This window comes from Vulpes vulpes, chromosome 10 (genome assembly GCF_048418805.1).
Source record: "Vulpes vulpes isolate BD-2025 chromosome 10, VulVul3, whole genome shotgun sequence".
NCBI classification, from domain to species: Eukaryota; Metazoa; Chordata; class Mammalia; order Carnivora; family Canidae; genus Vulpes; species Vulpes vulpes.
In genome coordinates this window covers 50893384-50964949 of record NC_132789.1, presented here as the reverse complement: position 1 = coordinate 50964949, position 71566 = coordinate 50893384, and positions in this window count along the sequence as shown.

Below are 71566 nucleotides of genomic sequence, written 5' to 3'. Positions count from 1 at the left end.
ACACACACACACACAAACACACACAGAGAGCAAAGAGATCACATGGTAAAGAACTTGAGAATAACTTCAATATTGAAAAATGTGCATAAACCAAGACCAAACATATTAGTCCTATCAATAAAGGCGAATAGGCTAAAGTCACCTGTTGGAAGAAAAAGATTTTCAGACTGGATCACAAAGAAAAGACATTCCATGCCACCTAAAAGAAATACATAAAACAAAGCCATTGAGATAGGCTAAAAATAAAAGTTTTGGCAAAGATAGATCAGCCAAATGTAGACACAGACAAGGTACACATAATCAGACAAGAAGGCTCATTTGGCTTCAGACTCCAAAAGCATTAAATGGTCGGAGACAGACACATTATCACGTGAAGATTGCAATTTACAATTAATGTTTTTATTAGTTATCTGCTGCTACATATCAAATTATGCTGATATTTAACAGTGTAAAACAATAAACATTGGTTACCACATAGTTCCTGAAGATGAGGAAATCTGGAGCGGCTTAGCGGGGTGGCTCTGGCTCAGGGTAGCTAATGAAGTTGCAGTCAAGCTGTTGGCCCAGGTGGCAGGCAGCTGAAGGCTTTGTGGGGACTGGCAGGTTCATTCACTTGGCTGCTGGGAGGAAGCTCCAGGACCTCACCTACTGGGCCTTCTCAAAATATGGCAGCTGGCTTCCCCCATAGCAAATGACAGGTCGGTGGCAGGATAGAGAGAGGGAGAAAAAGAGGGAGCCCAAGATGAAAGTGGTGGTTATCTTGTATAACCTGTTTTCAGAAGTGATAGCATCTCATCACGCTTTCCATATCCAATTGGTTGTAGACATATCCCTGACATAACATGGGAGAGGACTACAGAAGCATGTGAATACCAGGAAGCATTGTCCATATCGGTTACAAATGCTTATCCATGCACAAAATAATACAGCATCAAAATTCATAAGACTGAAACTATAGGCAATATGAGGAGAAATAAATCATAAATACACTAGTAACAGCAGACTTAATTCAGTGATCTCAGTACATGATAAAGCAAGTGGATAAGAAATAATTAAGGATTTAGAAGACCAACCATTATTTTATTTTATTTTATTATTTTATTTTATTTGAGAAAGAGATCGTGAACAGTGGGAGGGGTAGGGGAGGAGAGGGAGAAACAGACTGCTCACTGAGCAGAGAGTCCCAACTCAGGGCTTGATCCCAGGACCCTGAGATCATGAGCAGAGCTGAACGCAGGTCAGCTGAAAGCTTAACTGACTGAGCCACCCAGGCACAGGTTATGATCCTGGGGTCCTGGGACTGAGTCCCTCATGGGGCTCTCTGCTCAGCAGGGAGTCTGCTTCTCCTTTTCCCTCTGCCTGCCATTCCCCTCTTGTGCTCACTTTCTCTCTCTGTCAAATAAATAAGTAAAATCTTTAAATAAGTAAGTGAGTAAATAAATAAAATCTATATTCCAAAAACAGATAATCACCCTGTTTTATTTAATTGCCCATAAAATATTCATGGATATTAATTCAGGCTGCAAAGAAAACATTGAAAAAATACAAAAAGTAAAAATATTTTGGACAATATTCCCTGGTCTAAATTAGAAATTTGATACTAGACTCAGAAAACAGAAGGGTCCCTCTACCTCAAAATCGAATCGAACAACAATGATAACAAAAGCCTGGGGTCAAAGAGGGGATAAAAACTAAAATTGCAGGATATGTAGAATACTAATTCTGATGAAAACACTGCATATCTGAGCTCATGGTATTATAGTTAGTGGTGCTCTCAGGCCAAGTCTCCTTGTGAATGAGTGGGTCAGTACCTACCGTCAGGTAGACTGACTGACCTGTTTTCTAAGACCCAACCTTTATCAGCAACAAAGTGATATATTTTTGCCTCCGTCTGTGTTATGCTCCAACTGTGTAGAATTTGGGCAAAGAGAGATATTATTTCTTGGGATTCTTGAAGACCCCAATGCCACTAGATGATGCATTGGGGGAAAAATAATTAGAGGTATAAAAGCTGGAAAAGAGGACATAAAATTGCCACTATTTGCAGATGATCATGTTCCTGGAAAACCTAAAGAACCTACTGAAAAACCGTAAAAAGATCTGCTAAAAGGGATATATAGAGTTAATGACCAAAAATCAATTACTTTCATGCGTAAACATGATCATTTGGAAGAGATAAAGAAAGAAAAGGTCCATTCCCAAGGGTAATGACAACGACAAAATAAACTACTTTGCGGTGAAATTCACATGTGGCAGCGGGCCCTGAACAAAGACAACGTTGTGACACTTCTGAGCACACAAGGAAGACCTGAATAAATGAGAAGACCATGTTTTTGGCTCGGAAAGCTCAACATCGTAAAATGTCAATTCTCCCTAAGTTAATTTTGAAACTTAATGCCATCCCAATAAAATACCAGACGAGCTGATTCCAAAGTTCATATGAAAAAATACAGCAACAAAACATTCAGGCAAGCTCTGAAAAGAAGAGTAATACCAGGATACTAGCTCTACCAGATATTAAAACATATTAAAAGTGTTTCAATAATTCAAACAGTGAGGAACCGATGCATGAATAGCAAGACGGGCCAATCCACCATAATAGAAAGTCCAGAAATAGAAGAATACACATATGGGAGTTTAGTATGAAAAACTGGCCTCTAAAATCAATGGGAGAAATGATTAACTATTCAATAAATGTGGTTGGGCTCACTGGTTGACCATGTGGAAAAAAGATAAAGTTAGGTTCAGGCCTTGCAACATACACAAGGATAAATCCAAATGGATTAAAGATTTAAAAGGAAGAATCATGCCACAAATACGCTAGAAGAAAACATGAGAGAATCCTTTTGTAATCTTCGATTAAGGAAGATCTTCCAAATTATGACTCAAAGTAGACAAGGCATTATAGAAAACGAAATCTTTGTGTCAAAATATAAAGTCAGAAGATAACTAAATGAGAGGCACCTGGCTGGCTCAGTTGGTCGAGCAAGAGACTCTTGATCTTGAGGTTGTGAGTTCGAGCCCTGTGTTGGGTGTAGAGATTACTTAAAAAATAAAATCCTTGAAAAAAAGATAACTGCATGAGAAATAATACTTGATGCTTGTATTTCATCAAAAGGTTGGTTTCTCTAAGTTATGAAGCAGTCCTAGCAATCAGTGAAGAACCAAATGCTCAGTAGAAAAATAGGCAAAGGATGTGAACAAGTGGGTTACAAAAAAATATCCCACCTCACTTATAATAACAGAAATGCAGTTTAGAACTACACCAAGATACCTTTTTTTTTTGTCCTGTCAGAATGATGTTTGAAAACATGCTTCACTGGCAAGGCCAAGGAAACAATGCTGGTAGAGTACAAATGGGTACAGTCTCTAGAGAGGACAGTCTGGCAAAAATGTATCCAAACTACAAGTGTACATATTCTCTGTATTAGTCAGGGTTCTCCAGAGAAACAGAACCAACAGGATATAGATAGGTGGACAGAAAAATAGACACAAGAGGAGATTTATTATAGAAATTGGCTCATGTGGTTATGGAGACCAAGAGGTCCTACAATCTACCTTTTGCAGGTTGAAGAACAGGGAAAAGTGGTGGGATAATTCAGTCCAACCCTGCAGGCCCAAGAACTGATGTCTGAGGGTAGGAAAAGATGGAGGTCCCAGCTAAAGAAGAGAGAGAGAGGCCCCTGGATGGCTCAGCAGTTGAGCATCTGTCTTCCGCCCAGGGCGTGATCCTGGAGGCCCGGGATTGAGTCCCTCATCAGGCTCCCTGCACGGAGCCTGCCTCTCCCTCTGCCTGTGTCTCTGCCTCTCTCTCTGTCTCTCATGAATAAATAAAATTAAATTTATTTTAAAAACAGAAAAAGAATAAAGAGAAGAAGAAGAAGAAGAAGAAGAAGAAGAAGAAGAAGAAGAAGAAGGAAGAAGAAGAAGAAAGAAGAAGAAGAAGAAGAAGAAGAAGAAGAAGAAGAAAAAAGAAGAAGAAGAAGAAAAGAAGAAGAAGAAGAAGAAGAAGAAGAAGAAGAAGAAGAAGAAGAAGAAGAAGAAGAAGAAGGAGAAGAAGAAGAGAGAGAGAATTTGCTTTCCCTTCATCTTTTTGTTCTATTTGGGCCCTCAGTGGATTGGATATTGGCAACCTGCACATAATCACCAGAGGGCGGTTTTCCTTAGTCCACTGAGCCAAAGGCAAATCTCTTCCAGGAACACCCTCATGACACACCCAGAAATGATGTTTTAGTAGCTCCCTGGGTGTCCCTTAGTCCAGTCAAGTTGCCACATACAATTAACCATCACACTCTTTGACCTGGCAATCCCATTCTAAGAATTGACTCTAAAACCTAGTATGTACATAAAGGAAATGCCGTATCAGAGTTCTCTGTAATAGCTAAGATTAGAGGCAACCTAAGTGTCCATCAACAGAGAAATGGCTTTAAAAAAACTAGGGTATACTCATGGTTTCCATTCAAAGGAAAACCATAAAACTGTACAAAATAATAAGGAGATTCTCAGCGTACTGACTTGGAAAGATCTCCCGGACCTACGTTAGGTGAAAAATGTAGTGTATATGGTACATTATCATTTGTGTAAAAGATATAGGAAAGAATATATATCTATATTTGCTTGAGTATACAAAAAACATGCTTATCTGTTTAGAAGTGAGATGAGGACAGATGTTAGGGGGATGTTACACTTAAGAGTGTAAGAGCATTCATAGGAGATGGTGGAAAGAATATATCATATCAAAGAGGATACTTACCTCTCATGAGAGGGGAAGGAATAGGTGGGGTTGGGAGATGTGCTCAGAGGTCTTCAGCCCTATGCATGTTGTTTTATTTCCCATCTGAATGGTAGGTATGTGGGTGTTGGTTTTCTCATTATTTACCCCTTCTTGAAGTCAGACATACTTGAAGTCAGACATACTTTGTAATTGGAAAAGATTAAATGTTCCCTATATTTTATACTTTTTATTCTGTCCTGTATCAATGTGTTACCTATTCAAATAATGTAATGCAATTTATGAAAATCTCATAAGTGAAAAAATAGAATACTTGGATCAGAGCAATGGATCAGAATACAGAGACTAGGAAGCGACCCCTACGTATATGGAAACTTTTAACACCGTCGGGGCAGCATTCCAAACCAGTGGGAAAATGGACGATTCAATCAATTGGGTTAGGAAAATTGTTATCTACTTGGAAAAAGTAAATTGGACTGCTAACTCTGACTCTGCACAAAAACTAATTTAGAATAATATGGAAAAATATGGCAAACAAAAACTTAACAGTTTTGGAAGAAAACATAGAATATCTTTATGCCTTAAGGGTATGAAAGGATTTCTTAAACAATTCACCAAAAAGCAGAAACAAGACTGGAAAAAGATGGATAGATTTGATTCCATTAAAATGTAAACATTTATGTGCATCAAAAGATACTATAAACAAAGTAAAAAAGAGAAGTCACAGGCGGAGAGGGAAATTTGCAACACATATAACCAAAAAAGTGCTTTGTATTCAGAATATAAAAAGACCTACAATTCAGTTAGATAACACAAAGGACTCACAGAAAATCAAGGTATAGGAAGAAGGTATAGGAAGAAGCAGTTTGCAGAAGAGAAAAATGGAGTAGCCAGTAGATACTTGCAACAACGCTCCATATTCTGCTAGCTAGTGAAAAGCAAAGTAAATCACTGTGGTTGCATTAGGCACACATCACATTTGCAAAAATGTGAAAGCCTGACAATTTCAAGTGCTGAAGAGCTACAGGGAGCAATACGAGCTCCCGAGCCGATGAGGATTGTGTCCAAAGAACAAGTTTTGGTGATTTCCGACAGACACACACACACACGCACACACACATACCACTTTCATTTGCATATGAAATTTCCACACAAGGAGACATGCACAGGAATATTCCCTGCAAAACATTGAAAGAGTCAAAAAACACTAGATGCAACTTAAATGTTCAAGAGCAGAGCTGATGACTAACTGGTGGCCACATTGAAAGGTACTTACTATATGTAACAGTGAAAAACGAAAGAAGTGGAGTTACATAAATCTATGTGGGTAAATCTCACAAGCACGGTATTGAACAAAAACAGCAAAAACCAAACCAAAACCAAAACAAACCCCAAAAAGCAAATAAGCAAATTGCCAAAGGATATATAGTATGATAACATCTGTGTGTCATTTAGGGGCAGGCAAAATGACACTATACAGTGTTTATGTTTGTAGGAACTTGAGTAACATGTAAGGGACAGAATAAGAGTGTAAGAGCATTCATAGGAGATGGTGGAAAGAATATATTATATCAAAGAGGATACTTACCTCTCATGAGAGGGGAAGGAATAGGTGGAGTTGGGAGAGGTGCTCAGAGGTCTTCAGCCCTATGCATGTTGTTTTATTTCCCATCTGAATGGTAGGTATGTGGGTGTTGGTTTTCTCACTATTTACGCCTTCTTGAAGTCAGACATACTTTGTAATTGGAAAAGATTAAATGTTCCCTAATAACAGTAATAACTAGCTAGAAAATACAAGAGGGTGTGAGATACCTTTTTTCTTTTTTTTTTTTTACAATAGCAGCAAAAACTATTAAGTATCTAGGAATTAACCTACAAAGAATATACTGCCAAACTCAAGTGTAGTACCAACAAAATGATCTCCTCTGCGACCCTCATTGTAGTTTTTGATAAGGGTGATTGATGGTTTCTTTTTTTTTTTTTTAAGATTTTATTTATTTTTTCATGAGAGACACACACACAGAGGCAGAGGCACAGGCAGAGAGAGAAGCAGGCTCCCTGCAGGGAGCCCCATGTGGGACTCGATCCTGTGACTCCAGGACCAGGCCCTGGGCCGAAGGCAGGTGCTCAGGGGCTGGGATTGATGGTTTCTTCATTGTATGAGCTGATGCCATGAAGCACTGAGCACAGATCTCACACATAGCAAACACGAATAAAATGGGATCAATTATGATGGTTCAATAGACACCCCATGATGTGGCCTCTTGCACTTTGCCTTTGTTGGGGGCTTCTAAAAGGTTGGGGTAGTGCAAATGTTAATAGAATTAACAGTAAGCTATTTATTTACCAGGTGTGTGTATGTGTGTGTGTGTGTGTGTGTGTGTGTGTTCTATTTATAAAAGGAGAAAGCAGGACCTAGAGAGGGAAGGGTCTCCCCCACGGTGCCCAGGAAGTCAGTGGCTGAGCCAAGACTAGAAGGTGGGATGGGGCAGGGAAGGAAGAGGGAATGTGGTGAAAGGGCCTGGCAAGGAAGAGAAGAGAGGGAAGGGACATAGCGAGGTGCTGAGGAGATGGCTCCATTTGGGACTGTCTGCTGGCTCCCTTGGGACAGGGACAGAGCGGCTGTTCTCCCTAACTCAGCCAAGCGCACCTTGATGTCCTCTTCTGGAGGAACTTGCTTGTCAGCCTTCAAGGCACTGTTTCATTTTCCCAATCTAGTGGCATCTTTTGGCTTGCTGGGCACCTCCAATTCTGACTTCATTCTCTGCATTCTCATGGAAAACCATAGGTTCCTAAATAGTCCCAAGGATTGTGTCAGGCCCTGCAAGTTTCAACCAGGAGAATCCGTGGAGTTTGATGAGGTCTGAGGCTCCCCCCAGGCCAGTCCCTGCTGAGATGCTGAGCCCCAGGAGAACAGGGTCCTAGACCTGGGGACAGATGATCAAGGATCTCAAGGCCATGGGAGGGCTCCCCACCCTGCCCTTGTAGACATCCGCACCATCCGCTTCACCTGCCCCATCGGCTGCATCTCTACTCACAGGAAGTGAAGAGCAGCTTTTTAGGATGAGGTTAAAGACTTCTTAATGCAAAACACTGCATCCCTGTTGAGGGCACAGAATCATACGCGGAGAATAGATACGTCACCATCCATGATCCTGGGGATCCACTCACCAGTGAGATGGAGATAGGCCAGAAAGTAGGGAAGAGTGTGGGTTTGTCTTCAGAGTCCTGAATTCTGTGTTGTGTAATGTTCATAGTTACTCTACAGGGTGGGCGTTGCTGACTCCAGCTCACAGAACCACAGTGAGACCCTGAGAGGTAATTTGGCAAGGAAACAGAGTTGGGGCCTGGGATGATGGGGTCAAGCCTCGAATCTAGAGACATCTGATTGCAAAACTAGCTCTTCCTGCTAATATTCCCGAATGTGCCCTGCTATAATCACGTTAGAATTATTATCTGAAAGAGGGTGCAGAACCCAGGGAAAAAGGCTGCTGCCACAGACCCAGTGGTGGAATCTTGCAGCAGCAGCCCAGAGACCGCACAGAGAGGGTCCTCCAGTAGTGACCTGGCCTGCTCCCTGCTTCAGGCTCCCAACTCTCTCCGGGCAGTGGGTCATCTAGTCTTGTCTCCGGGTTCTCCTTCCAGGTTGTGAATGCTTAAGCCCAGGAGCTCCCTGGAGAATCCCTTCCTCATCTAAGGCTGTGTCCTCCACATTCCAACCATCCTTACCTTTTGGGACTTGAACCTTGGCCCGGGGCATGACTGCTGACCCTAACTAACCACAAGCTTGAACAACTGGGATCCCCACACTGAACTCTTCCTTCCAGGCTAGGGCCCACTTCCTCAGTAGGTGGGGATGGAAATATCTTAGTGTGATGGTGAATGGTGGCAAGGGAACATGTCTCTGGGCTCAGGGCACACCCCTCAGTTAGAAGGGACTGTGCTCCAGAGAGCCAAAGCGGGTTCTGTTTAAAGTCATTATCTGTAGACCACGATTTCCGCATCCTGACTTTTGTGCCAAATGAGTATGTGTGCACTCATATGTGTATGGTGGGTGTGTGTACTCATGGGGGGGGGTGTGTGTATTCATGGGGGGGTGTATTCATGTATGTGTTGCCATGTATATAGTGAAAATTTTCACTCGCCCATGCCCCTTCCCCACTGTGATTGCTCATTTTTGTGTCTGTGATTCTTACCCTAGACTGTGACCTTCTTTTGAGAAGTGAGTCCAGTCCATGAATGCATTTCTAGAGCCCCACCCAGGGCTGGGCACAGTGTAGGTGTCCAATGAATGTTTGATGAATGAACAAATGAATGAGTGACTCCACGTTCTGGTCATGAAGGCCGGTGTGGGGCCTAGGTTGGAATCCCAGTTATTCCACCTACTGATCTTCCTGCACCTTAATTTCTCATCCAGAAAGTGGAGCTGAACGGTGCCTGCCTCAAGGGATTGTTCTGGAGACTCAGTGAGTCCATATATGAAAAGCATTCAAAATGGGACGTAGCACGTGGGGAGTGGAATGGGAAATATTAGTTGTTAATCATTATTATTATTGCAACAAATCATTTGTTCTTTTATCATTTATTCAATCATTGCTTCCCCACCCCACCCCCCCCACCCCCCCCCGCTAAAAATTTCCTCTGGTGCCTTTTCTGTACCAGACCTTGGATTCGGCACTGGAGTCATGGGTATCAATCAGACAACCCTCGTCCTCACGTGAGCAGGGGTCAGGGCAGACAAACACAGATACCAGTAATTATATCCCTGGGGAGGGACACCCAGTGCTCAGCGGGACACGGCTCAGGGTCAGCAGAGAGAGGCCCCTGGCCTGGGTCAGATGAGCATCTCCTCTTGGGAACTCACCAAGGGCCACCTGTGGCAGCAGTAGGGAAAGGCACCCATGTAAATGGGAGCTGGACCTGGGAGGTCTTTGGAATCTGCCTTCATGGACAGCTGAGCCCCCAAATCTGGGGCCTTTGATTTTTCATTGACTAATGCAGCATTTCATTGAACAGAAGCTTCCTGTTAAATAAAAACAGATGAGGTTTTAAAAATAATTCTAATTGATTCCATCCCTAGAGTTCAAATCAGTAGCTCTCTGACCCAGCCAAGAGAAGAGTCTTCTGTGCGCAGGCATGTGTGAGTCCACGTGTGTGTGAGCGTGAGCGTGTGCACATGCAGGTATGTATGGACGAACAACACTTCCCAAACACCTGCCGTGTGCCTGTTGTGGTGCTAGGCAGCTTCCCGACTTGACTGCATTCGGGGGTCACACCACCCCTCAGGCCGTGAGGGCTACGGTGAGCAGCATTTCAAAGTAAAGCGGTTAGAACCCGGAGAAGTCAGGACACTTGCCCAAGATCAGGAAGCTGTAAGTGGCGGGGGCGGGGCTTGATCTGGCTTCTTTCTGACTTCAAAGCAACCCACAGTGAGGGATTCAGATAGGCCGGAGAGTCACTGGGCTCCAGGTGAGCCAAGGGACCGGAGAGGCACAGCACGTGCTGTTAATAACGGGAGACACCACCTAGGGAGCCCACCTGCCACATGCAAGTTGCTGTCACTGGGATTAACGGATGTCAAGCCCTTCCCCGATCTCAGGAAGGGAAGTAGTATAATCCCATTTTTCAGATAAGGAAATTGAGGTTTAGAAAGATTTAAAAAAATCCTCCGAAGTCACATCAATAATAAATGTTTCTGACTCCCAAGCCCTTGTTTCTTGGTGGATATTGCATATATTGTCTGCACATGTATGCGTGGCAGGGAGGGGTGGGTTGTGGCTGTTTCTTCATCATATTGCATTTAATGCCCATGCTAGGAGGTGTGAGCTGCTTCATTCACTCATCCATTCGGTCACTTAACACCTGCCCTGGCCTGGCCTGTCGGAGGTGCTCAGAACACCTGTCTGCAGGAAGTCGGAGCAGAGAGCAAGACAGGCAAGGTCTCTGCTGGCCAGGGACTGGGGACAGAGACAGACAGAAAGGGGTTCAATTAAGACACCAAGGGAGCTCCAAGCTGGTTGGGAATGGGTGCTTTGGTAGGAAGGGGAAGCATTTATAAAGGTAAAAGCCAACCACATGGTGGTATTCCTGGGAAGGAACATTCGCAACAGAGGCAGCGGCCAGGGCAGAGGTCCTGGGAGTGGAACGGTCTTGGTGCATTTAAGGACCAGAAATTGTTGGGGAGGAGGTGCAGGCGAGGACATGAGATCATGGGGCAGGTGCCTGGTTAAATATTAGGGCCTGGGGGCGCCTGTGTGGCTCAGTGGTTGAACATCTTCCTTTGGCTTGGGTAGTGATCCTGGGATCCTGGGATCGAGTCCCACATTGAACTCTCCATGGGGAGCCTGCTTCTCCCTCTGCCTGTGTCTCTGCCTCTCTCTGTGTGTCTCTCATGAATGGATAAATAAAAATCTTTTAAAAAATTAAAAATAAAAAAATATTAGGGCCTGGTAGACCAGCACAAGGAGATTGGATTGTGTTTTCGTTGCAGTGAGGGTGGGGTGGGGTGGGGTGGGGGAGGGGCACTTAAGATATAGAGCCCATGGCTGTGGGTTTAGATTTGGGTGTCATCAGCACGTGGACCACATTTGAAGCTGAGAGACCGGCTGAGATCACCTGGGAGATGAAATGAGCCCCGGGAAACCAGATGCACAGCTGTGAGTCAGGCATGGTTCTCTCTAGAACCAGCAAGTCCAAAGTGCAGCCTTATGTGGAACTTTCCGGGAAACCGTGGGGAAAACACTGGAGCCTCCAGGGAGACCAGCTCTGTTATTTCTAATTAATTCCTAACTACAGGGACCGAAGTTCCTGGAGCCTCAGTTTACTTATCTGTACATTGGAACAAGAATGTTCACTATAGAAAGGGGGGTGTTGACGATGGCGTAAACAACGTAAGCACGAGGGACCTTACTGTCGCCCTGGGTATGTGCTGAGAAGGAAGCAAGGTGATTCAGGTATTTTGATGTTCAGGTTCAAAACTGTTTTCTCTCTAGATTTCAATAGACCTTGCCAGCTGCGGATCCCAAGCAATGTCAAACCTCTCCGGAAGTGGCCTCGTTTGAGACTCTCGGGCTGCTCCCTGGGGGAGGGCGTGGGGGGGGGACGTCGTGCCAGGGTCGGGAGAAGGAGCTAGGCCTGAGCCGCTCAGTGCTCCCTGTCTCAGGGACCAGCCTGCCCACAGCGGTTGTCCGGGCAGCCCGGCCTCTTAGCCGCCACGTCTGTGCTCATTTTCACGTGGACGAGCCAACCCCACGGCCCTGGGGACCCTTACTTTCTCTCCACCCCTTTGTTGTCTTCCTTCCAGAAAATGTTGGTGAGCTGGCCAGAGAGATGTCGCTGGGGTCTCCATTCAGCCCACCTGTGAGGTGCACCTGTGCCCACTCTGCTCCCTGCAGACCCCGGGCTGGGCTCTGGGGAGGGGGACGACCCCCAGGATACAGCTGGGAACCGGTCCAAGGGCAGGTGGGCCTGGAGGGTACAACCAGGACCCGTCCTCTGGGCAGGGGCTGGTGAACAGCGGACAGAGACAGCCAGGGGCACACGAGCCCAGGCTGCCTCGGGGGGCCCAGGCCCTCCCACCCAGCTGTGGGCAGATGTCTCCGCGGAGCGTCAGAGTCCATGCGGCCCAGCTGAGCCCACCGCCTTCCCTTCACGCCTGTTGCCCCTTCTGTGTGGCAAGAGGTGCCAACCTTCTCTGTCCCCTCCTTCTAGACTGTGGGTGCCGTGAGGACAGGCAGGACGCCCAATTCACATTTGCAGCCTTAGCACGGGCAGTAAAGCTCACCTTGGAGCCGGTCCGCAGAGGAGTGGCTGGAGGAGAGCCCAAGGTCCCGGCCCCGGAGACGTGGGGGGCCGGGGGCAACCTTGGTGGGCACGGGGGGCGGGGGCAGCGCCTGTTGGGCCCAGTCCCGGTGGAAGCAGCCCTTGCAGATGGCTTTGGGGCTTTCTGAGAAGTGTGGGAGCGCTGCGTGCCTGGTTACCCCTAATTCTAGGTCTGCAGTCTGAAACACAGGGGACCGAAGGAGTTGGTTGTTTACATGGGGAAATTGTAAATGGGAAAGATAAACGTTGGAAAATTAGGCACTGACCCGTGGGCTCACCACTGGGACAGGGAAATTCAAGCCGAGTTCATGGAAAAACTATAACCAGAGCAGGCTGGGCTGCACCGTCCCAGAAAAGCAGAGGGGGGCAGCCATAAAACCTGACCCCTTCGAGTCAGCCAGGCCACGCACTATTTTTAGAGGCCTATATTATTTTAAAGCATTCCTCCTCCTTGAAACGCTGCCCTTTGCCCTAAAGTGCGGTGTGACCAGGGGCAAGTCGCCTCGCTTTCCCCGGCCTCCACCTCCCCATCTGTGTAATGGGGTTATCTCTCTGCCTCCCTGTCAACCAGTGCGGGTCTACTGGGGTTAACAGAGCATGCTCTTGGCCGGAACACCTTCGAACCCGAGGCCAGGATTCCCCCCTTGTTCTCTGTCCTGCATTGGAGTAGAAAGAGTGTGGGCCTTGAGGGGGACATCCCAGTCCCGAAAGTTCCGCAGCAGCCGGGTGATGATGTCGGGCAAGGTCACTCCCCTCAGAGGGCTGTGGGAGGAGGATGTGTACCTTTCTAGCTCCCTTGCTCACTCCCTGTCCCTGTGATGACTGGATGCCTCCTCCTCCCTCCTGGGTCCCGCGCTGGCACATAAGCGCCATCCTGTGGCCTCTGGCCTGGTGACCCTGAGTGCTTCCCACCTGGGTAGTACCTGAGCAGAGGCTGAGAAGGGAGCAAGGGTGCATCCTGGGGGGGTGGGAGGGGATATTCCAGGCCAAGGGGCCGGGCTGAGGCCGCAGAGGGGAAGTTCGTGCAAATGGATGGAGCACTTTGCTGTTTGAGGCCCACGTGGTGGGAGGCGAGGCGCAGAGCAGAGGGGCTGAGAGGTGCTGCAGGCCTCCAGGAGAGTTTGCCCTTCCCCTGCCTTGGGGCAGGGGGCAGCCGCTGAGGGTCTAAGCAGGGGAGTGGCTGGCAACGCGCCGTCTTGCAGGCCTTGGTCTGGCCAGGGGCCACTGCAATTTCTCTCTGGGTGTTTCACAGCCAGTCCAGTGCCCCCAGCATGCACTTTATTCCCATGTGGCCTCCAGGTCCTAGTCCTCCCAGACACCATGTCCCCTAGGGCAGGACAAGTCCTTAAAGGTCATCGGGTCCAAACCCCCATTTAATAGATGGAGAAACTGAGATCCAGAGAAGGGCAGATTTAGGGCTGCAGTCTGGGTCTTCTGACTTCCAGCAGGGACTCTGCCCACCCCAGGCTCTACCTGTTGGAGCCCAGAGCCACCGGTGGAGGTGGAGGTGCAGGTGGAGGTGGAAGTGCAGGTGCAGGTGGAGGTGCAGGTGCAGGTGCAGGTGGAGGTACAGGGAGAGGTTGAGGTGGAGGTGGAGGTGCAGGTACAGGTGAAGGTGCAGGTGAAGGTGGAGGTGAGGTGGAGGTGCAGGTGCAGGTGGAGGTGGTGGAGGTGGAGGTGCAGGTGGAGGTGGAGGTGCAGGTGGAGGTGAGGTGGAGGTGCAGGTGCAGGTGGAGGTGCAGGTGCACGTGGAGGTGGAGGTGGAGGTGCAGGTGGAGGTGCAGGTGGAGGTGCAGTTGCAGTTATAGGTGGAGGTGCAGGTGGAGGTGAGGTGGAGGTGAGGTGGAGGTGCAGGTGGAGGTGGAGGTGCAGGTGGAGGTGCAGGTGGAGGTGAGGTGGAGGTGGAGGTGGAGGTGCAGGTGGAGGTGCAGGTGGAGGTGCAGGTGGAGGTGGAGGTGAGGTGGAGGTGCAGGTGCAGGTGGAGGTGAGGTGGAGGTGCAGGTGCAGGTGGAGGTGAAGGTGCAGGTGCAGGTGGAGGCGGAGGCCAGAGGTGGAGGCCGGCTGGTGGAGCCTGGGGTCTGTGAGCACTGTGTTGCTTCTTGGGATTTGGTGAGTCTCCGGAGACACCCCTTCGCATCCCTTCTCCCAGCCATTTTAAGGCCAAATGGCTTGTAAAACAGTCAAAATTAAGTCGTTTATAGCAGAGGAGTTTGGAGCAGGTTATAGAGACGTGTGGCTGGGGGTAGGGAAATTGTTTTTCTTTTTCCATCTCTCTTCTGCCTTTGTCTTCCAAGAACTAAACTGGAATTGTCTAGCGCCCAGTAAACTCTTGAGACAGGAACACCAGCAAGGGCGGGAGAAGTGCAGGGAGGGAGCATCACGGGGCAGGCACTGCTGGGAAGACTGGGTCAGAGTGGGCACCTCCGGGAGGGCGAGCCGACCCTGACCCTGGGAGTCTAGATCCGCCCTCTCTGCCTCTGAGGACGTTCCTGAGAAGAAAGAGAAGTGGAGGAAGCAAGGAGACAGCCAGAGGGGGAGGGCCGCACAAAGCAGAGCTTGGGAAAGAGAGGACGGGCAGATGGTCGGGGACTGGGGCTGGGGGGGGGGGTAGTGCCTCGGGCCCGCTGCCAACTCTGCAGGGCTTTCCGGGCCTCCACCTTCAGGGTCCTCAGAAGCCCCCCCCCCCCCCCCCCCCAGTTCGGAGGCTGCTCCCTGACCTGCGCCCTGGCTGTGAGAGTCAGAGAAGATTATGGGGTGTCGCAACACCCTACGATAGCCTCAGGAAGAAAGGGAAGCGTTTGGAGTTCTTACTCTGAGGGACAGTCAAGCTGGGTCCTGGGCCCTGGGACACTCTTGGCCCAGAGTGAGCCCGGCCTGAGCCCGGCCTGGAGCTCTGAGGGGGCGCCTGTCCTGGATTCACTGTCCACGATGGTCACCGATCTACCCACATGGGAATGTGCCCAACCAATGGGCGCAGCGCTCCATGTCCTGCCTCCTGTCTGTCCACCACCTCGCGGAGTCCTTCTCCGCACAGAGGAAGCCGACGGGGCAGGATGGTTTATACCATCACGGGGCAACTTGCACAAAGCCGTGCAGCTGCCAAGTGCAGGAGGCAAACCTGGAGTCCAGACTTGCAAGGCCAGCTCTGGCCCCTAGGACCCTTGGATCCCCTAACAAATGAGGGTGGTCGTCGCCACAGAGCTGGTATGACTTCATAGCACCTGCTCACATCTCCCAACACCCACTCTGTGCCAGAGCACTTTTCTAAGCACTTTCAAGGGGAGCATTACACTCGTTTGGTCCTCATATCAATCCCATGAAGTAGGTGCTATTATTATCCCACATTTTATGGGGAAAAGAAGGTAAATAACTTACCTGGGGCGGGGGGGGGGTCACACAGCCAGGAATGGTAGAGCTTGGATTTGAACACAGGTAATCTGGCTCTGGAATCCATGTTTTTTTTTTTTTTTTTTTAAGATTTTATTTATATATTCATGAGAGGCACAGATAGAGGCAAAGACACAAGCAGAGGGAGAAGTAGTCTCCATGCAGGGAGCGCAATGTGGGATTCGGTCCCAGATTGCGATCATGACCTGAGCTGAAGGCAGATGCTCAACCACTGAGCCACACAGGCATCCCTTCTTTTTAAATTTAATTTAATTTAACTCTTTAAAAAGATTTTATTTGTTTATTCATGAGAGACACAGAGAGAGAGGCAGAGACATAGGCAGAGGGGAGCCCTGAGGAGAGCCTGATCTGGGACTTCAGGATCACACCCTGAGCTGGAGGTGGATGCTCAACTGCCAGGCATCCCTAAATTTCAATTCAATTCAATTCAATTCAATTCAATTCAATTCAATTCAATTCAATTCAATTAACATATAGTATATTATTGGTTTCAGAGGTAGAGTTCAGTAATTCATCGGTTGCATATAACACCCAGTGCTCATTATATCAAGTGCCCTCCTTCATGCCCATCACCCAGTTACCCCACGCCCCACCCACCACCCCTCCACCCCACCCTCAGTTCATTTCCTAAAGAGTCTCTTCTGGTTTGTCTCCCTCTCTGATTTCATCTTATTTTCTTTTCCCCTCCTTTCTCCTATGATCCTCCATTTTGCTTCTTAAATTCTACAAATGAGTGAAATCGTATGATATTTGTCTTTCTCTGGTTGACTTATTGTGCTTCGTATCATACCCTGTAGTTCCATCCATGTCGTTGCAATCTGGATCCCCAACTCTACGGTCAAGTAACCTCCGTCAAAGCAGGAAAGAATATCCAATGGACAAAAGAGTCTCTTCAACAAATGGTGTTGGGAAGATTGGACAGCCACATGCAGAAGAATGAAGCTGGACCATTTTCTTACACCAGACACAAAAATGAACTCAAAACGGATTAAAGAGGCAGGAATCCATCAAAATCCTAGAGGCGAACACAGGCAGTAACCCCTTTAACCTCGGTCACAGCGACTTCTTGCAAGACATGTCTCCAAAGGCAAGGGAAACAAAATTTTAAAAAATTAACTCTTGGGACCTCATCAAGGTAAAAAGCTTCTGCACAGCAAGGAAACAGTCTACAAAACCAAAAGACAATCTACAGAATGGGAGAAGATATTTGCAAATGACGTATCAGATAAAGGGCTAGTATCCAGAATCTATAAGGAACTTATCAAACTCAACACCCAAAGAACAAATAATCCAGTCAATATTTATTGGGTAAAATCCATGATCTTAAACACTGGCTGTATGTAAATTCCCTGGGGACAAGGCCTGGCCAGAGGATGACGGGGGTGGGTGGGGGGGTGGGTTGCAGAATTCCTGGAAGGAAGTGGCATGTGATGACTATCTTATTCTTTCCTGAGATCAGCTTTTGGCAGGGAGGCTGGAAGGCCCGAGGTCTGTGGTGGGAAAGGCAACAGTTCTGGGCTCCAGCATCGGGCTGGCCTGAGTCTCTTGGTCCTGGAGGATGTCCTATGTCCTGTGCAGTGGACAAGAGCACAGCACCCCCAGCCTCCCTAGGCTTCCCCAGCTCTATAAGTGGCACTGTCAACCCCAGCCTTGAAAGCCAGAAACCTGAGCTTGATCCCCGATTCCTCTGTCCCTTCACTCTCCTGTCCCCCAGCCAGTCCCCCTGCAAGTCCAGTCACTCCTGTACCAGGACGCCCTTTGCGTTTGTCCACCTCTTTGCTTCCGCTGCCTCTGTGCTGGATTAATAGCCTTCTCGTAGGTCTCCCTGCTTCCCCTCTCACCCCACCTATAATCCATTCTCTGTACAGCTGTTGGGGGGATTTTCTTAGAATATAAATCAAATCGCATCATTCTTCAGCTTAAAACTTGTCAACTGCACTTACATAAAATCCAGATTTCTGGCCATGGCCTGGAATGGCCTGCACGACCTGGCCCCTGTTAACCTCTCCAACGTCATCTGTGCTGTCTGCCCCTCACTCACCATGCGAGCCAGACTGTTCTGTTCCTGCAGTACACCAAGCAATTTTCCTCCTCAGGGCCTTTGCACATGCTCTGCCCTCTGCCTAGAACAGTTGTTTCTCATTCTTCCCCAGGGGATCCCTTCTCTCTTCTCATCAACGTCACCTCCTCAGGGAGGTCTTCTCTGGTCACCCCCTTGTTGGTTTCCTTCATGCCATTGGTTATGACTTGGAATTATTTCCATCACTTGTCCATATTTAACCTTTCTTTCTAGAATGTTAACTCTGGAAGGAGACACATAGTGTCTCTCTGCTTCCTATTTGTATTCCCAGCACCTAGCCTCGACGGGGACGTGGCAGGTATGCCATACGTGTTGTTGGATGAACAAATGAAATCCACACAGCCCAAAGGGAGTCTCTGGAAGCCAGAGGCAGATTACAGATGCTTCTACTCTCCAGTTATCTCCTTGCCAGCTGACCATGGCCCAGCCCTCTGCTCACAGATGGCTCTCTTTTGCCTTTCCTCTTTCAAGTCTCTTGGGTGGCATATTTGCATTTGTTTTCTGAAACAACCTCCTCATTCCTGACCTTGGTCAGGCTCCCATAAGCTCATCTGATGTACAATGATCAACCTGTAAGATAGATGCTGGATCATTCCCATTTTACAGGTGGGAGGAGAAGAGAGGTCAAGTCACTTGCCCAAGGCCAGTGCTAGAAACTCCAGGCAATGACTGTGGGGCCAGAGCCCAAGCCCTCCCACCTGTAGGACTGTTCAGTGAGTCAGCTTCTCATCCCATTGTATTTCCCAAACTCTCTGGATTCATAAGAATCACCCAGAGCATCTAACATAAATACTGATCCCTAAGTCCCTTGCAAATGCAGGGCTGAGGTAAGGATCCAAGAATCTCTATTTTTAACAATTGCCACATTCTGATTCTGAAGATCAGGCAAGTTTGGAATACAGTGGTCTACAAGATGAAACCACAACTACTCAGTGCAGCCTGCGGGGCCGTGGATGTAGCAGCCCCCATCTGCCCCCCGGCTTTCTCCATCCAGGACGTCCCTTGGGCCAGCCCTCCGTCCTGTCCGGTCTAGTCACCAGTGCCTGACTAGCGCATGGGAGATGCAGCCTTTATGCCCACTGCTGCCATCCCCTTCTGCCTCCCCTCCGCTGTCTCCTCCTCCTTCCGCGACGGCCCTGACCGATGCTGGCCACTTCTGAGGCTTCCCCACTTGATGACCGCCCTTGTGGCAGGGTTGTGCCCAGGGCTTGAACTCCAGAGCTTCAGAGCTGGAAGGAGTTTGGACACCTTGCCACACAAACTTTTTATTTGACAAACGAAGAAACTGAGTCGCAGCAAGAGGAATGGACCTATCTGAGGTCACAGAGTGTTGGGGGCAGAGCATGGTGGATCGGATCTTGGGACACCCGCTTAGTTCAGTGAGTTTTTCGGATTTGCCTCTCATTTGGGTATTTCTAGAAAAATCCCTGGTCCTGAACACATAGGGCAGACCGGGGGCTGCTTAGTCATTCACTCCACCGACACGGAGTTCCAGCTAAGGGTTGGAGGGTGAGGTCAGGTCTGTCTCTTGGAGCCCAGGACCAGGGCAGAGACGGGACCCAGGCGACAGGGGCCGCATCCTCCACCGTTGCAACGATCACCAGCACCGTCATCCCCTGATCACAGCGCAGCCGCAGCTTCCTTGAGTGACTACTGCGTGGCAGGCCTGAGGCAACGCTCGCTTCTCCCCCGAGGCCCAACGACCATCCTCACGGCCAGGCAGCTCCTGCTCTGAGCTGCAGTGGGTTCCCGGGGAGGGGACCCTGGACAGGAGGGGACCCTGGACGGGAGGGCTCCTCCTTCCACTGGAGCAGGGGTAATTTCCAGAAGAGGGACAGTGAGCTTGCCGTGAAGGGGGAATGGCTTGGACTGGAGGATGTAACGGGAGGGGGACGCTGCAGGTAGCGAGAAGGTTCTGCGGGAGAAGGCCAGGGGGAGGGGAGTGGAGGAGGGTCCCCCTCTGGGCAGCGCCAGCAAGGACATCTGTCCTGCTTCCCTGGCGACACCCTCAGGGGCAGCCAGTGTCTGAACTTGGAAACTGGGTCCCGGGGGCCCGGCGACGTCTGGCCCAATGAGGGACGGCATCCTGCCCGCAGCCCGCCCGGGCCCACCTGCAGGCCCCCCCGGGTGGCCGCGACACGTGCGGGAGCACTACGTGCACGCACGGGGGTGCACGTGGGCCTGTGCGCAGCCTGTGCGTCCTCCGTGAGGCGTGGGCACCTGGGTGTGCACGCACGTGTGTTTCTGAGGACCCTGCCGTCTGTCTGTCTGTCTGCGCCGGGGCGGCAGGCATGTGACTGTGTGTGGTACGCGCGAGGGCCGTGGGTGTGGGGCTGTCCCGTGCACATGTGCTCCCCTCGGCTGGTGTTAAACACTCTTTGGCCAGCTCACTAGGTAAACATTCAATAATGTAATTTGGAAAGGCCGCTCCCCAGGGCCCCGCTGTGTGGCCAGGCAGCTGGCGGGTGGTGGCCGGATTAAGATATTAGCGCATTAATGCCGTATCAAAGCCCAGCACCCTCAGCTTCGGGAGTGTCTGCTGACAGCCCCCCCAGCGCCCAGGGCTTCGGGGCCCAGCAGCCCCCGCCGCATCTCTCTCTGAATCACAAGGAGGCCTTGTGCTCCGAGGCTGCTCTGAGAGCCACGGGGCTCCGCAGACATGAGCTCATGCCTGCCAGTCCCTCCGGGAGGCGGTGGGTGGCCTGCCAAACCACCAGGCCTCGTCCCCACCACAGGGGCCGGGCCGTGCGAGGAGTGGGAGCCGGGCTTCGGGTCCGAGCTGGTCTTCTGATCTGGACCAAGCAGGCGCTTGCATGTTTGTTGAATGGATGGACGACTGAATCTTTTTCCAGGAACTTTCTGGAAATTCCTCAAAAGCATAGGCCAAGTTCCTCTCACCCCAATATTCTCAGTGCCCAGCAGTGCCTGGTACACAGTGGATGCTCAATTACTGTGCACTGGATGGAGGGGATGCTGATGGGGAGAGGAGGACTGCACTGGAGGTCAGGAGGCCTGGATCTGTGCCTTCCATTTGCTAGGTGGCCCTGAGGGGGCCTTATACCTGCCTGGGGACAGCAGGCTCTTGGGAAGTAAACAGCGATGCTGAGTCAGGCCTCCAGCACTAGCTTCTGGGTGCAGAGGGCGCAGGTCTGACGCCTCTCCTTGGGTGCCTACCGTGAGGACCGTTCGGGGTATCTGTGCACACCTTGCCAGAGGAGGCACTCGGGGCTGACCAGAGAAGCAGGACCATGCAGGCTCTGGCCCGGGGCACCGGAGGAGAAGGGAGGCACACGAGCTTTAGATACAGGGCTGGGTGGTCCGAGCTGAGACGACCTCCAGACAGCTTAGCTGATCCTTCCCTGAACAGCTGTGTGCTCTGAAGTCGAGAAGAGCAGGGACGTGCCCAAGGTCACCCCACAAAGTGATGTCCAAGCCAGGAGGAGGGCCGGCCCAAGCAGAGGGAGTGTGCTGTGACTGGCTGCTGAGTGTGGCGGGGAGGAGACTATGGGGAAGGGAAGGGGTGAGGGAATGGGCTAGGGCATCTGGCTCAAAGCACAGAAGCATTTTCTGACAGGCTGCTAGTCAGTGGTCAGTATTGTCAGTAATAAGAGAGCCAGGGGCAGCAGGATGGGGGTAGTGATAGAAAGTCCCTTTGATGAAGACCCCACTGAACACCCAGTGTAATGCTAAGTAGCCTACACATCTTGTCTTAGTCACGTCCACAAATCCCCATCCTCACAGAAATCTCAGAAAGGGAAGGTTATTAGTTCCATGCTGCCGCCAAGGAGCCAGTGTGCAAGCCAGACTCAGACTTCTTTACCACTAGATGACACTGTGGTCCCTCGAGGTGGTGGGCATCCTGCCTCTGGTACCTGAGCAGAGGCTGGTAGGCCCCTTCCGGGGCGCTGCAGAGAGGCCCTGGCTTTGGGCACAACGGGACAGTGGGGAGAGGACTTGAGTCTCTCGTGCTGTTTGCTGCAGGTCTTGGACTCCAGTGAATCTGTTTTCTCCAGAGTCAGCATTTGAGGATTTTGCATTGACTTCTACCAGACATCATAATCATTGCTTCCTCCGACCTTGAAAGGAGCTGATAAGAGGAATGAGACGGTCCCAGGGGCCCCTGTCCACTTCTAGCCCAAAGGGAAGTCACGTCCAACAGCAAATGAGGGGAATGAGCAGCCTCTTGGCTTCTGGGGACTTGTGATTCCCAGAGTCCTAGTTTTTCAGAGTTGGGGGTTCCTTGGAGGCTCCTAGCTTGAGGCTGACCCACACTGCTGCTTCAGTTCATTTTCACTCTGCTCAGCTCAATGGACTTTAGCTCAACTCAGCTTAACTCCAGACCCCAGGACTCAGCTCGGCTCAGCCTGCCGCAGACCAGGCCCAGTGGACACCCTCCAACCAAACCAAACCCATGCCCCCCCTCTCCAGCTCACCTCAACTCACTGCGACTCAAATCACAATCAAAGCAGGACAAGGAGCATGAGCAAAGATACAGTGGCCGGGGTGCTTGCCTGGGGACCGGTGGGGATGGGCACGGGGCCGACAAGGGTGGCACACTGGGTGAGATGGCGCTAAGATGGCACAGATTGGGAGCGCCCCGGGGCCTCACTGCCACAGCTGCCATGCAGGCTGAGGACACAGCTCTGCCCACCTGTGTGACCTGCCTGCATCCCAGCTGAGGCTGCAGTTCTTTGGAAGAGCTTGACTCCTGAGAGAGAGAGAGAGAGAGAGAGAGAGAGAGAGAGAGACAGAGAGACAGAGAGACAGAGAGACAGAGAGAGAGAGGAGAGCCTCAGAGCTCCACCTGGGAGCCACAAGGAGTAGCCTCCGCCGGCCAGAACCCCAGATGGGCTCTTAGGAAGCCCCTATGAGGGCAGGCCCAGCCGTGGCCCCTCCCACACAGGCTCTTACAGGGCAACACTGAGATTCCTCACAGCTCAGCAGAATCTGGAAGCCAAATTGCTTTCCATTTCCAGAAGCTCCAGAAAAGGAGGAAATGAGTGCCCTAGAGCAAGCCAGGGACAGCCATCCCTCCATGCACGGCTTCATCCTGGCCCGGCTACTCGGCAGCTGTGTGGCTGGGGCAGGGCACTTTATGTCTCCAGGCCTCAGTCTCCACCTCTGTACATGGAGCTCTCACTGGTGTTGTTCATGTCCAATTAGGGAACTTGAACTTGACACCTAGCAGAGCACCTGGCATCCAGCAGCTGATGACCAGCTAACAGCCTCCTCCTTTACTTCCTCACGAGTGGCCAGGCCGTGGGCTGTGGAGAATAACAGCGATGGCACATATCCCAGCTCTGCCGCTTAGACCCACCATGTAACCTTGGGAAAATGACCCACGTCCTCGTGGGCTTCAGACTTCTTGAGTGAAGATAGGACAACATTGATCTCATGGCACTGACGGGACAGTGGACACACCACGCATAGACGCTGGCACCCAGTAAACACTCAACAAATGCTTTTATTATAAATACATACACACACACATACATACGTATGTATTCTCTTGCTGCTGTCTCTCATCCTAGATGCAAATGGGAAAAAGGAAAAATCCATATTCCTCTGCTTGGGGCCTCTACTTCTCCACCTGTCCAGTGGGTATGCTCTGTACTTTTCAAATCTCCTTTTATTTTCCAGGGTTTCCAGGTGAGGCTGGCTCAAGAGTCTGAGGGCCAGGTAAAGGCAAGGGGATGTGGAGTTGGGGACAATCTCCAGTCTTCTGGGGTGAGGCCCAGAGCATCCCTGAACCCCGGCCCCTGCAGGGCCCGGGGAGCCCCTCACCCTCCACCCTTCCAAAGCGCTGCCATGGGAACAGCGCACACCGCTGTGCGGCAGCTTGTGATAAATATGCATGAATGGGCTGTGGTCGGGCCCCTCCTCGAGTCCATTTGGGGCACCTCAGTGAGCTAATTGAGGGCACCCATTGTCCCTGCGCTCCCGGTGCCTGGGCCCCATTTTCACATTCAAGTGCCTGGCCTTGGTTTCAAGTGGCCCAGTGGCGGGTGCTATTTTATGCAACAAAAGCCCCCTGAGAGGAGGGACAGAGAAGTCTGTGGGCCGGCCCATCGCCTGAGCCCCCTCCTGTCCCAGGCCAGGGGGAGGGGGTCAGACCAGACCACCTGATCTCAATGGAGGCGGAGGCGGCAGGATGGACACAATGGGTGCTCAAGAGGCCGTTGAGCCGCTGGGATGAAGAGAGGGAACGCTTTCCCTTCAACCCCCTCTTACAACCTGGTATAATTTCCCCCTGCCCCGGAGGGGGATGGGCTCTCCAGGATGAGAAGGGGAAGGGGAGAGGACAGGCCGCAATAAGCCAGAGGCTCTTTGAAACCCGCCTGGAAGGCCCTGCTCCTTTGCCCCGCTTCCTCCCAGGAAAACACCCACTTGGCTGGATGATGGCACAAGAGGCCTTCAACGAAGGGCCACAGGTAGAGACAGAGAGTGTGGTACAGACTTAGAGGGTCTCACCCCAGCCCCAGCTGCCCTCAGGAAGGGGTTCTTAGTGCAGATGCCAAGAGGGATTGAAAAGTGAGACTCCCCCCTCATCCACCACACCTACCCACTCAGCAGCCACCTTCAAACGGAGGAGCTAAAGGCCAGGCCACGAAGTCAGCTCCGCATCCCAGCTGTCAAAGAAGTGGCCCCCATAGCGGGGAGGGGGCAGGACAGGGGAGGGGGTGCCCCACTCTCAGCTACCCCTCAGCGGGGGCACGAAGCTGGTGGCAAGGCTGGTGTCCTGAGCACCTCTGTCCTAGTGCTCCCTAAATTTCCCCAGCCCAGGGGACAGGTCAGTCCTCAGTTTAATGATGAGGAGGCCCAGCTCAGAAAGCTGAAGCCACTTGCCCCAGGTCAGGAAGGTGAGGGCAGCGGCCCCGGAGAGAGGACAGCCATTCCGTAGGCGACCCTCAGCTCTGGCCGTGAACCCAGCTCAGCCAGCAGGTGGAACAGAGTCGAGGACAGAACCTTGGGGAATCGAATATATTCAGAAGTTGGAGAAGGAAGTGGCCAATGAAGAGGACAGTGGGAGGACTGGAGTGAGCAGAGTCTCAAAAACCAAGATAAGAGAAGCTGTTAAGAAAGTGGGCAGGGCCAACAGTGCCAGGCCTAGCAGGAACAGCCAGGCTCCCCCCAACCAGGCTGTTTTGGGGGAACAACCTTGGCTGTAGCTCTGCCTTTTTTCTCTCCCCTGGCTTCTGCTCATTTTGTGAGCAAGGTTCTTCAGCTTTCCCCGTAATTCTGTGGTTCACTTAGAAGCTTCATAATAAACCCCTCTCCCTCTCCCTCTGCCTCTGCCTCCTCCGCCTCCTCTTCCTCCTTCTTTATCTTTCCTTAGGTTAGCCAGAGTTGGTTTCTGTTACTTGCAACTACCACCCACAATGGATCCATATGAAGGCCTAATCATTGCTGTCTCTAAGCCAAGACACTAATACTAATTCATACTAAGAAGCGGGTGGTTGATAGAGCCAGGAGGGCCTTCAGAGATCACTGAGGGCCACTTCCCTACTGTGAAGATGTGGGGAAACTAAGGCCCTAAGAAGGGAAGGGATTAACCTAGGATCACCCACAATTAGTGTCAGGGCTGGAACTTGAATGCCATCCACGGTTTTCATGAGTGGCCATCCTTCTGGAGATATTTTTGAGGCCTTCTATGATTTTCCTAAAGGAACAACTATTAATATCTTGCACCAAGAGTTCTCTGTGGTTGGATTTGAGTTGCTGGTGAATATTTTGGGCCCAGGAACAGACCATGGGAGGCGCATTTGTATTGAGGCTTTGTCATCCAGTCCCCCAGGCTGTGGGGTAGGTGGCTGCATGGAGGGCCAGCCCTTATTTTGAGGCTAAAATATGAATGAAGTGGACCAATGATAAACTCTGACCAAAAAATCCCACAAATGGGAAGTTCAGAGAATGTCCTTATAAAGTCTCAAATAAAGAAAACAAAAAATGCAGAGAAAGAGGGAGTTGATCATGCTTTGGAGAAGAGAGTGAGGGGGCAAGGGTACTCCTGCCTGATAGTGTCATCACAGGCCAGGGAAGGTGCCATGATCAGTGTGTCCCCTGTCCCCCTGTGAGATCACAGACGTGCAGATGGCAGCCGTACATTGGGAAGAGCTGTGGAGCTAGAAGTCTTCAGGAAGTGAGGTCCCCATCAACAGAGGTGTGCAAGCAGTGACTGCTGCCTCCTGGGATGACGTTTGCTGGATGGAGATTAGACATATTCCTTTTATCAGAATCTAGAATTTTCTCAGACGCTGGGTGGTTTGGATTTGCTGAGTGAAACCACCTGGAACTGCTTGGCAAATAATTACCAGGGGGAAAGGCCGCCCACCATGCCAGGCCAGGAAGAGTATCCACAAGGGAGCCACAGTGGATGGGCCAGACCACAGCCTTGGCGAGACCGGATTATTCCATCACACTGACAGATGTTGCTAGGATGGAAGAACTCTGGGGGCTGTTCAAAAGGAATGACGCCATTGGGAATGAACGGCCGAGCGGGAGGGTGATTCTGAGCCGGATCCCTGTCACCCACTGGTAGGGACGGGTCAAGTGGGTGGGGGTGGGGGCGTGTGCTTGCAGGGGCCCCTTGCCTCACCAGCAACAACTATTTTATTGAGCAACCGTTATGTGCCCTGTGCCTAGAGCTGGGGCTGTGGCCGCGAGCAGGAGAAAGTGGGCCTTGCTCTTGGTGTCTAGCATGCAGACGTGGGGACGCGGTGACCGTTGTACTTACTCTCCGCCAAGCCCCATTCTAAACGCTTCCGTTGGTCAGGGTAGGACAGGTGGGCTGCAGAAACAAGTCAGCCCCAACTCAGTGGATTGAAATGACCACGGCTCATTCCCTGCTCACGTCACATGTTGGTTATGGGGCAGCGGGAGGTATGCAGCACACCCTCCTTGCTCAGGGACGCAGGACAAGGAGAGCCAGGGCGAGGGGACATGACGGATTCCACAGTGACTCCTGAGGCTTCCTCCTGGAAGTGGCACACGTAACGCAGCTCGTCGTTCACAGGCCAAGGCAGGCCCCATGGCCACGCTGGACTTCAGAGGCCGTGGGGAAGTTCAGTCCCACCACAGCCTGGAGGAGGGGTAACGGGGCTCTTCGTGGACAGCCAGCTGAGGGCCACGGGGCCACGTGTCCATCTGGGCATCCCCTGAGCCCCGTGGAGCAGGACATCTGATCGCCCCCACCTTTGCTGATGAGAGAACCGAGGTGCAGAGCGGCCAAGGGACCGTCACTGACCACAGAGCTGGAGAGCGGCAGGGCTGGGATGTGAACCGGGTCATCTGGCTCCAGGGTCCGTGCCCTCAGCCACTGTGCCTCACTGCCACGCAGAGGAACAGGAATGACAGGAAAGCATGGTGGTGGTGGCCAAGGGGCTAAGGGAACGTGATGTAGTGAGCCCCGCCAGGGATGGCGTGACGGCTAAGAATGGCCTCCGAGGACGGAGCCGCTGTCCTGAGCCAGGAGGGATGGCCCTGTGCTGCCCAAGTAAATCAGAATCAGAGGAGGGGGCCTTTGGGAAAGGAAGGGCGGCCATGAAGCCCAGGGATGGGGGGCATATGGTGCGCTGAAAAGCCCGGAGCTGGGGCTCAGCAGGCGAGGGGTCCTGGTGAGGTAGTAAGGCAGGCACATCGTCGGGTGATCTTTACTGTGGATCTGGGGCCTGGAGTGGGGCTGTGAGAGCAAAGACGACTGCAGCCTGGGGGCACCAGGAAGGGCTTCCTGGAGGAGGTGACATTCTGCCAGATAAAAGGGTAGGTTTCTAGAAGAAGGAACAGCATGAGCAAAAGCCAGGGAGGAGGAGAAGGCAAGGAGGGCCCAGGCCAGTGTGAGGGCTCCACCGCCTGGAGCTGAGGGTGGGAGGTGAGCAGCACAGATGGGGGGGTCTCTGCTTCTCTCCATCCTGGGTGCTGCTGGGAGTTTGGAACTCATGGGACAGAGAAAGGTCTGCATGATCTGAGAACCCGCTCCCTGCCAGCCGCCACCAAATGGCTCCGGGAGTCAGCCTGGACGCTGTGGGTCAGCCCCGGGACACCAGCCCTGCCTGCCCGCTCTCTGACTGCAAGGGTCACCGGACCCCTTTTCTTGGCAGGCAGATTGGGAACACGCCCAGTGCTCCATCAGATGAAGCTGGGGTCCTCGGGAGGGCAGCCAGTCCACTCTGTGTTTCTGGATGGCCGACCTGACCCTCCCGCTCCGGGGGTGCCCTTCTCCAGCCCGGGCATAGGCTGGTCCTCCTCCCCGCGTAGCCCACAGGCCCGCCTGATGCTCGGGCGTGGGGAATGCCTCTGCTCTATTGCAGTAAGGACCCCAGGCACCACTGCGGTTGGCTTACCTTAACTGCCCTCCTGCCCCGGGCTCCAGCCTTGCTGGGTGCTCAGGAGAAGCAGCTGCTTAACAGCCACCTTCAGCTCCTCTGTCCTCCCCGAGGTTTCGATGTGTCATGTGTCCAGAGAAAAACAAATCATGTGCAGCACGTAGTGGTCATCCAGGTGGAGCAGTTCGGAGGCATTCTCCACTCCGTCCTCCCTGCCTCCTCAGGCAGGGCCCAAGCCCTGGCCGTTGGCCCTTCTCGGCAGGCCTCGCATCCAGCCCTTGATCTCATTGCATCTCCCATGCAGGCTGTCCTCATCCCCCTGCGGGGCTTGGGGTGGCCTCTTAACTGGTCTTTGCACACCACAGCGCAGCCAGGGAGACCCTTCAAACAGGCAGATTGAATTATGCTTTAATTCTAAGCATTGCCTTATAATCTCCTTGAAAACCTTTTGTTGTCGACCTCAGAAGAGAGTCCAAGCTCCCCAGCTTAGTATCTGGGGCCTGGTATCAACTCCCAGGCCACCCCCCTTCTCCTACCTGAAACTGGCCCAGCCTCCGTTCTCTGCTTACTGAGCCTTGCTTGTCATTCTGGGCTCTACTCCAGCCACCCCCCTTCCAGGGAGTGTGCTTAGCCCACCCAGTGCTCAGAGATTTCTCCCGCTTGCTCCAGCCCTCCTGTCTGTCCTGCTCAGCTCTGCCCCAGCTGGATTCAGCCATTTACTTCCTCCTCCCTCTCATCCTTCTTCAATACTTTTAGGGAGATGCTGGTGAATGAATAAAAACATGACATGGTAACAAGCACTATGGTAGGAGGAAGCCTGGACACTGGGGGAACAGAAAGGAGGGTGCATCTGACTCTTAGGGGGCAGAGTGAGTGCAGGCAAAGCCTCCTAGAGGAGGTGAGAATTGAACAAAGGCTTTAAAAGCAGGAGGTATTTTCTAGGAGAGAAGAGTTCCAGGTAGAAGGAAAGGTATGTGCTAAGCTGAAAGGTGTAGAGTATCAGGGCAGAGGGAGCAGGAGGTGAGACTGGGGGCAGAGGGCAGTTGAGCTAGGGGCCGAGTGTAGAGAATCCTGTGGGCCTTAATCTGGACTCCAGAGGGGAAGGTTTTGAGGAGAGGCAGGACCTAAGGTCTTTGGGGCTTTAGGAAGATCTCTAGCTGCAGGAGGAGAGTACGTTGGGGCCAGGGATGTGAGCTAGAGGTAACTCGGGAGAGTGGGTGGATTCCAGAGACATTTAGGAGGTAGGCCAGGCAGGTCTTGGTGACTGATAGGGTTGGTGGGAGGTGGGGTGAGGGGAGGACAGGGTGAGAATGGTCAGGATTGTGGAACTCTTAGGCCCTTGGGCTCTGAGTGCAGACCGTAGTAGGTCCCATCAAGTACCTGGACCCTGTCCCTGGAGCTCTCAGCTTGGAACCCCTGACATTATTTACACTGAACAGATGCTAGAGTGTGTGTGCGTGTGTGTGCATGTGTGTGTGTGTGTGTATGTGTGTTTGGCATTCCAGGCCTCAGAGAGGCAATGCTCTAGGGGCTTCCCATGCCAGAAGGTCTTGGCTGAGATTCATGGAGCTCGAGGGGTAAAGTCTGGGCACTCAGTGTACACATCCCTATCTGCTCCTAGGGTTGTCAGGGCCAGGAGTCGGGGAGGCCACAGAGGCCAAGATCTTGACAACCAGAGGGACAGTAGACGCCAGGGCAGGCTGAGCTCTCCTGAGGGCTTGCAGAGTAGGGAGTGGATCAGAGTCAGATTTGAATGTTTATTGAGCTGCTACTATGTGCCAAGTACTGTACTAATTGCTGGGAAGTTGGAGAGACACACATCTTTGCCCTTGGAGAGCACCCAGCTTTGAAAATAAAATAAACGAAGACTTTCTGCTTTTAGCAGCCCCAGAGCAGGTGATGGAGGCTGCCGAGGACCAGAGGAAGGGAGAGGGGGCTCAGGAAAGTTGGGAGAGCAGCCCTGGCTCAGGTTTTATGTGGGCACTCTACTTCTCTCAGCTGGGTCCAGGCCTTCACCCCAACCTCTCCTCACCCTTGACTGCCGGGGAGGTTCGGTTCCCATGGGCTGCTGGGGGGTTAGCTGTAAGTTGTCATTCTCCAAGGGGCACATCCTTCCCGTGGGCACTACCAGAGACCTCCTTTCCTTCCACTCCACCGGCCCGTGGATGTCTGCCTTTGCAACTCCTCAGCGTGGGCTGGTGCTTTATTCCTGAAGACTTCAGGCTCCTTGCCACTCCTGATTGCTCTGAGATCTTGATGTTTCTCTCACTCACTCACTCATTCATTCATTCAATCAATAATTCTGCTTATCCTTCCATGGAAGGATGCACTTGGGCAGGCACTGGGGATACAGTAAGAAACACAACATTCAAGCTTCTGGTTTCATAGAACTCACAGTCCAAGGAAGAGACGACAACAAATGGATAATGGTAGTAGAGTGTGAATGAACAAAGCCTTGAGACCCCAGAGGAGGGGATCGTACCAGAATGGGGAGCTCAGGATAAACCTTTCAAGACCAGTTATGTCTAAGCTGAGATCCTAGGATGGGTGGTAGTTGGTTAAGTGAGGTCTGAGGATGAGGGTTCCAGGCTGAGGGAACAGCTTTTGGAGAAACACAGACGTGAGAGAAAGCCTGGGCACGACTTGGGAAGTGCACGACTGTGGTATTATCAACTATTTCTGGCTTTCCCCGTCTGAGCACATGGGAGGGTTGCCCTTCCTGGTCACCCTGCGGTTGGAGGGTTTCATATGACTAGTTCTGGAGAATGAGTTGTAAAAGGAAGTGGCATGTGCCACTTCCAGGCTCAAACATTTAATTACTAGTGTGAAACCTTCCATGGCAGTCTTTCCTTCCAACACAGTGGCTGACTGGCAACTCTCAGGATGGTGGCTGCCCCAATAGCCAGGGACCCTCAGAGCCTGGGACTCTACGATGAGTAGAGCCCTCTGTCAACCCTCAGTGTCTCTGTGAGTGAGAAATATTGATATTTTAAGCTTCTAAGGTTTCTGAGATGTTAGTTACTGCAGCATAACTTAACCCATCCGGACCAGCACAGTGAGAGCGGGAGTATATCCTATGGATACTTATCTCAAGTGTCTTAAGCAGAGAGAAACTAGGTAAGATTTGTGTTTTAGAAAGATGACCCTAGCTGCCTGGTGGGGGATCTGGACACGAGTCTGGAACAGGCTGCAGTGGTCCAGGCATGAAACGGTGAGGCCTGAGAGTGGAGGCAGAAAGACGTCAATGGCTTTGAGAAATCTGTAGAAGGAAGAACGGATGGGTCTTTGGGGCTTGGGAACTGGGAGGAGAAAGCAAGAGAGATGTCAGGGATGACTCCCTGGTTGCAGGGTAGGCACCTGGCAGATGGCAGTGCCTTCCCTGAGGTCGGGACAGCGAGGAGGAATCACCTCAGGGCATGAGGAGCTCTGGCGAGGATGTGCTGGGTCTCAGAGGCTGTGAGATACCTGCACGGGGTGTCTGATAGGCAGTTGGGTGTATGGGTCTAACTCAGGAGAGACAGAGAGACAGGCTGGAGTAGAGATCTGAGGGTCAGAAGTACAGAGGTGGTAAGTGAAGCCACCTGCGGAGAGCTTGTTCAGCTCCCTCAGAGCTGGGGCCCTCAGATAGTTTCTGGGCAGAGAGCAAAGGAGGTGCAGAAGCACCAAGTACCCCAAGGGCAGCACTTTGTGATTGGCCCAGTGCTCTGGGACAGGGACTCTTGCCCAGAGGCAATTTTGTGCAGGGGGGAGGGCCTCTCTGCAGGCCTCAGATGTTCAGAGACCTGGTTGGGTCCCAATCCCCTCTGGTCTCCCTGGGCCTGCGGGCCGCCCATTACCTTTCAGCAAATCAGGGTGTCCGAGGGCGGCGACGAGGTCAACATTCAGGCCTCTCTGTGCAGGTCTTCAGATGCGTTACCCTAAGACCCCGTGGCCGGGGCCCTCAAGAACCTCTTCCACCTCGGCCCTCTGGCAGTTGAACAGCCTGAGTCATGCACTGGGGCCTTGCCTACGCTGGCTCTGTCCGGAGCCTCTGTGTGAGCCCATCTCCCATCAGATCTCCTGGGTGACAGACGCTCCTTTGCAGACTGTCACCACCCATGGTGCCCTGGAGTCCTTTGGGGAATGTGGGTGCCCGGGGAGTCGGGCCTCCAGCAGGGACTTTACAGCCTCTTCGGAGCCCCTGAACTCAGATGGCACCAAGAACCCCAAGAATCTTTGCCAAATAACTATTCACCAGCTGCTTCTGGTGAAGAAGAGCTGGGAAGAGCCCTCTTCTAGGGGAAGAGCCTAGAATCTGACCTGAGCCTGTCTCTGGGAGGAGGTGGTCCGGGCTTCCAAGGAAGGGGGCGGGGGCGGGAATGAGGCAAGACTCCGGCCCCAGGCCCCCCGGCCTGTCCCTACTGTCCTTTGATTCTCCATCTGGAACTTGGGCCATATCAATGATTTAAGGAACAATTACTGTGAGGCCGAGGTTCTTTTTACAAACGCCTGTGTTCTCTCCTGCAATGAATTCCAGATGGCAGGAGCTCTCGGTGAGGGAGCTGGCTCCTCGGAGGATGGCCTTCCCCCCGCAGAGTGACAGCGGGCCATGGACGAGCCAGCAGTCTCCTGACACTCCGGCCTTTACAAGTTACCCGACCCTTCTCCAGTGTGTTTAAAACCTTTTTCTTTTTCCATGCAGATGTTCCTCCGGGTGAGCAATCTTTATAGTTTTGAAAAGATTATATCAGTTTTCCATGAGATTGTGTTACTGTATTTCTTGGGCTCCCCCCCCTGGTTAATAGCCCTGCAAAGGCAGCTCCCCGCTCAGACCCGGCTGGTGGAGCACCGAGCCGAGGCTGCCCTGTCCGGGAGCCCGGCTCGCACACCAGGAAACAGCCCCCCACCCCCATGCTCCTCGCAGTGGCGGCCGCGCTGCTCACGGACCCAGAAAACTGCTTGGGCCGCGCATTTTTCGATGATTATCAAAGGTGTTAAAATAGAGACAGAGGCACATGTTTGGCTCGAGGGTGGGAGAGGCCGCCGCACAGTTTTGCAGGCTTCAGCTGTCTTGAATCAAAACTATCACTTTGATACTGGAAAATTATTATGAAAATGTTAGTTTTGGGCCTCGGAGCACAAAGTAAAGATGGCTTGGAAGGCTGAGGGCTCTTCATTTAGCATTTGTGTCAGGTCCAAAAATAACCTCTCCCGACTGTTGGATTTCACCTTCATCCGGGCTTGGGGGCGGCTCCATCCTGCCCTGCCGTCCAGGGTCCGGGGCGCGGGACGAGCCCCAGGCCACCTAGTCTCCGAGCTCCCCAAAGGAGGGAGCACGACGGGGCCACAGGAGGCTCCTGGGGGGCGCATACGCCGCAGGCTCGGGAGGGAGAGATGATTCCTGCAGAGGGAGAGAAGGCAGGAAACGGGAAACTGACTTTTTCCAAAGCTCTGATCCCTAGCTGGCTGCGTCGTCGGTGGGCTGCAGAGTGGCCACGTGGCACGAGAAGGATGTGACACTAACCTGCACCCACCTGGCCCCACGGGCCAAGAGGGAGAGAAGGAGCGGGGACAGGTAGGCCGGAAGCCTGTGGGCCCCCCGGGGGTTGGGGAACGTGTGGCCCACGATGGTCTGGGCCTCGGTGTGAGCGGGAGTGGGGACAGCAATGACCCAGGTCAGGAGGACTTGGTTCTAGTAGACCCTGGAGGCCTGAAACAGCCGCTATGCAAATTCTAATTTTTTCATGCCCCAAGACCCTTTGCCAGACTCTGTTCCCGGATAAGAAAGGACAATAGATGTTTACTGACCTACCATGCGCTGGGCTCTGGGAACAGGATCAAGGAAGACCTTGCCCTCAGGAGGCTTCCAGTCCAGCCGGGAAAGCAAGGGGAGGACAGGGGCTGCGGGAGCCCAGAGGAGAGAGGCTTCCTGCAGGGCTGGACACCTGCTCTGAGCTTTGCATGAAGGGGAGGAGGTGGCTGAGCTGAGTCGTCCAAGTGGATATGTACGGAGGACACAGGCTGCCTCGAGGGGGGCACGGCAGGCCAGGCTGCTGCAGCCTCGGGGGGTCAGGGGAGCAGAGCTGAGTCCCGGCTGCACCAACAGAGATGTCCACCCAGGGAGGGGATCAGTGAGACACGGGGTCACTGCCCCTATGGACTCGGAGCTGCCCTGACCACACTGGGTGGGGGACCCGAGGGCTCTGTCCCCACAGTGGTGGCTGCGAGAGTAGCTGGTTGTGCCGGGTGTTGCTCAGGCTCAGGGCAATGCTGCTGCCTTTAAACCTTGTCTGGTATGTTCTGGGGCAGAGGGACCAGATGTGCCCGGGCAAGTGGCCCCAAGGGAGGGCCTGGGGCCAGCACGGGGCCGTCGAGGTTGTCCTCATTGCTGTTTGCATGGTGGTCAGCCGCTGCCTTGGTGTTCCCACCTATGCCATCCCCTTTTATTCCATATCACTTGCAGATCTTCAGTCTGGCACCTTCTGTGTGGCACTCGGGGCCTCATACCCATCCTCATACAGTGGCTTCAGCCCCTAAAGCCTCCCTTCTGCCCCCCAAGGTTTTACCTCCCCCTTTGAGGCTGTCTGCTCCAGTGGGGCAGGCATCTCTGGAGGGTGTGCAGGTTCTTGGGAACAACCTGACCCAGCTTTAAGTCTGAGGACTTAGGTCACTAACTTGCTGCACGACTCATGGTAAACCCACTTACCTCTCTGGGTCTGGGTTTCTTGAGCAAAGGGTGCCTGTCCAGTGCGTCAAGGGTTGGGAAGGTCGGATGAGGACAAGGATGGTGGCAGGCACATGGGACATAGTTTTTAGAGGCAGCCCGGGTCAGGGAAGGAGCTGTATGGATCCTGGTCCCCAGCACTTCCTGGCCATGGCCAAGCCCTTCATTTTTGGGGCCTTAGATTCTTGCAGGCTCGTGGTGAGGAGGTTCCACCCATGATCTGAGCTCCCCACAGAGATCATCTTTTAAAGCTGTAAGTAGACAATTGAGCAGAAGCCCTGTTGAAGACACTCTGGGGGCTTTTCATTGTCATCAGACTAAAATCTCATGGTCACCTGCTCTCTCTGCCCACAAGGAGGAAATGAGTTGAGCATTCCCTGCCTCCAGGCCTTGGCACATGCTATTCTTTTGCACGGAGCCTCTACCCCAAGCCTTTCCTCTGGCTTATTCCTACTCAGCATTCAGGTCTCAGCTTAACTATTATTTCTTCAGAGAGGACTCCTTCACCCCTGTCCCGCCCCCAAAAGCATATTCTTTTCAAAGCATTAACCCAATTCATAAATTGTTTTCCTTTACTTGTCTGAAGGATTGTTTTGCCTGTCTACCTCCAGGCTGTAAACTCTATGACGTCAAGGGTAATGTCAGTTTTGTTCATCACTATATTCCAATGCTTGGCATACAATAAATGCCTAGAAAATATTTGTCCAACCGAGTGAACCGTCCAGTAAATTCGATGGTCATTATTAATGTGTCCATGTTGCTTATAGGGACACAGGAGAGGCGAACCTGCACAACTTCTCACAGCTAGGGAGCCTAGCTCGGGCATTAATAATCCTGAGGTCCTGTACTGGAAAGTGGGAGCAAGAGGAGGAAGACAGGAGTGGGGCGCTGGTCCAAGAGAGGCCTGCTACCTCACCCCTGCGGCCCCTCCGTGCCTCCGGGCTGGGCAGACCGGTGGCGCTGAGCTCAGTGGACAGCCTGAGGCCGTCCTGAGTTCTTGCCGCCTACAGGTGCAACCCACATGAGCAGGTGAAAATGCAGAGGTGCTGACAGCTCTCAACCCTGCACGCCCGGGGGCATCTGGTTTGGATTTGGTCAGGGTTTTTACTAGTTGTTTTAGAGACACTTAAGCCTGCACATTACACCTTGAGCCCACCACATGGCTCCTCCAGGGCCTCTCTGAGCCACCCAGGGGCAGAGAAAGGGCATCCTAAGGATCTACCGCAGGGAGAATGAGAGGTCCCTACCAGCACCCTGTTGGGGACCATGTGATCAGCGACCCTCGGCCTCTGGCTGTGCCGCGGGCCACGCTATGGAGAGATGCAGCAGACATGTGCAGGGTCCAGCCCTGACCCCCTAGGACCTTATCACATAATCCTAACTGCACATCACATTCTAGCATCGTCATCATCATCATCATCATCCTCTCTCTCTCTCTGTCTCTCTCTCTCAGGGCCCCTCCCTGTCCTTGACACCTGAAGTGTCTACCTCCTATGAACATGCCCTACACCTCTGGTCTCCTGCCTTTGCTGCATGCTTGTCCCTGTCAAGAGTGGCCTGGCCGGTATGGGACAAGAGTCAGGAACCCTCTTCCATCAGTGAGGTGTCTGCTGAGGGCAAGGTGGGGAGGTCGATTCCAGTTCCGACCAAGCCAACTCTTGCCGTCAGAGCTGCCCAGCAGTGGGCCACCTGCCTCAGGTTCACCCATAGCCAGGAACTCCTCCATGAGTAGGAAGTGGGGCGCGTCCAGAAGGTCTGCTTCCTGCTGTGGCCTCTCCTTGTCCTATCAGCAGTCCTTCTGCCACCTGTATTTCGGAGGCACCCACGGGCCTCACCAGAGCTCCGGCCGTTTGCCCCCCGTTCTCAGCCTTCAGGCCAATTTCCTCTCCTCGGCACCTGCTGGTGGTCACCTGCACCTGCGCTGTGATGGGAACAGTGCTCCTCCGAACCCGGCTGCTGCCGCAGGGCTGGGCTGGCCTGCTTGCACCAGAGCATGGAGTATGGGAGCCTCCGACAACTCCTGGTGCTTCTGTGGATCCCTCACATGGGGCTGTCGTGCAGGATTTCCTTTATCTTACGAGTTCATGACGCCACATTTGTAGGATTCCGACTCCAGACTGTCCTGCACTTACAAGTCTCCAGGCCCCCCCCGCCCAATACATGCTCAAGAAATGTTTGCTATGTGATTCCCTTACTCTGAAATTTGGTGTATGTCGCGATTTCTAGGACTCCCTGAGTTTGTAATTAATCGCTTGACCCAGCACAGACAGAGACTGAGCTTCCCTCTTTCTAATCAGCTGTGGCAGACACAGCTTGGCAGAGTCAGTATTTGGAGGTAGGACGCGGGGAGGGTGGCACGCCACAGAGCTGGGCCAGTTTCTTCGTAGCTCATTTCCTCTACTTAGAGGCGGGCGGTAGGACAGAGTCTTTGGGGTCGGCTTTTGGTGGCGCGGGGCTGGGGACTTGCCAGGCTGTGGCGGGACTCAGCCTTTGCAGCTCCAGTGGCACCCGCACTGTCCCATGCAGCCCGTGTCTCAGGCGGGACACAGCGCAAATGCATCTCCTGCCAGCACAGGCCCTGGGAGAGCTGTTAGGTTCTCCCCGCGTCCATTCCACCCCTCGTGAAAGGAGATGGGAGCCTTCCGGGTCTCTGGTCCCTCAAGGGTGTTCGAGGGCAAAAGGGAGTTTCGTTGCTTTCTCCAGGGAAAAAGCACAAGTGGCTTCTAAGTAGTCCCCTCCTTCTCCTGCACCAGAGGTGAGCTATGCCCTGGGCAGGTGGGGTTTCTTCTTGAGGTACGAGGGGCATCTGGTTTGGCTTGAGGCTAAGCATCTGTGACTGAGGACAGGCCTGTCTGGGAGGCAATCCCCAGGGCAAGAGTGATGGGGTCAGCGTCCTGAGGACCACAAAGAGACTCTGTCCAACATTCATGGAGAAGCCCTTGGAAGGAAGATGCTAGCCTGAAAATCGGAGCTATTTAATCTCGGCCACACACCGAGAACGTGCGAGGGGCTGCAGGAATCCCAGCTTGCTTTGGAAGGGAGGTTGGCCACGTGACTCCAGAGGTCCCTTTCTGTTGAAGGAGATCACTTTTAGGACGTCAGAGCAGGAAGGGGCCTTCCCTATAATTCAGGGCTACCTCCTTCATTGTCCATGTGGAGAAACTGAGGCCCCAAAGAGGAAATTGCAGAGGTGTGAGCTGATTGCAGAGGTGAGACAAGATGCCCATGATTTTGTCTCTGATCATTGTGGATTTTTATTAGCAGCACATGGAGGTCAGATATGTGCTTCTCTTTGCCCCTGGAGTAGAATGACTGTAAGGAACCGACTTTCAGAGTGAGTAGGACCTGGGTTGGAAGACCAGCTGGACCACTTGGATGGGTGGTCTTGGGCATGTTCGAGCCTCAGCTTCTCACGGATAAAATGGTAATAATAGGACCCGCCTCAGAAGCTTCCACACTGCTTCTTCTCAAACTCTATTTGTGGCGAAGCACTATTTTTTATTTTCATTATTTCACTGATCACAGATACTTTTGTGAAATATAGTCAAAGTTTCCACACCAATGCCAACTATTTGTAATTGCTTTCTTTCAATTTCTGTAAACTCAAACTGGTAACTAGTGGGGGGCTGGCTGGTCCCAGACCCTGGGGAGCACTCACAGTGGAGCTGACCTAGGGTGCTCAGAGAATTTCTTGAGTAAGTTCAAGGCAGAGGAATGAATCAGCACGAATGACAACATTATCGTGTACGAAGCACCTGCTCAGGGCCTGGTGGGCTACAGACATTATTTTGTGTGAAACCACCCCCCATCCGCTGCCTGCCTAGGTGGCATGATGACTTCATTCTGCAGGTTTCTCTTGATTTCCATGCTCCCTCCCCTGAGAGATGCCCTGGACGATGATCAAATTGTAGCCTCCAGTCTGCTGTGCTCTGGAATTGGCCTTGCAAGGGTTATTCAGGTTGACAAAACGAACATTTCCTGTTGCTGCTTGGGAAAATGCCTCCCTGTTCCTGGTGAGAAACTCTGGTCCCCATCCAGAGCAGATGGCATGGGCCAAGCATCTCCCCCAGCTCCTCTGGTGGGGGCCCCGGCCTGCAAAAAGCTCCCGGGCACTCATCCGTTGGGTGGTTGGGCATAAGACTCCTCCAGTTGGCAGGAGAAGCAAGTCTATGCCTTGCTGTGCCATTCGGAGTGCATGTTGGAAAGGAGATTTATGGTGGCAATCTGGGGGAAGGGATAGTTTATCTTCTAAACGAAAACTTTGGGAAGCCTCTGCTTGGGACCCAGACCTCACAAGGATCTAATTAAAGGCCTATTAGTCAAACTAATTCCTGACATGACATCGGTTTGCATTAGACAAACATCTTTGACTTTTCAAACACTCTCTTGGGAGCCAGGACTTGATTGTGTGACATCTATTGATACATAATCGGGGAAATGGCTGACAAGAAATTGGGCTGTCTGATGCCAGGGGGTTTGAGTGCTGGAAAATCATGAGGGCCGGTTTTATGTGATTGGCAGGTGTTCAGCTCATTAGCCCCATGGGGCACCGTTTCTCTGCAAGGTGATCCCTCTCGTTGGTTTGTTGATTAAGTAAATAATTAGAGATCTAACAGGGTCTTTGCTGGTGTCTGTGCCAGGCCATGCCATTGGTTCCTGGGTTCATGACCAGGCCAGGACCCAGCACACAGTAGGTATTCGGGAGTGGGGTCTAAGGGAAGCCTCATTTGCAGCAGCCTGGCCACAAGCAAATCAACACCATCTGTATCCTTGGGGAGAGCAGAGGCCAGTGGGGTGGGTGAACACATACAGTGCCATGGTGATGGAGTCCTGGGGCCTGACGGGCATGGGCTTGCGGGGCGGGGAGTGTCTATGCATGCTTCCAAAGGCAGAGGCTGCCTCTCAGGTGGTTCTATGTCTGAAATATGCCTGTCTAAGTATCAAGGATTTGGATGTTGTTGGCCCATTTGTACATCCTCATTTGCCATCTCCCTTATTCCATAGTAGTAACATCTGTGTTTGAGGCCAGGGGTCACAGTTAGGGCCCGGGTGTAACCAGGATTGGGACTCATGCTCTAAAAGGATTAGGATTCAGCACGTAAGCCAGTCTGAGTCAGGCCTAAGGCTTAATCTATGACTAGGTTCAGGGCTTGCTTTCCTATTCAAGATTATGGCTGAGTCTATGAGAGGACGAGGGCTCAGTCAACAGCCAGGGTCAGGGCTCCCTTTGTGGTCAGGGTCAGGGCACAGTCTGTTTTCCCTTACGCAAGTTCTCGGAGGCAGGAACCAGTTCCTAACATCTCTCATCTCATTCTCTCGCCGCACAATGAGGCCTCAGATAGTGTTTATTAAATTGAACTCTGCTGATTTGACACAAGAACGATCACAGTCTTTAAGGATTGTCCTGTGACAAAAACAGGCACAGGACATCTCCTGACTGACCCCATCCGGAGTGCTGTCCCATTGCCTTTCTAGGTGGTGAGCTTCTCGTTATTGGAGCTATGCAAGCACAGTCCCACATCAAGCTGAGGGAACAGGGGATTGTTGTTTCAGCAAGGGATGAGCCACAGTTCAGAGATTCAGACTGCAGGCATCTGGCTCCAGGACACCAACCATCATGACAAAGAATTTGCACAAGCAGCAGCTGCCCAGTCCCCAGCCAGGGGCCAGTCCCCAGCTTCCGATTGTTCCCCACATCTTCAACTCGCTGGGGTCAGCCTCATCCATCAGCGATGCTGCCTGTCATCGGCCCTCTGACAGGCCTCTGGCCGCCAGGGTCTGCTGCTTGGTGAAAGCCCTTATTAAAATTAATCTCATTTTTACGACGGCACCATCTATCTTCCGTCCAGTGGGAACTTAGGGGTCACTGTATTTTTGTTTACTGTCAGCCTACTTCCTTTGGCCATAAATTGCTTTCCTTCCCAGCTGAGCTGGAGCCCTGGAGAATAACACTTCTCTCTCTCTCTCTCTCTCTTTCTTTTTTTAAAGTCAGCCCTACTTGGGTTGCCTCATTTCTCTGGCCCCTGCCGCTGCCCTCCATCTGCTCTCTATTTAGGGAGTCTGACTATTTCAGTTTTTCCTGTCTCTAGGTGGCAGCCACCCACACTGTGTCTTCTGTTCCTCTCTTCTTGTCTGGAGAGTACACTGTTTGTGCAAGTCCACGAGAGAGATGCTAAGCATAGGCCAAAGGCAGAGCCTTGTGCTGAGGTCTCCAGGGAGCCTCCCAGTCGGAGCGGCTGAGAGGGGCCACGTGCGGCTCTGCTCTTCCTCTGTCTCAGGTGCTCTTTCTTCCAGAGAACTCCTACTCACCCTTCAAAGCCCAGCTCTGATGTGCCTGCTCTGGGAAGCCTATCCCGATCCTCTTCCAAGGCTAAGTGACTGGCCATGTTCCCTGCATCGGCACAGAAGACTTCTCATTACAGCATTGCCGTGCTCTTTTATAATCGTCTGTCTGTGTATTGTTCCTTGCAAGTGGAGAACGTTTCTGTCCTAGTTTCTTGGGGAAGCCATAACAAAGTACCACAGACTGGGTGGCTTGAAACAGCAGAGATTTATTCTATCACAGCTCTAGGGGCTGGGAAGTCTGAAACCAGAGTGTTGGCAGGGCTGCGCTCTCTCGGAGGCTTCTAGGACCAAGCCTTTCTTCGCCTCTTGGGCTTCCAGGCATCCCAGGCCTTCCTGGCCAGAGCAGCCGATCTCCAGTCCCCGTCTGTGTTGTTCTATGGGGTTCTTCCTGTAGGTCTGCGTCTCTGGGTTTCTCTTCCTCCTCTTCTTGTAAGGCCACCAGTCACATCAGATTAGGGGCCCACCCTACTCCTCCGTGACCTCATCTTAACTAATTTCATCTGCAATGACTCTGTTTCCAAATAAGGTCATGTTCTGAGGCGCTGGGGCTTGTCTTTTCTGGGGGACACGATTCAGCCCATAACCATCGCTTATTTATGCCCCTCCCAGCATTCTAGCCCAACCCTCGGCTTGTAGTAGGTGCTCAGGAGATTATGTCAAAGGGATTAACACTTTCTTAAGTGATTACATGAATATAGGAAATACAAGGCAGCAAACTCTGAAAGCCCCAGGGAGACAGATAAAGGGGTGCTCCATGTGCAGAGCGGAAGAGAGACCAATTGCCCCTAGGGGCTGCGGGGAGGGCATTTCCACAGGGCTTTGAGGTATTGGTAGGAGTTCAGCTGATGCAGAACCTGGAGGAATGCAAACAAGGATCGAAGTCATGGACACAGAGTGAGGACTGTCGCCCGGCCCCAACGGCCAGCCGCAGCTTGGCGGGTAGACTCTTCTGCAGGCATCTGGCTAGGAAGCGGCCAGTTTCACTGCCCCCAAACCCGCGTCCCCGTGGCTCTAGGTCTTCTCCAGTATTGTGTTCTCTCTCGAGTTACAGATCAAGCTCCCTGGGGCGCTGGGTGGCTCCGTGGGTTAAGCGTCTGCCTTTGGCTCAGGTCGTGATCTCAGGGTCCTGGGACAGAGCCCTGCATTGGGCTCCCTGCTCAATGGGGAGTCTGCTTCTCTCCCTCTCCCTCTGTGTGCTCTCTCACTCTCTCTCAAATAAATGAATAAATCTAAAAAAAAAAAAAAAAAATCAAGTTCCCTTTGCAGCCCCTGAAAGACCTGTGGCTCCTTTGTTGGGAAGCTCTTCCTTGCCTCAAGTAGGCAAATCACTGGTGCTTCTCTTTGAGACTTGTTTAATGTGTGTTCTTGGTGTTGATGACCACTCCAGAAACCCATTCTCCAGGCTGGTACGTAGAGGCGGAGACTGGGCCTGGTCCCTCCAGGGGGGCTGTGGAGAGCGGAGAGACAACCCCCATCTGCTGCCTACCTGCCCTCCCAGCCAACCACCCCCCAGGGGACCACGGCAGGCACGGAAAGAACACCCTGAACCCTTTCCTTGTGGAAGTCTTGCGGGGAGTCCCCCCCCAAGCAGCGGCGCACGTGGGAAGGAAAGAGCCAGACCTCAAGCGCCAGGCGTGCAGGAGGGGGCTTGGGAGCGTGCACTCCAGGTTGCATGTCCAAGGCTTCTGTCTGGGCTCCCTTGGGCACCGACCGAGGCCTGTGCTTCAGGGTCACCACCCGCGAGTCGGGGCGCTGGGGGTACCTCCCGGGAGCCCTCAGTGAAGTAGCACGTGTGAAGGCCGGAGCGCAGCACCTGTGGGCACCGGCAGGCGAGGAGGGAAGGGAGCTGGAAGGTTTGGGCCGTGCCGTCTCGAGGGGGGCTGTTGGCTGCAGGCCTTCAGGGAAGTCTCCTGCAAGAGGAGCTGCTTCCTGAGGAGAGCTACCGAGGGGGCTCTGGCAGGGGTTCCAAGCAGCACGTTCAGGAACAAAGGCCTTGCGGCCCTAGGGTGAGGATGCTCGGGCCTTGGGGGCCTGGGCCCTGGACACCGACTAGACTGCGCTCAAAGCCTTACTTTGTGCCTGTTCTGTGTGATTATTTCCGTCTTGCTAGTCTTCCCCCCCTTTATATATTCTGATAACTGAGTTTAATTTGATCTTTTAAAATTCACTCTCGTTTGAATCTAATACATGACAGTAACTCAGGTCGGCAAAGTCCACGGATTCTCGCAGGACGGCCTCCTCCTCGCCGCTCTCCATGCCAGCGAATCCCTTGCCAGCCGCCTGGTTCCCCTTCCCGCCCTCGCGCCTGTCCCCTTCCTCCATGTGCTGTCCCTTAGCCTCCCACCCCTGGAGCCCCGCGGCAGCTCCCTGCCAGGATGGGGTGCCTGGGCCTTCTCCTTCTCGTCCCCGAGCTGAACCGCTCTGCTGCCCCAGGACTGCAGATGGGCATTTGGGGGCCCCCCCAGGATGTGACCCAACCTCTCTTTCCAAACCTCTTTCCCATCCCTGCCTCAAATGGATCCTCCCCTCTTGCCAAACTGGACAGCTTGTATGGGAAAAGAAAAGGAAAAACCATTAGGCCCTGAATGCAAAACCACAGTTTAAAAAATGTCCATGTGTCTATAAAGTTTGTGATTCTTTCTTTCACCATGTTTCCTGACATGCCCTCCCAGCCCTCTCCACGTTCTATCTGCTGCCCCCCTGTGCCCCTCACCCCACCCCATGGTCCAGCCCAGCTCCCTGGCCCTGCGGAGAAAGCACGTCTGCACAAAGCTCCGCCACCCTTCATTTTCCCGTTCCTTTCGTCCTTTATCACCTCTGCCTTGGATTCTGCTTACTTCTGTATCTCCTCCACTGGGCTTCGAATTCTTTTTTTTTTTTTTTTTTATAAATTTATTTTTTATTGGTGTTCAATTTGCCAACATATAGAATAACACCCAGTGCTCAATGGGCTTTGAATTCTTTGAAGGAATAAGCCAGTTGCCACTCATTCATTCATGCACATCCGATACGCTGGGCCTTTTCTGCGCTATGATACCAAGATGAATGAGACAGGTCCTTGCCCCCAGAGAGTTCAATTCCCAGTTGAAAAGTTGAATCAAAAAGCCAGTGATTGGTAGCCTCTTGGGGTCTTTGACCCGTTGGAGATCTCAGTGAACACCCTCACCAGTGAGAGTGTGTGCACCAAATACCGCTTACCTCTCAGGCTGTTTCCAGACCTTCCAGAGCCCGGGCAGGGTCAGGGGCTCCAGATCTCAGGGCACGGAGATGAATAGAGCACCTACAGCGTGCCGGTTCCTATAGAAGGTGCTTTACCTGTTAGGTCTCTCAGTCGCCGCACCCACCAGCCTCCCTCGCTGCCTGGAATGGGCTGGCACGGCCAGAGACTTGAGATGGGACTCGGGATGAGGGACACGGCTGGCCCAGGGCATTCGATCACTGCTCGGGCCTCTCCGGCCTTCCCATCCCTGCCCTGCTGAGGGATGGAGGCTGTTCTCAAAGGCAAGGGTTTTGTGTTTCTCTAAGAAACAGTTTCCTATTTTAGAATGGCCTCTGGCCAGCCAGCCTCACTTTGGGAGGCAACTAACTGTATTTGGGAGTTAAAACGTCACAGGCTTATCACACGAGAGCCTCCGTGTGGGCCCCCCTGATATTTGGGCCTGTATCTGCCCATTACAGCAACGGAGCGACCCGAGTGGGTGGGAAAAGTCATTCAGACTCACTCTTCCAGAGCCTGGAAGTAAGGAGAAGGGACAGCTCGGAGAGAGGGGCCGCCGCCTGGAGATGTCCCCGCAGCTGCATAGACACTGGACCTTCGTCCTCAAATGCAGCCATCTTGGGGTGCGTGAGCATGAAAGAACAATCTAGAAGTCTCTTCTTAGTCGCTTTTTCTTTTTTCTCCCTCCAGCAGAAGATTTGTGGTATCTGGGAAAAAAAAAAAAAAAAAAAAGAAAGGAAAAACTATTAGGTCTTGAATGCAAAACCACAGGACTTTTTAAAAAAGTGTTTATTTTTCTGCAAAGTTTGTTTTTCTTCCAATGGGAGCCAAGACGCTCTCTAATGCCGGCCTCTGCTGGCAGCTGGGAGCAGTGGAAAAGATTGCTCTGTATGGAAGAAGTTTGCTGACTGGGGAACAGCAGGCCCGAGTGGACTGGGGGTCTGACTCACACGTCTTCCTGCAAGTGGCTCGTGTGTGGGTGAAGAGGTGGTGTCTGAGGGGAAGGGGACCAGGGGGACCGTGGGGGCCACACGTGGCCTGTCTTCACTGGAACAAGAGCTTTCTGGGCTTCAGGGCAAAAATGATGGCTGCTGGTTCCTGAGTCCCTGCCCTGGGCCAAGCTCCCAGCTAGGTGCTTTCCATTTGTATCGTTGGCTCCTCACCACCAAAGGGTGAAGTAGTTACTCTTACCCTTTCACAAAGGGGAAAACTAGAGGCTGGAGAGTATGAGTAACCATCCCCCGGGGGCTAAGTGACACAGCTAGGATTTGAACCCGGGTCTGCTCCGATTCCCACGCTTTTGCTCTCAAGTTCTGTTCTGTAGTGTCTCTCAAGTGATCTTGGGCAAGTGACTTAACCTTTCTGTGCCTCAGTTTTCCAATCTGTAAGGTGGGTATAAGGTGGGATTTTTTGGAGGGTTCAGTGAAAGAGTTTTGCACAGCACTTGGAGTCGTGTCTTCAACCTGATCGCTATGTGTTCGCCACACGAATAGTAGTGATTATTATTCCATTGCTCACAGGCTTGTGCTCAGCAACTTGGTGTCGGAGACCAGGAAGGAGAAGGAAACTGGCCCCTGTCCTCAGTGGGCGCACAGCCTGGCTGCACGGCCGGCCCTGCCCTGGGGAGTGGCCTCACCTGGTGAAGTCCCAGGTGCCTCGTCCTCCATGATGGACACGTCTGGCCATCAGCTCCTTCGTTTACGGACGTGTATTGCCCACCCGATATGGGCCAGGTGTCCTGTCGTGGCGGGGCTCATGTAGTGGTCGCATGGGGACCAGTGGGGAGGGTCGCATGTAGTGGCTGCCCTGGGGCCATGTGCAGCTCATTGGGGAACAGCCCCCATGGTGTGGTCAGTACTGTGATGAGGGCCACACTGTGACCGTGGCCACCCTGCCCTCACGGCCACACTGCATTCTACCTTGGCACTGACCTCAGCTGTTTTTTTTTTCTTGGAATGCCACTCCACCCCTCCTTTTCCCTGGGGACTCCTCTATTTCTCAGGACAGACTCAGCTACCATCTTGGGGGTGAGGACCCCCTCTGCTGTGCGTATCCCTCGTGCTCCAGCCAGCATCTCCATCACAGCCTTCCCCTGCTCTGCTTCCGGGCCATTCCCTGTACGGCGGGGACTGTACCCAGCACATACTCAACGAGTCTTTGCTGAACTTTTAGGCCTCTGATCTGTTCCCCAGGGCCTTTCTGTCAGTCATGCCATAGGAAATGCCAGCTCTGCCCTCTGGGGGCAGGGGGCAACGGCTGGGTGGGCCTTAGCTGTTGCAGCAGGCCTGGACATAGCGGATACTTCTGAGGCTGCCAAACAGAGGTCAGAGACCAAGCTCATCAACACTTGCACTGATGCCTTGAGTGACTTACTTTTTTTTTTTTTTTTAATTTATGATAGTCACACACAGAGAGAGAGAGAGAGGCAGAGACACAGGCAGAGGGAGAAGCAGGCTTAATGCACCGGGAGCCCAACGTGGGATTTGATCCCGGGTCTCCAGGATCGCGCCCTGGGCCAAAGGCAGGCGCCAAACCGCTGCGCCACCCAGGGATCCCCTTGAGTGACTTACTTAACCCCACTTTCCACATCTGTAAAAGAGGTAACAATAGAACCTACTTCATAGGCTCACCAGGAACTTAAATGAGATTATAAATAGAAAGCACTTCTTAGCACAGGGTGTCTGGCACATGGTCAGAGCCCAATAAATGTCAATTGTTGTCGCTGTTGTTACCATGACAACAATGAGACTGGCCAACCACCCCTGGCCTGGCTGAGCCGTAGTAGCAGTCAACTAGGTTATCTGTTTAAGACTGATTTCCCACAGAAGCGTCAAGAGAGCCATTGAGTGTCATCCTTCCCGCCGGAGGAGAGACATGTGTGTCACTATGTTAATAGTCACATTTTAAACATAGAGCTCCTCCTGTGCAGGGCTCCTCCTCCAAGAAGCTTTCCCTGACCACGCCAGCGCGGCTCTTCTCTCCTCTTTGAGCTCTCACGGCACGTAGCATCTGAGCTGCCCATTTAGCACTTGATTACAGACTGTCTGGTTTGCTCTCTAATTGCTTTCTCTGTGTATGGGCTTGTCTGCCCGGCGAAATCACAAGATCTGTAAGAATAATTATTGCATCTCATTTATGGCTCTCAAATACTTAACTCCACACTGTCTACATGGTAGGGATTTAATAAGTGATAAGCTGATTTGACCTACCTAAAAAATTTGGTGTTTACCTGTCATAAGAGAAACATTAAGAGTAGAAACATGGATAAAAGACAGAACTCACAGAACAGAAGTGTAAATGGCCGGGATTTTGAAAAAAATCTTTAATCTGGTTTATTAGAAATCAAGGAAATGGAAGTGATATTGAAATCCCATTTTCCTTATTCATAGGCACTCGTTTAAAAATTATAAAAGTGCTAGGAGACTGGGCTGGGGGACCTCCCTCAAATGTCATCGGTGGGAGGGCATTGTCATTCTTTTGGTGATAATTTGCAGTATACAGCAAGAGTCTAAAAAAGCCCACGCCCTCTGACTCGGTAATTCTACTTTAAGAACTATTTCCCAGGAAATAACTAAGAGATACAGACAAAGCCTTATGTGCAAAGATGGTCCTCACACTGTTATTTTTAATACTGAATTTTGAAGGATGGGCTAAATAAATTGTGGCATGGTAAGGCTCAATAAATTAAAGTTTTTAATTGAAGAGATGTTAATTCCTCTTATCATGAAAACAATGAAGATTAAAATATGATACTATTTTTAATTACAAAAATTTAAAAAGTAGAAAATTTGGTAAAACACGACCAAGTAAAATAGGTTTAAGAATACCGTTTCAGGGATCCCTGGGTGGTTCGGTGGTTTAGCGTCTGCCTTTGGCCCAGGGTGTGATCCTGGGGTCCTGAGATCGAGTCCCACGTTGGGCTTCCTGCATGGAGCCTGCTTCTCCCTCTGCCTGTGTCTCTGCCTCTCTCTCTCTCTCTCTCTCTCTATGTCTATCATGAATAAATAAATAAATAAATCTTTAAAAAAATACCATTTCAAAAATAAGTTTGCAAAAGTAGAATTGAAAAATTTTTGTGCAGATTTTACAAATGCACATACCTTTTGACCTAGAAATTGTACTTCTAGGAATCTAATCCCTAGATATGCCCACACTGATACACATAGATATCTGCACAAGGTTATTTATTGTGGCCTTGTCTGTAATAGCAGAAAAACTGAAACCAATTGAAGTGCAAATCAGAAGACTAAAGAATGAGGTAGAGCTTAGTTGTGCATAAGGAAAGCATATCAAGATATATTAAGTGGGGAAAAAAAGGTGTAAGGGAAGATCTGTAACTTATATTACTAAGTGAATAGCAACAATTAGGACATATAACATGCTTCAATTTGTGTAAGATCAACAGAAAGTTTGAGACAAAGATAAAGATATACATATTAACGGGGCCTTCTGTGAGAGGCAGTATTTGCAGTGTCTAAAAGCATAAATTCAGTAGCCAGATTAGTTGAGTTCAGTTCCCAGCTCTGTCACTTTGAGCTGTGTGACCTTGTGTGAGTCATTTAACCTCTCTGTGCTTCAGTTTTTTCATCTACGTTTTAAAAAAATTTACTTATTTATTTGAGAGAGAGAGAGAGAGAGAGAGAGAGAGAGAGAGAATGCGAACACAGTAGGGAGAGGGAGAGGGAAACAGAGAATCCCAAGCAGGCTGGATCCCAGGACCCTGAGATCATGACCTGAGCTGAAACCTAGAGTTAGATGTTTAACTGACTAAGCCACCCAAGTGTCCCCATTTTCTTCATCTTTAAAACACTGTATGAGCTATTCTTACTATTTTTTAAAGATAAAAAGTAAACATTTGAAGGTGGTCACCTTTGCACAGTGAACCCAGTTTTCATTGTATAACTTTTGGAGTTGCCCATTATCAGTGCACATGAATTTTTTTTTTGAAGATTTTATTTATTTGAGAGAGAAAGAGAATGAGTGGGAGGAGGGAAGGGGCAGAGGGAGAAGCAGACTCCTCACTATGCAGGTAGACCCACGCGGGGCTCGATCCCAGGGAACCTGGGATTGTGACCTGAGCTGAAGGCAGATGCTTTAGAATGAGCCATGTAGGTGCCCCAGTGCACACGAATTTTTATTCATGTACATGTTGCACCAGCAGGAAACAGACGACATAACTGAAGCAATTTGATGAGAGGTGAACAAAAGGACTTTTCTGACCAGGTAGACAGGCCTTGGGAGCAGGACTAGCAACTGCAGGGAGCTGCAGGGCCAAGGGGAGGGCTTGGTTAGCCAGAGCTGGAGAGCCCGCTGTGGGGAGAGGGCTTTTGATGGAGACTGCAGCTCTGGGGAGTAGGAGGCAGCCAACCTGCCCCAGCTCCAGCAGGAAGGGACCCCAGGGAATAAAAACTGATCTCCTGCCATGCCTCCCATTGGCAGGACCCAGCCAGATGGTGGAGGGCGAAGCAGCAGGTGCAGGCGCTCATACCCATCAGTCCACTGAGGCCTGGGGTAGGTAGAAGAGCAGAGAAGAGCCCACCTGGAGCAGCGCTGTGACACCTACCTCCAAGGATGTGAGAAGGAAAGAAGTTAATACATAGAAACTCCTGCAACACAGTATCTGTTCAATAAATATAAATAACCACCAGGGCTGGCATTATTCTCCCCAGTGCCTGATGAAGACATCCCACACAGGCATAGTATTTCCATAATAGTCTATAAAAATTATGTTTTTGAAGAATTTTTAATGACATGGGAAAATTCTTATGGTATGACATTAGGAGAAAAAAATACAAAATTGTATATTGGGTCCAATTTCAAATTTGCGGAAACAAACCACAGGCAAGCAAACCATACTTGCACAGGATGGGGAGACCAGCAGGACGTCTGTCTGGGGGTGTCCCTCATGGCTGTTTCTCAGTGGTGGGACTGTGGGTCATTTAAAAATGTTCTTCTTTCAATTTTCTGTATTTTATTTAGTTATTTTCTTCAAAGAACATGTTTGATTAAAAAAAAAAAAAGGAAAAAAAGGAAACTTTCACAAAGAAAGCATGAAACAACCACCAGTGCCCTTCGATGGCTCTTCATGGATAAACACTATTTGTGCTTTATTTTTAATTTTTTTTAATTTTATTATTTATGATAGTCACAGAGAGAGAGAGAGAGAGAGAGGCAGAGACATAGGCAGAGGGAGAAGCAGGCTCCATGCACCGGGAGCCTGATGTGGGATTCGATCCTGGGTCTCCAGGATGGTGCCCTGGGCCAAAGGCAGGCGCCAAACCGCTGCACCACCCAGGGATCCCACTATCTGTGCTTTAATTAGCCGCTGCCAGGTTCTGTCGTTATTCAGAGGTAAGAGACTCACCAAGGTTTGCCAAAGGAAGAAACGACCGAGCTGGGGTTTGGGTTGAGGTGCCCGATTGCCCCGGTTGCTCTCTGAAAGGCCTTGCTGCGTTGTCGCCTCCTTAGATGATAAAGGCCAAACTTGGAAGCCGTCCACCACCCTGGCTTCACTCTGGCCACTCTGACTGCTGCATCCGGACACCGCCTCCCCAGCTCTCACACTGCCATGCTGGCCCTGACAAAGCCTGTGCCCTCTGTGGGGAATATCTTCACCTGGGGACCTGGCTGAGCTGTCTTCCTTCTTCAAGACCCACCCCTGGTGTCACCTGCTGTAAGGAGCCCTCTCTGACCCCTCCTGCTGCATGAGGCATCTCTCCTGGGCCTCTGTAGCCTCTGTGCCTATCCTTTAAAAATTACTATCATTATCATAACCAATATTGTTCTTTTGTTTAAAGTACAGTTGACCCTCGACCAACACAGGCGCCAGGGGTGCTGACCCCCTACCTGGTAAAAAAAATCTGCATCTAACTGTTGATTCCCCCCAAACTCGATACCACTAATAACCTGCTAGTGACTAAAAGTCTTACCAGTAATATCAACATAGATTAGCACATATTTTGTATGTTATATGTACTACCTGCTGCATTCTTACAATAATATTAGCTAAAGTGTTACTAAGAAAATCGTAAGCATACATTTACAGTACTATACTGTATTTATGAAAAAAATTTGCACCTAAGCGGATCCATACAGTTCAAACCTGTGTTATTCAAGGGTCAACTGTATTCCCTTCCTTCCATCAAACTAGAAGCTGATGTCTGCTGGCTGGATTAGGCATGCAGATTCTTAACTTAAATGGTGTCAAAGATGATGACATGGTCAACATGTAAATATTGTGAGATCTTGCATAAATATCCTTATTTTTGGCTTCTCTTTAGAACCGTCTGGCAACAGTGGGTGCGCACTCCTGAGTGGCAGCAACTGGAGGGAGTCGGTAGAGATGATTTCCTTTAGGGAAGGACAGTTGGCCGTCATCTTCATGACTCCCTGTTGCCCTATGCCAGGCTAGCTCCGCTGGCTAGCTGGTTGACCTGGCTTCTGAGACGGAGAGCCCATTTGGCGCTTAGTGTCTCTCACAACCACCATTTACCTATCTCACGATTCTGCGAGTCAGCAGTCGGTCAGGGCTCCTGTGAGTGGTTCCCCTGCTGGTGTCAGTGGTCTGTGGTTGGCGGGCTGTTGGATGGAGTAATGAAGTGACATGATCACCGTCCAGGAGCCCAGCCTGAGCTGCTTCGTATGGTGTGGAAGCAGGGTTCCCAAGAGCAGAAAGACAGCCAGCCTCAATGTCTGCATGCTTTATGGAGCTAAGTGCTTTCAAGTCCCATGTACTCATGTTTCGTTGGCCAAAGCAGATCACAGGAGCAATCCAGACTCAAGGGGTAGACATGCCATTCCTGGATTGGAAGGGCTGCAAAGTGACCTTGCAAAGATGTAGGCCTGCAGAGATGCGAAGAATCTGTGGTCATCTTTGCAATCTACCACAAGCAAGGACCTTGTCTTATTCACTGCCACTCGTGGCAAAACACAAGACCTGACCTGTGGGAGATAATCAGTAAATGTTTGTTTAATTAAATGGAAATGAATGCAAATGAATCTATTTTTCTCTGGCTTTGGAATCTCTTCTCCACAGACTCTTCTAAGCCTTCATTACTTTACCTTGCAGCTTCCGCGGCCCCTTGTGCTGCAGTGGAGCAGGGTGGGCGGGACCTTCAGGACCCCAAAGACGAAGGCACTGGCTGGGGCCTGCTTTGGGCGAAGGCGCCACCCAGGCTGAATTATCTGGAGCGAGAAGCCACTGTTGGATCTGTGGCCATTCTCAGCAAATGCCAATGAAGCCACAGTGGAAATGCTAGTTTATTGGAGTGGGGTCCCCTGTGATTTTAAAATTGTGGTAAGAAGATCATCTAAAGCCGATATTAGTTTTGGGTGGGGAGGTGGGAGATACCTCTTGATGGTGGGCCGTGCCTGCCATACAGTCCTGTGCTTGCCCATCCCTCATCCCTCCCAACCTCTCCCCCACCCCCGGCGTGGCTCTAGCCCGCAGCCGAGACCACAGCCACCTTCAGGCAGTGCTGGAGATAGAGGTACACGTGGGGACAAAGTGGCTCAGCCCCAGTACGGTGGGATGACTTGGACTCCTGCTCGGGAGGCGGCCAGCTGGTGAGCCCGGGCCAGTGAGCTGTCATCGCAGCCACTACCTGGCTCTCCCCATCCTCAGCCTCCTGCATGGGTTGGTGGGGAGGATGGGCACAACACGTCCTAGGCATCCCTCCAAGGCCGAGGCTTCGAGAACTCGTACACATGCACATAGGCCCTTTGCATCTGGTCCGGGATGCTCACAGGGCCCTGTCCAAATCCCCACTCTCCTCCGGCTTTTTCAGCTGCTCCCATGATTCAGTCACTCACCTCCTTTGAGCCGTTGCTCAAATGTCACCTTCTCAGTGAGACCCTGCTCGGACCACCCTGTTTGTAACCGTCCTCCACTCCCTTTCATGACCGTCCTGCTCATCCTACTCTCCTTAATCTTTTCTGCATCGTCCTTGTGATCTTCTATGCATCACACACTTCGCTTACATGGTGCCTGTTGTAGTCCGTGCCTCCCTCTCCGAGAATGCAAGTGCCTTTGGGAAGAGATCTTTGACCCACCAATAGAGCAGTGCCTGGAACGGTGCCTGGCACATCCACAAATAACACAAACGTGATGAACGAGTTCATGAACTTCTGTGACGGTTCCCACTCACCCACCCCCCTGACCCACACCTCCAGCTCTTTTGTGTGGCCTGAGGTTTAGCTGTCCAACTGGGCCTGTCCAGGGCTCGAGCCTGGATCCTATTTAACTTCACTGCCTTGCTTCCAGGGGTGGTCACTATCCCCATTACATAGGAGGCCCAATGAGGGACAGGGCTTGTCCAAGGTAGTACAGCCACTTCACTGTGATTCTCCTTTAGGCTTGATAACATTTGAGGGCCGTTCTGAAGTGAATAGGATCACCCTGGTGCACTTGCCTGATTCATTTCTCTTCCCCCAGGTCAGGGTGACAGAGGCACTCAGAGAGAATGACCAGGCAGGGCTAACTCTAGTGACATCAATCCCAAGAAATTAGGAATAGCTCTGATGGGTCTGCCTTCCCTTCCCTCCTTCTCCTGGGAAGAACACCCCTCTTCCCACAGGGGAATATGGCATTCCACGGGAGAAGTATTACCAGTCAGAATATTCCATCTCCTCCCTTCTCAGAGACCTATAAAGACCCCATCTCCTTGAGCACAGCAATTGGCTCAAGCACGGACACATGACCAAAGCCAGACCAACTGAATCCTTCCTTGAGACTTAAAATATGGATACCAGGAAAGTCAAAGTCTGGAGCTACTAACCTGGGGTACTGTAAAAGTGGGGTCCTCTGAGACCATCCTTCCCCATCCCCTCACCTCCACCCCAGTCATGGAGGACACCGTGGAGAGACAGGAGGTCGGTCTAGCATAGGACACATGAGGTAGAAAGAGGGAAAGGGAGCAAGAGTGACAGTGGGTGTATGTCCATGAGCCGTCTCACAACATCTTTTGGGTCCTTGAAGTTCCTGATGCTGGCGCCACTCCCAGACTTCCTAATAAAGTGAGTCAGTAGATTCTCTTTGTGGTGTAACCAGTTTAAGCTGGGTTACTGTCAGTTACCCCAAGAGTGCCCTCCTGCATGCCCAAGGTCAAGCTTCAAAGAAACTCAACCCACTGACATCCAAACGAAACCCATGCCATTCAACCCAGCAGATCCCAGCGTAAGTGAGATCCACACCAGTGTGCCTACTAGATGGTCTTTCATCTTCTGGGTCAGTGCAGCACCAGAGGGGTGCTGGCAGATGGTCAGAAGGCCTGGACTCCAGGCTGCTTCTGACCTGCCTGCAGGTCTTGGGTGTGTTGCTCCCCATCGATGGAGCTTAGCTTCCATTGGCCACATAAAGTTGATACACATCGGGTCTGAAAGGATCCAGTGAGAAGGTGGATGGGGGCAAAATGAACAAAGTTGAGTGGGGTCCCCAGCCTCAATGGTCATGACCCTGAAGTCCTTTTCCTCATTCTAAGATTCCCTGCCATTCCCTCCAGGGACTGCCTAGTACTCACTGGAGAGGAAAGCCAAGCATGCCCAGCCTGAGTTCGGGGGGAGCTGTGGCTGGAGGCGGCACAGTCCTAGCAGGACCAGTTGCATTTGTGTCTTGACTCAAACTCCTCTTAGCTGAGCCACCGTGGGTGTGCTCTTTACCCTGGAGAAGTTTAGCTCTGTTCCTGAAACATGGGAGTTGATCATTGTAGCTACTTCCTGGCACTGTAAGGATTCAATGATGTAGGGTACTATGTTCGACAATGGAAAGTACTCAATAAATGTTTTTGCCATCAAAATTACTTCTGGCATTCATACGGTATTTTGCATCTCTTAAAGGGTTTTACATACTTATAATTTTAGTTCATTTTAACCATATGAGTTTGGAGGAAGAACTGAAACCTCCATCACAGGTAGGAGGATGCTGAGATTCAGAGACAAGTAGGGACTTACCCCATGTCACAGAGTTGGTGAGTGATAGACCCCAGAGCCAAACCTGGAACAGATCTTACCATAGCCCCAGCCCAACACTCACTGCCTCAAACTTCTCTCTTTTATGAACTAAAAGAAGTAGGGATTGAGGGGGGGTGGGGGAGTTGGGGGTGAGGGGGTGTTTGTTTTTAAGTGACACCGCTGAATTAATCTTGAATTAGGGCTGTCCTCTGCTCTGAGACACATCATATCTGTCAAAGGGGGTGCATCAACAAGCTTTTTTTTTTTTTTTTTCATCAACAAGCTTTTAATGAAGCTCTAAAGACTGTCTGGGTGTCCAGCCTGGTGCTGGAGTCAGGGTGGGGATAAGGGAAGGCGAGGGGAGGTACTACAAGGTGGAACTTTTTTGGGGATCGCCCCTCATCAATCAATGCCCACTACAAACCAACCCTGGAAATCCATTCCTTGGGTGGGAAAGGGTGCGAGCCAGGTCTTTTGAATACCTAGCCTGTGTCAGGCACTTGCATATATCATCATATTCAAAGGAATCTTTGGCAGATTTCTCCGTTTTACCGATGAGGAATCTGAGGATAGAGAGTTTAGGGGACTTGCCCATGTCACAGCTAGGACGTGGTAGGGCCAGTTATGCACCAGGTCTGACCGACGCCAGCCCACGCTCTCCTTGTACCAGCAAAGATCCCCTCGGCAGGAGCTGGGAATCTGCTAAACACTGCTACATCTCCGATTAGTCTACACTCACTTCCCTTTTGGGCAAAACTCCTTGAGGACAGGGACTATGTTGTTTGTCTCGGTATCTCTCCTGCCCAGCCCTGGGCTGGGATTTTCCTTATGAGTAGTGTTTTTGTATCTTGTTTGAGAAATCTTTCCCTGCTCCCAGTTCGTGAGGATGTTCTCCTATGTTCTAGTCTAGGAGGTGTATTCACTTCAAATCTCAAAGTCATTTTGAATTGATTTTGTATGGTATGAAGAAGAGACTCGTTTGAGTATATTCCCATATTATAAACATTTGACTGAGTCCTATCCATGAAGAAGTCCATTCTTTGTCCAATGCTCTCAGGTGACATCTTTGTCTTTAATCAAGCACTCACGAAAGCATGAGCTTTTCTGATATTTCTTCCCATCAATCTATTAACCTCTCCTCGTAGCCAATACCAACTTGCTTTAATGATGACATCTTGCCAGAGCTTTATAGTAAGGTTTTATAGCTGGTAGAATCAGTTTTCCCATCTTTTCTTTCAGGAGTATCTTGGCTCTTCTTGGCTCCTTGCATTTCTATATAAATTTTAGGATCAGCTTGTCAATTATCATAAACCTGTAATTGAGATTTTGATCAGAATCATGTTGAATCTATAGATCAAATTGGGGAAAACTGACATCGTCGCAATATTGAGTCTTTCAATCTATGAATTTGGACTATCCCTCCACTTCTTTAGTGCTTCTTTATTTCACTCAATAATGTTTTATAGCTTTAGATGTAGAGATTGCACATGCTTTTGGTTGTTTTTATTCTTAGATATTTACATTTTTCGGTGCTGTTGTAGTTGCTGTCTTTAAATTTTTTGTTACAGATTTATAGAAATAAAATGGAATTTCAATTGATTTTATTTTATTTATTTTTTAGAGACAGAGAGATTTTTAAGCAGGCTCCACGCCCATTGTGAAGCCCGGCACGGTGCTTGATCTCACAACCCTGAGATCATACCTGAGCCAAAATTTAGAGTCAGATACTTAACCGATCAAGCCATCCAGGTGTCCCAGAAATAAAATGGAATTTTAGATTATTGATCTTATATCTATCAACCTTGGTAAACTTTTACCTTAAAGTCTGCACAGTCTGTTATTAATCCAGCTACACCAGCTTCAAAAAAAATTAGTTTGTATGTTATAATTTTTTCTATCCTTTCGTTTTCAATCTTTCTGTGTAACTGTATTTTAGGTATATTTCTTATAAGCAGTATATAGTTGGATCATTTTTAATATAGTCTGGCAATTTTTCAATTTATTAATTTGAAAACTTAAGTTGTTTATATTTTAATGTAACTACTAAAATACTTAAGTTTAAGTCTACATCTTGCCATTTGTTTTCTATCTGTCCTGCCTCTTCTATGTTCCCTTTTCTCCCTCTTTTTCTTGCCTTTTTTTTTTTTTATTGAGCATCCTATTATATAATTTATCTCCTTAATTAGCTTGGTTATTTTACCTTTTTTTACTCTCCTTTAAGTGATCTACCTAGAGTTATAATGTTTATATCAAACATTATATAGTCTTTAAATTTATACTTTTATTTCTTCCTGAAAATGTAAGGATCTTAGGACACTGTTAACTGCATTTACCTTGTCTCAAATTTGATGCTATTGTTCTCATGTGTCTTAATGACCTGTATTTCTAAACCACACTAGACGTTACTGTTATTTTATACCATCCATATTCCTATATATTTATCCATATATTCAGTCTTTTTGTTGTCCTTCATCTCTTCTTGCCTACTCAAGCTTCTATCTGGGATCATTTTCTTTCAAGATCTCCCCTAATATTTGTTGTAGTTCAGGTTTGCTGGCGATAAGTTCCCTTGTTTAAAAAAAAATTGTCTGAAAAACGTCCTTATTTTGCCTTCATTTTTGAAGACCGTATGCACTGGAGTAGAATTCTAGATCAGATTATTTTCTTTCAGCTGTTTGCCTTATCACTTCATTGTCTGTGGTTTCCACTTCTTCAATTGAGAAGTAAACTATTAATCCAATCACTGCTCCTTTGGTGGTGATATGGCTTTCTTATCTGGTTGTTTTTAAGATTTTTCTGTCTTTGCTTTTCAGCAACTTAACTGTAATATGGTATAGTTTACTTTGAATTAATCCTGCTTTGGTTTTGCAAAGTTTATTGATTCTATGGCTTGCTTCTGTCCCAGTTCCTCTCTCTTCTCTATTTGGGACACTAATTATAGGCCTCTCTTATATTCTTTTTGTATTTTATGCCCTTCGGTCTCTCTGTATGTCATTCAGCATATTTTCTTCCAACCTGTCTTCTACCTCTTCCTTCCATCTTCAGCTAGATCTAATGTGCCATTAAACTGATCCACTATATTCTTAGTTTCAGATATTTGATTCTCACAGTTGTGGAATTTCCAATTAATTTTTTTTCATTCCTTTATTTTTCCTGTGGCCATTCTCCACCTTGCTTATAATCCCCTGAACATATTAAGCATGGTTGAAGCCCATATCTAGTTAACAAAATTAGCTGGCTCTCCTGTGGGTCTGTTTCTCTGGCCTCATTTTTTTTAATTCACATAGTTTCATGTGCCTGGTTATTTTTTTTTAAAGATTTTATTTATTTATTCATGAGAGACACACACACAGAGAGAGAGGCAGAGAAACAGGCAGAGGGAGAAGCAGGCTCCACGCAAGGAGCCTGATGTGGGACTCGATCCTGGGACTCCAGGATCTCACCCTGGGCCAAAGGCAGATGCTCAACCACTGAGCCACCCAGACGTCCCTGCCTGGTTATTTTGAATTGTGTTCTGAACACTTCATGGAAAAAATTGTAGAGATAAGTTGTGTCCTAGGTCGATATTATCTTTGATCAGAGGAGATGTACATTCTTCATGCTTCCTGCTTCCTGGCTATGGCTGTGGCTATGGCACTGTCTATTCTGGATCACATTTATCCAGTCAGTGACTAAGATCATTTAAAGCTGGTTTGCTATCCCTATTAGTAATGTATTTTCTGTTCTCCCTTTCTCTTGGGGTATAGCCCATTAGGGTCTCAATCAAGAGCCTTCTTGGCAGACCTTGGGCCCCTGGTTTTGTTCTCTTAGTTATATGACTCTGTTGAGAGCTCTGTTCCCTGTTTCAGCCTCTCAACTTCCTCTCTCAGAATCAGCAGATTCAACATCCAAGGGAAAAGCTACTTCAAATGCTAAGGACAGCTGTCTGAGTTCCCTTCCTCTTTCAGTTTGTTCCCATAACTCTTCACTGCCTTGTTGGCTTGCTAATGCCTTCCAACAGATGTGTTTTGTTATTATTGTTTGGCTTTTCTGGCTGTTCTTATCAGGGGAGTTTGGTCTGAATTAACTAGTCTGCCAATACCAGAAACCATACTGAATTATGAATAATAGCAACAATGATAAAATTATGATGACCACAGTGATGTGCTGATAAATGTTTAAAACCATCTCTCAAAATTGTGCATGTATATAAAATAAATTTTATAGATATAGAAAATATGTAGCACACAATTTACAAATAATAAAAAAATGTAAAACATATTTTATTATTAACTTCACATAGCCAATTAGTTCTTACAGGATTTTTTAAATTTTGTATTTGTAGTTAACCTATGGTTGCAACTGATAAATAAGTTCTGACATAGATGTTGGTTGATCATTTTGTTTATATTAACAAGTAAGATGAAAGTAAAACAAGAATGATGTATGTTGGAACTTTACTCTTTCATCAGTGATGTGAACAGATTCTTTACCAATTTGTGTAATAGTTTTTGAGTCCTGGAAGAGTATTTCCTCATTTTTTTGTGTGTTATAGATGCGACAATTTTTAAGTTTAATTTGCCTTCTGAATATTTTCTCCATCACTTTCTTAAATCTAGATGATCAAGACAATAATAAACCAAGTGCTGATTTGTAACTTTGCCAATTTCTGAGGTGTAAATATGCCCATAATGGCTGATTCTAAGCTACCAAGATGCCATTGCTCAACATAGAATTGGGAAAGGATACACAATAGTACATCACTATGTAGTATTTCCACCGTACAAAAACAATAGATGTTAATAATTCAAGAGAATAATTTAAGAGAATATATAATCATAGGAAAATGTAAATAATTAGAAAATTGTGGGCTTTGAGTATTATAATCTTTTAAATATAATTTCTTTAATCATAAATTTAATCATAATCTTTTTAAAAGATTTTATATATTTATTTGAGAGAGACTTAAATCTTTATTTAAAGATTTATTTATTTAATTATTTGAGAGCATACAAGTGGGGGAAGGAGTAGAGGGAGAAGCAGACTCCCCTTTGAGCAGGGACCTTAACAGGGAGCTCAACTCGGGGCTCAATCCCAGGGATCATGACCTAAACCGAAGACAGATGCTTCTTTTTTTTTTTTTTTTAGATTTTATTTATTTATTCATGAGAGACACACAGAGAGAGGCAGAGACAGAGGCAGAGTGAGAAGCAGACTCCTCATGGGGAACCTGTTGTGGGACTCAATCCCAGGACCCCAGGATCACGCCCTTAGCCAGAGGCAGATGCTCAGCCAATGGGCCACCCAGGTACCCCCCAAATATTTTAATTCTGGGTGGCAGCTGTTTCCAACAACTGGCTCATACAATTCCTGAAATCTTAGTAATCAGCTCACAAGATAGAATGAGCTGATTCAAACACACCATTTGAGCACCAATCACTGTACTTCCTCTGTGTCGGGTGCCACACCGAATTCTATACATCCATCATCTCATTTTCAAAAAAGATTTATTTATTTAAGAGAGGGAAGAAGGACAGAGGGTGAAGGAAAGAGAGAATCCTAAGCAGACTCTGCACTGAGCCTGGAGTCAGAGGTGGGGCTTGATCCCACAACTCTGAAATCTTGACCGGAGCCAAAACCAAGAGTCAGATGCTTAATTGCCTGAGCCACCCAGGTGCCCCATATCTCATTTAGTCACAACAGCGATATAAGGAAAGTTTAGTTATGTCCTGTCTCTGTAGGTGTATATACTCTGAGACTCAGAGCCCAAGGACACAACTTGGGTTCAGATCTGCCTGACTTGATCCCTGATGATGATGGCGAAATCAATAATAATAATAGTAATAATAATGGTGACAAACAACACTTATTGACTACTAGCTCAGTGGCAGGGCTTTACCTGCACTAGCTCTTGTAATCCACTGAATTCTTCGTTCTATCGTCTGTGTTCTCTTCAGTCCATGTGGCCATTACTTCAGGGAAATAGGACAGGGTGCAAAGGAGGCAGCACTCAGAGGATGCAATGGGGACTAGGAGTCAGTGGCGGTCAGAGGGCAGGCTCAGTGTCCCTTGCACAGCCTCAGCTCCTGTCTGGATGGTCTGCAGGGAATCTCTGAGGCTCCCCATCACTGCCATCCCATCCACGTACCTGCTGAGACACACTGGTGGGCCGTTCTGGACGGCATGTCTGAGCACCACCCAGAGGAAGCATTTTCTCTCTGGCAAGGTTGTCCCAGGGAGACTCTGCCCGGGGAGGCCAAGATCTCTGCCCCCGGGAGATGAGAGCGGAGGCAAGAGCCCTTGCAGGGAGGCTGTGGCTCTGGTCTTTCCTTCCCATGCCACCTCCCCGTGCAATTTTCTTGCTAATCCTGTTGCTTCCACCTTCAGGGGTCTAGGCCCTGACTGTTTCTCACCAGCTCCCCTGTTAGTCCCCCACCCCAGCCCCGTTAAGCCACCACCGGCTCTTGCTGAGCCCAGCGCAGGCAGTCAGCACCTCAATAAGCTAAGTGGGTCCCCGTCACTCTTCTGCTCAAACCCTCCACTACCCCCATCCCACTAGGACTGGACCTGGCTCTTCTTCCAACCCTGCCTCCCTCTCCTGCCTCACCCCAGTGTCCCCTCCCCGGGCCCCACTGTCTGGCTTGCTGCTCCACAGACGCTCCGGCCTCTGCTCTAGACATCCTCCCAGCTCGCTCTCAGGGCTCCCCCGGGGTCCTCACTGGCCAACCCGTTCCAAACCCCTTGCCTCTCGCTCCTCCCCTGCTGTGTCTCCTCACAGCACACAGCTCGGCCTGACGGGCCCTCTGTTGGCACCATTGTTTCATGTGTCTCCTCTTGCTAGAAAGTAAGCTCCATGCGGGCCTGCACCATGCCTGCTGTCCACTGCGGGGCCCCCGCAGCAGGAAGAGGACCTGCCCTAGATGGAGGCTCACCTGCCCGGCTTTCAAACTCAAGTCTGATTCTATGAAAACTGCAGTGGCCTTTGGCCCCGACCAAGTGGGGATCCGTTTCTCTTTCCCTCCTTCGTTGTTGGCCCAGCCAGAAGGCCTGATGCATCTCTTCACTGTGCTCGATCGCCAGCAGCCACTGCAGCCCCCCCAGTGTTCCTTCCTCCACCAGCCCGAGCCCCCCTCAGCCCTCCACGTGGCCCCTTGCCCTCTGTGCGCTCACTCCCCAGCCAGAGGGCCAAGGACCACAGCCGTCCTGGGAGGCAGTGAGCAGACAGGTTTGTGGGACAGGCCATGGGATTTGTTCTAAATCCACATGGAACCAAGCCAGGCCCTTCGTGCTTCTCCCACAGCGGGACTCCTGCCCGGCTGGGCTGCCCTGGTCCCACCTGCCTCACCTGTCCCCCCACCCCCGACCCTGTGGGCTTGATCTTCTCTCTCCCCTGGCCTCCTCTCACCTCTCTCCCATCATCTTCCTGCTTCTTGTCCATTAGGCCCAGTCCCTCTTGCTCCCTCCCCAGTTTCCTGCCTCTCCACTGTCCCCACACCAAGGCCTTGGCCGCCCCCTGCTTGCTCCTTTTCTTCTCCATCTGTGTCTGTCTGTCTTGGCCTATCTCAAGGACTCTGCACCCCACCATGTCTTTGCTCTCAAGTGTTTTCCCTGTCCCCTTTTGTCCCAGTGTCTGGGTGGAATCGGAAGAGAGCCAGGCGAGGCTTCCCTCCCAGCACCCAGGAGCTTGGTCACCCCTCGGCACCTGAATGGGCCTCTACCCGCTGGAATGTTCTTGGGCCTCAGTCCTGAATGGAGGAAATCCATTTGTTATTTCTGATGGAGACGGCTCCTTCCCAGGAGGCCTCAGGCCCCCTCAGCTCCCCCTTGCCTGCCCATGAACTCTGGGAGCACCTGAGGGAGAGCTGCTTGCCGGGAAGAGGGTTCCACGCGGGAGCAACTTTCCAAGGAAAACATTGCCTTGATAGATCATGTGTTGGGAGGGAGCTGGTTCCACACGCCATAAATTGCCAGCCTGACCTCCCCCGTAGGGCTTGGTGGGCCCCACGTCAAGGTTCTCCTGCGAGGCCAAGCCAGAGTTGGGGCAGCTGGAGTTGGTGCAGAGACAGGAGGCTGGGAGGCCTGGGTGCAAGTGATGCTCCAGGGCCCCCAGTGGCCAGGCCAAGACCCCCGGGGCAGAGACAGTCAGGGTAGGCGAGGGACGGGAACCGGAGCAAGCTCGGGCTTGTGAAGTCTGTTTGTAGCTAGCACCTCCTTGTTCTCTAATCAAGGCGGGGGGCTTCTTAGATCCGTTTTAGGTAAGAGAGTTTAAGATTGAGATAGGTGGATGACTGTGAGAGTCCCCAGTACCTCAGGGACAGAGCTGAGTATGTGGGACTCGGGATCCCACCTCTGCTCCCCTGCCACCCACTCTTCATGGCCAGAGAAGATTGCGGGAGGAGAAAGGCATTAACTCGGGCCCGAATGGTGAACAATATCATTCATTTCTTCACCAAACATTTACTAGGTCTCTATTCTGTGCTGGGTGTTCAGGGACCTCAGGGACGAACCCCATATATGAAAGAAGCTCACAATCTTAGGGTCGACCCTCCCGAGGTAAGAAGTGATAGACCCATATGGAAAGAACTGGGGAAACCTAAAGAAAGATCCGGAGAAATCTAGAGACCCCTTATGCGTGGCAGGAGAGCAGTTAGGGAAGGCTTCCTGCAGGAAGCGGTCAGTGAGCATCCCTTGGAGGAAGGTACTAGGGGCAGGGTGGCGTGGAGATTGGCATTTAGATCTGGAGTATATGGAGGAGAGTGGCAGGGGCACTGGTTAGGAGATGGGTGTGGGAACCCTGCCTCGGCCTCAGCCGCAGCAGGGGTGGGCCTCGGGCGCTGCTCTGTGCCTTGGCTTCTTGGGCAATCCCAGCACCTACGTCTCCGAGCCACCCCGCCGGTGATGAGAGAAGCTCACACAGAGGCCGACGGCACTGTGAGCACAACCCTGGGTGCGAGTCTCAGCCCACAGTTCGGGTGTGCAGGACACGGCGAGTCCCTGTGCGGCCCCCGCCGGGACGGAGCACTGAGCCCCCGCCTCACCCAGCTGCTGGGAATCGTGACCTTCGTGGCTCTCGGGGGCCGGGGCCGGGAGGGCTGCTCTGGCCGTCAATCAGCTGGCTCCAGCCATCCCTTGCCCCTGCCACGCGGCCCCTGGTGGCTCTGGGCGGCCGCCCTGCCACCTTCCACAGCACAGGCTCACCCGGGCCATCCGACCTCTCCGTCTGGGGGCGGGCGTCCTAGCTTTGGCTCCATTTCTCCGCTTGGCCCTGGTCTGACAACTGCTGCCCCTTGCCTCCTGACCTTGCCGGGCCTTCCAGGTCAGTCTGTGTCATCTCTCCATCTCAGCTTCTCTGCCACTTCTCTTGGGAAAAGAAGGATGGGGACACGTGCAGGCCTTTCTCCCCTGCCACCCACCTCCCCGGGGCAGTGAGCACAGCGCTGTCCCTGCTGGAGGGAGCAGAACCCTGGGAGGAGGAATAAGCCTCCACAATTGTCTTCACATCCCCCTGATGCCATCCTCGCCAGCTCAGTCCCGAAAGAGAAAGCCAGGAGCTGGGACCGGGCACCGGAGGAGGGGGACACATTCCACAAGCACCATCTAATGACCCAATGACACATCTGTATGGAGGCGGAGGTGTGGGGTCAGCAGGGGACGGGGAAGCAGCTCATTCCAGGAGAAGGGGCACAGGGAGAGGTCCCAGGGGATCTCAGCCTTTCCCCTCAGTGCCCCTCAGGGCTTGGTCTGGATGGGAAGCACCCACTCTGCCCACCCTCTTTCAGGAAGCCTTCCTGGGAGCCACTCTGCCTCAGGGAGAAGCAGCAGCCCAGACCCGTCCCCAGCACCAGGCCAGGGCAGAGACTGCCACCGGTCCTGCCGTGGGACATTCCCTGAAGAGAAGGACAGACACATGTGGCTGCAAGGGCACACTCGGACAAGGACATAGTCCACACCCATGCTCACATTTATGCGGGCTCTGGGACATGGCCAGGTGCACACTTGGGTGGGAGGCTCAGAGAGGCACAGGTCTGCACTTGCTCACATTCCCACACCCCCCACAACCCTGTTCACACGCATGTGGACACATACCACTCGCAGTCTGCTCTCTTACATGCAAACACACCCATAAACACGTCTTCACACCCAGTCACAGATGCAAAGGTCAAAGTGCACACATGTGGACACACACTGGAGTTCATCCGTACACAGGCATGTGTGCCCACAGATCCTAGCACACGTACACAAGCGTAACACACACCTAATCAGCGAGTGTTTACCGGTAGCAGCATCACAGTGAGGTGTGATGCCGGGCCTGGAGAGCAGGTGTGTGCTCCAGGTGAAGGTGCTCTTCTTCAGGGAGAGCATTCGGCGGCTCAGGCTGCCACAGCGAAGCACCTCGGACCTAGAGAGGCTTAAACAATCTTTGTTTCCCCACGATTCTGAAGGTGCAAAGTCCGAAATCAAGGTGTCAGAGGGCTGGTTTTCTCTGAGGCCTCTCTCCTGGGCCTTTGGATGGCCGTGTCCTCTCCATCCTCACGTGGTCTTCCCTCTGGGCAGGTCTGTGTCCTCGTTGCCTCATCCTGTGAGGACCACAGTCATTTTGGATCAGGGCTCATCCTAGTAACCTTCTAAGGTATCGGGTGGTGGTGTGGTTAGGACTTCAACATAGGATTTTTTTTTTTTAAAGATTTTATTATTTATTCATGAGAGACACGGAGAGAAGCAGAGACACAGGCAGAGGGAGAAGCAGGCTCCATGCAGGGAGCCCAACGTGGGACTCAATCCCAGGACTCAGGATCATACCCTGAGCCAAAGGCAGATGCTCAACCGCTGAGCCACCCAGGTGTCCCCAACATATTTTCGAGGATTTTCGAGGGCACACAATTGAGCCCATAACAGGGAGATTCCCTCTAATGGGGAAGACAGACACCTAGTCAGAAATAGAAATTTCTGATTCCCCTTGATACGGGCTACAAACAAGCAGCAAGGGGCCAAGGGAGAGAGAGACGAGCGGAGCTGCGCCTTCGACGGACCGGTTGAGTAGGAGTCTGCAGGCACAGGCCAGACGCCGGTCCTGAGCCCCGTCCATCCCCGCCTAGACCCCTGGCCCCGTGCAGGGCCTGGCCTGGAGTGTGGCTCAGCAAGTGTGCTGCAGGTGGACAGACGGGTACGTCGGGGTGTCTTCTGCTCTTGTGTGGGGAAACCTCGAGGGAGAGGCAGACAGGATACATTCATGCCTGAGTGCCTGGCTGGTCAGACAGGCTATGGATGGCCTGGCAGGAGCCCAGAGCCGGGGCCTGAAAAAAAAGCAGGAGGGATACAGAATGGAGCCCCTGGGGCTGCCCGGAATGCCAGCCCGAGGTCTGCTGTGTGACTTTGGGCAAGTTACCTAACCTTTCTGAGCCAGTTTCCTCAGCTACAGAATGGGGCATACATGGTAGCAACCTCACAAGATTGCTGGAAGATTAGCTGAGATCATGCGTGTAAAATGTTCAGCATGTTGCCCGGCACATAATTAATGAGTAATAAATGCTAGAGAACATTGCCACGATTGCTGGTATTCCTTCTGGAAAACTGCCGCAGCCCTCCGTCATTCCCCATTCTGCCCCTGGGCTACCACACGCATCCACTGGCCTCTGTTGGTTCTGTCTCCGTGCAAGCCTTCAGTCTGGCCCTGCCCCTCCTCCATCCCCCTGGGCACAGCCTCAACTTCCCCACCAGCCTCCACCTCGTCTCCCCGGCCTCCAGCCTCTCACTCAACAGCCCAGTCCCCCCACCGGCCTCCAGAGAAACTCTCCCAACTGTGAATCTGATTAAATGACTTTCGGATGGAAAATCCTCCAGAGCTCAGCCCCACCCCGTGATAAAGGACACCCCAAGCCTTTCCGGCTCCGGCCTCAAATTCTAGCCAAGTGCACACACACTATCCCCCGCTGGCATGTGGGGCTGCTTCCCGGCCCCAAATATCTCAGCCTTGTTCAGACTTCTGGGCCTTTGCACTGTCTGTTCCCTCATCTTGGAAGGCTCTTGTCATCTTCTCTACCCGGACAACTCTTACTAACCTCCCTTCAAGACTGAGCTCTCAGGGTGGGGAGGCTGGAGGAAACTAAGCCCCTGCAGGGCTCCAGGGAAGTCAGGACCCCTCCACCACGCCGCTGTCCTTAGTGCGCAGAGAGCAGGAGTTTGCCTTGCGCTTGCGGATGCCCCTGGCACCTGCACAGCGCCTGGCTTCGTGGTTCTCAGGACATTCTTTGAATGACTGAATGAAGGCCTGACCCTGTGAAGTACAGACTGTTCTCTTAGCCTTACAGACAATTAAACTGGAGTTCAAAAAAGCTAAGCAATCCACCCAGCTTACATTACCAGGCTGCACCGTGTTCAGAGCCCTTTCTACACACACTTTTCTCTGCCTGGAATTCGCCACGTTTTTCCCTTTCCTGGATCATTCTTTTGACCAAGCTTTGATAACACCACCTATAGGAAGCCCTCCCAGCCCTTTCTTCTGGGCTTATCCAGTGCTCCTTCTTTCATAACATTTAGAGTAGATGTTTCTCCCCTTGGATTATGAATGCTGCTTTGGGGTGCTCTGGGCAACTGTCTGTACAAACAATTCGAGTCATACAAAATCAATATGTCAGCACCATTCTGGAGACCCTGCAAGAGAAATACCAAATTGATTAAAAAAAAAAAAGAGGAAAGAAAGAAAAAAGAAAGAAAGAAAGAAAGAAAGAAAGAAAGAAAGAAAAGAAAGAAATACCATGTTGTTAATAGAAGTTATCCATTTGCCATGCTGCTCTAGTGGGACCAGGGCCTGGCTATAGAACCCCAAAATGAGCCCATTAAAATGAATTCTGGAGCTCTCAGGGCATCTGGTCAACCCCATTCATGAAGTAGATGGTGGAAGGAGCTCTGAAGGGGAGAAATGGACCAGAGCCTATGTGAGTCTCACTCTGGTCTCAGAGAGTCTCACCCATATGACATTGCCAGCCTGGAACAGTGCCAGGCATTGGAGAGGGACCTAGAAAATTTTGAGAAAGGTACTCCAAAATGTAGGCCTGCCTGGAGAGAGTGGGACAGGAGCAGGGGCCTGCCTGCCCAGGTCAAAAAGCCTTATTGGCAGGAGCCATGTCTATCCTGTTTATCCTGTTAGCTGTGGGACCATTCATATGGCCTGGGTGGTTTTCACAACCAAACCCAGTAAGAGCCTATGTATTAATGGAGTTGCTTCAAGTGTGTGTGACATTGACAGAAGAATACTCTCTAGGTTAAGGGAGATCCGTTCTGGCTATTTTCTGCAATCCGTGTCCATCTAGAATTAGATGTTCAGTGGTGAGCTCCATGTTTGAAAAGGAACAAGAAGTGCCTGGACCATGTTTTAGCTATTAGAAGAGTCATTTTACAGAAAGAAAAGCACAATTAATATTCTAAGACCCCAAAGGGCAGAGCCAGTGTCAAGGATGCAAGTAGGGAAATTTCAGCTAGATTTTAGAAAGTATATTCTCGTTATTCCAGCTCTTCAGAAATGGACTGGGGTTGCCTGGGGAGACTGTGAGGTCTCTGTGCCTAGAAGTGTGCAGAGGGGATGGGGATGGACCACCCTCTGGGAGGCTCTGGGGTAGATTCCTGCCCTGCGAGTAGTTTAGTTAAGCTCCCTTTCCAACCCTAAGCTTGAGACTGAATCTTCTCTGAGAATTTCTCTTGAGCTGGTTATCATGGGGGTGGAAAGAGAAGAGAGATGGGGCCCTAGCCCCATGGTGCATGATGAGGGGAGTAGAAGTTCTAGGGCCTATGAAAGTCCAGAGGAAGGAACCATCTGTGCCAGGATCACAATCATGTCTTCAAAGGCCAAGGATTTTGGCACTCAAAGCAGGGCTGCCAATAGAACTTTGTCCAACAATGGAAATGTTTTATATCTGCACTATCCAATATGGTGGCCCTTGAAACATTGCTAGGAGACTGAATTTTTTTAAAAGATTTATTTATGATAGACAGAGAGAGAGAGAGAGAGAGAGAGAGAGACAGGGGGAGGGAGAAGCAGGCTCCATGCCGGGAGCCTGATGTAGGACTCGATCTCGGGTCTCCAGGATCACGCCCTGGGCCAAAGGCAGGCGCTAAACCACTGAGCCACCCAGGGATCCCCGGAGACTGAATTTTTGATTTGATAGCTCTGTGTGGTGAGTGCCTACTGTACTGGGCAGCACTACTCCAGAGTTACATGGGGCAGCTCCATGACCCCAAGGACCCCCGTTTCCATCCTTCATCCTGTCAGTAACATCGTGTCAGGGTCTCTAGGCTGGGAGTCCGAGTGCCTGGCTTCGGTACTGGACAGATCAGCTTGCTGTGTGACTTTGGATAAATCTCTCACCTCCCTGGGCTACAGCTTCATTAAAATGAGGAGTCAAACTATAGCGGGGGGTTTTCTTTTTTTTTTAAGATTTTATTTATTTCTTTATTTATTCATGAGAGACACAGAGAGGCCGAGACACAGGCAAAGGGAGAAGCAGGATCCATGGGCAGCTTGATGCAGGACTCGATCCCAGGACCTGGGATCACCACTGAGCCACCCACATGCCACTACTCTGCCTTTTTAAATAAAGATTCAGTGGGTCTGGGATTGAGAGATTCCTCTTTTCTCCTTTAAGTCAAGAAAAGGAAGCCTTCACTCCTTATTTGTCCTTCCCTGCCTTTCCCTCCACTGACCCCAACCTTCCACCACCCAGACCTCGGCCCCCGCCACCCGGAGAACTTTTGTATTTGCCGCTTAGCACTTGCTGTACGGGTCTATGACCTTCTTTAGAAACTTTTTCTTTACGAGTTTATTTTGGCTTGTGTCGAGCATTCATAAAATTCCTAGGGAACTGGAGGTTTAAAAGTCGGGCTTGTAAAAGGAGTAGGTGGGAGGGGGTGGGAACAGGCAGAGAGGGGAGCGGACAGCAGCCAGCCCTGGAGAAGGATAAGCCTTCCGTTCCCTCTGCTCAGGGCCTCACAGCCTGGGAGCTTTGGGTCTTCAGGGTCACGCAAGAGGAGAAGAGATGCAGGGGAGAGGCGTGGGGGCATGTGAGCAGGAGGGACCGGGGCAGGCGGGGAGGCTGAGATTCTTCCCACGGGGTGAGCAGAGCCGGTCGTTCTGATAAGGGGTCCCCCTGGCTTGTCTCGGGTTTTTCTCGTCATTCATCTCTTTCTTTGGCCTCGCCGCCCCTCAGCAGGTTGGAAGCACTGGTGAATGGCTCCGAGACCACGGGGCATATGAAACAAATTAGGTCTCCCTTACAGCCACCCAGAGGCGGGCGATGGATGAGGGCCTGCGTTCACAGCAAAGCTAATTGGCAACACACAGAGACATCCAAGAAAGTGTATTATTTCGCCAGACTTCGAAGTCATTGGTGTTGTTTTTTTTTATTGTAGAACATTATACAGCCAGAGATAAAAAGCACAGTGAAAGTTTTAAATCTAATAAAAGCATTTGACTGTGGAGTAAAAATAACATACACAGAGAAGTTTGATTTGGATTCAGGTTTTATTAATGTTCTTTCATTGCAAAATGTTTCCAATTAAAAAACAATTCCAAGAGCGCCACATTAATAAGCTGCTTGTCTTTTCGGAAGGGCCAGAGGTTTTGAAATGCAATGGTGGACAAACACACACACAAACATACATGGGAGTAGGTTCCAAATCGGGGCTCATCACTGGATGGAGGGGGAAAAACCTCATGGCTGAGCCAGGAGACAAAGGACCCAGAGTTCATCCAGTATCACCTGATCCAAGGACACCTCCCACCCCAAATCACACAGGGACCTGGCTCCTTTATCAGCAGCTGGGGTCGGCAGAGATTGGACCATCCCTGGTCTCCTTCTCCCCACTTGTAAGACAACGCTGTTGGGTTCAGTGGTCATGTAGGATTCCTCCTTTTTGATTGTTCCCAAAGATTTCTTTTTTTTTTTTTAAGATTTTATTTATTTGACAGAGAGAGCGCGCACATGCACACGCAGGGAGCAGCAGAGGGAGAGGGAGAAGC